This window comes from Perca flavescens, chromosome 10 (assembly GCF_004354835.1).
Source record: "Perca flavescens isolate YP-PL-M2 chromosome 10, PFLA_1.0, whole genome shotgun sequence".
In the NCBI taxonomy this organism is placed as follows: domain Eukaryota; kingdom Metazoa; phylum Chordata; class Actinopteri; order Perciformes; family Percidae; genus Perca; species Perca flavescens.
The window spans coordinates 14,460,797-14,521,375 of record NC_041340.1 but is presented as its reverse complement, the minus strand read 5'-3'; the positions used below and the strand labels follow the sequence as shown (position 1 = coordinate 14,521,375).

The 60,579-nt window shown below is 38.1% G+C and overlaps 6 protein-coding genes across 7 annotated transcripts; 4 read left to right on the top strand and 2 right to left on the bottom strand.

Annotated features, from left to right (window-relative positions):
* Positions 1-3,167: 3,167 nt before the first annotated feature.
* si:ch73-335m24.2 (protein eva-1 homolog C) lies at positions 3,168-7,966 on the bottom strand. Its single transcript, XM_028590233.1, has 7 exons — positions 7,942-7,966; positions 7,047-7,252; positions 6,835-6,958; positions 5,292-5,444; positions 4,237-4,389; positions 4,089-4,160; positions 3,168-3,652 (listed from the first exon to the last, which is right to left on the bottom strand). Exons 1-7 carry the CDS (start codon positions 7,964-7,966, stop codon positions 3,270-3,272), a joined length of 1,116 nt encoding a protein of 371 aa, XP_028446034.1. The 3' UTR covers positions 3,168-3,269.
* A 3,785-nt stretch (positions 7,967-11,751) lies between these two features.
* On the top strand, positions 11,752-16,886 carry clic2 (chloride intracellular channel 2). The gene is made up of 6 exons (XM_028589917.1): positions 11,752-12,078; positions 13,751-13,860; positions 14,417-14,542; positions 14,659-14,759; positions 15,194-15,375; positions 16,361-16,886. The coding sequence occupies exons 1-6, from the start codon at positions 12,025-12,027 to the stop codon at positions 16,520-16,522; spliced, it is 735 nt and encodes a 244-aa protein (XP_028445718.1). The 5' UTR covers positions 11,752-12,024; the 3' UTR covers positions 16,523-16,886.
* A 6,842-nt stretch (positions 16,887-23,728) lies between these two features.
* Positions 23,729-26,737, top strand: c1galt1c1 (C1GALT1-specific chaperone 1). Its single transcript, XM_028589758.1, has 2 exons — positions 23,729-23,934; positions 24,943-26,737. Exon 2 carries the CDS (start codon positions 24,957-24,959, stop codon positions 25,908-25,910), a length of 954 nt encoding a protein of 317 aa, XP_028445559.1. The 5' UTR covers positions 23,729-23,934; positions 24,943-24,956; the 3' UTR covers positions 25,911-26,737.
* A 651-nt stretch (positions 26,738-27,388) lies between these two features.
* On the bottom strand, positions 27,389-29,747 carry mcts1 (MCTS1 re-initiation and release factor). Its single transcript, XM_028589759.1, has 6 exons — positions 29,521-29,747; positions 28,407-28,559; positions 28,204-28,301; positions 27,987-28,120; positions 27,739-27,806; positions 27,389-27,640 (listed from the first exon to the last, which is right to left on the bottom strand). The coding sequence occupies exons 1-6, from the start codon at positions 29,529-29,531 to the stop codon at positions 27,559-27,561; spliced, it is 546 nt and encodes a 181-aa protein (XP_028445560.1). The 5' UTR covers positions 29,532-29,747; the 3' UTR covers positions 27,389-27,558.
* Positions 29,748-31,843: 2,096 nt separating this feature from the next.
* On the top strand, positions 31,844-43,937 carry cul4b (cullin 4B). The gene is made up of 20 exons (XM_028589811.1): positions 31,844-32,312; positions 33,695-33,810; positions 33,895-33,998; positions 34,122-34,191; positions 34,597-34,670; positions 34,763-34,925; positions 35,304-35,393; positions 37,138-37,220; positions 37,310-37,377; positions 37,538-37,656; positions 37,782-37,974; positions 38,374-38,478; positions 38,586-38,696; positions 38,819-38,904; positions 40,719-40,826; positions 40,937-41,050; positions 41,182-41,287; positions 41,409-41,581; positions 41,654-41,806; positions 42,749-43,937. The coding sequence occupies exons 1-20, from the start codon at positions 31,844-31,846 to the stop codon at positions 42,842-42,844; spliced, it is 2,601 nt and encodes an 866-aa protein (XP_028445612.1). The 3' UTR covers positions 42,845-43,937.
* A 517-nt stretch (positions 43,938-44,454) lies between these two features.
* Positions 44,455-58,881, top strand: lamp2 (lysosomal-associated membrane protein 2). 2 transcript variants are annotated; one of them, XM_028589168.1, is made up of 9 exons: positions 44,455-44,645; positions 47,591-47,706; positions 48,577-48,784; positions 48,875-49,036; positions 49,121-49,353; positions 49,468-49,575; positions 53,462-53,516; positions 53,616-53,783; positions 58,465-58,881. In XM_028589168.1, the coding sequence occupies exons 1-9, from the start codon at positions 44,600-44,602 to the stop codon at positions 58,605-58,607; spliced, it is 1,239 nt and encodes a 412-aa protein (XP_028444969.1). In that variant the 5' UTR covers positions 44,455-44,599; the 3' UTR covers positions 58,608-58,881. The 2 variants fall into 2 exon arrangements, with proteins under 2 accessions (XP_028444969.1, XP_028444970.1); XM_028589169.1 differs by lacking the exon at positions 58,465-58,881 and adding an exon at positions 55,545-58,291 and having other exon boundaries at positions 44,456-44,645.
* Positions 58,882-60,579: the final 1,698 nt, after the last annotated feature.

The following is a 60,579-nucleotide window of genomic DNA, read 5'->3' as shown; positions in this document are numbered from 1 at the left end:
CCACTCTGCAGATCTCTCGCACACCCCCATACTGGATGTAACCCCAAACCGGGATTTTTCCTCCATCAAACTTGACTGTTTTCTGGCTGAATCTTGGGTCCATGTGGGTTCCAACAGGTCTTCCGCAGTATTTGCGGTGATTGGGATGCAGTTCAATGGATGATTCATCCGAAAAATCAACCTTCTGCCACTTTTCCGCTGTCCATCCTTTAACCAAGCTGTGGGCCTCTGCAAATCCAACACAATTTTTTTGTTGTCTTCTGTTCAACGCTGGTTTGTGAGCACTAATTCGGCCACGGAGACCACTGCATGAGAGATTTCGACAAACTGTTCTTAAAGATACAGGGGTTTCTGACCTGTTCTCATGTAACTCTGCTGCAGGTCAAAAAGGGCTGGCCCTGGACTGTCGAAGCAACAAACGGTCCTCTCAAACAGTTGTCTTACGGGGTCTGCTTGACCTGGGGCCTGTTTCACAAAAGCAGAATATATAAATCCAGGATAACTGATAAAGCGAGGATTGACCTAGTCTAATCTGTGCATTCTGGCTTGGTGCGTTTCACGAAGGCCAAGCCAGGCTGAGGAGGAGCGACTTGGTCGAGCCAGGCTGAACTAATTCAGATATGCGCGTCCACGGATTTCCTCAAAAGACCGCGAGGTCGAGCACAGATTTACTGATGCCAAAATGGAGAACACGCATTGTACATAGGCTACTTTATACAGAGTGAGCAGCAGCTTCTTGTGGAAGTATGATGACGTGAAACACATTATTTGAATAAAAAGAAAATAACACGGCCGCTGTAGGCTACTGAAACAGCGAGAGAAAGTGTAGCAGACGATCACGGACCGACTGAATGCATAAGCAGCCTAAATATATACATTAACTGACCACTGCTCTGAATGGAAACCATCATAATCCTACCATTCAATGATTAGGCTACTAATCATTTGCACAAATTAACAATTGTACGCTTTGCCTTAAAAGTAAGCAGAAGATAACTCAGGAAATTTACCATGAAGATCCATTTTCTAAAACGCTAGAATATGAAGCGTAAATATCTCTTTCACTCTGTTCCTCCCTCTCTCTCATTGGCTAAAATATTAATTTCCTAAGTCATATTAACTTCCACTACTCGCTTTTAATGCAAAGTGTACAGGTGTTCGTTTTTGCAAATGACAAGTGACACATTGAATGGTTTCATTTAAGAGCAGCAGTTCATAAATGTATATTTTTAGACTATCATTTAGTCGGTCCGCTATTATCTGTCACGCGTTTTCTCGCGTTTTTTTATTTTTTATAGAGGACGAGTTTCCTTCTCTACATATTATATGCCTTGCTCCCTTGTATATATGGACACAGAAAATAAAGACACTGAAGAAATTGCAGTGTAAAATCTAGAAACTATAAAGATAATAAAGTGATAAATTCCATGCACACTATAAACATGAATGGAACGGAGTATATTCATCAGTTATTTCCCCCCAGGCAAATATAAGGTCAAAAACCATTAAGGTGTTCTCTCCCTGTTGTTACATGAATGTACAGTAGCCTACATCACTAGATAGTTACTGGTCCAGTGAACTAAGACTGTAATTTGGGAGGATTGTACAATAAGAATATGTTCTTAAAATTATACAATCCTCCCAAATTATAGTCCCAGTTTACTGGACAACACAAATTGTGTGCTAAGAATGCCAAATACAATGCACATGGAAGCAGAACAAACATGATCCTTATTGTTAAAGAATAAAAAAAGAAATGATACACTAGAATAATTTAAGGTGCATTGGGGAACTATAGAAATGTACAGCATTGTATGTATTGCCCTTAGTAACAGACTTCATTTAAAACTCATTTGAAATTTTATCAGCCTTTTCTAATTATCTCAACAACTTCCATAATATATTCATCAAACTTCTTACAACAATATGAACAGCAGTCTTCATACAGCAATATAACAGTAACAATGACAAATTTATAATTATAAAAAAAAATAATGGTCGCAACTTTAAATAATAACAGTACTTAAATGAACAGCAATATGCACCTGTTGTATTTTAATCCAGGCTGATAAGAAAAGGGTAAAACCACTGCTGAGTGAAAAGAAAAGGTTCCAGGATTAAATAAATCCTGGCTGTTAGCCTGGTCAGGACCAGGCTAGCTGCACAGAATAAATCTCCATGGTGATTTATGTGCCTCTGCTTTCGTGAAACCGAGTCAAGGCTAAATTCATCCAGGATAACCAGGAAATCCCGGCTTAATCCCTTATCTTGGTTTTGTGAAACAGGCCCCTGGGCTCGTCACGAACTTCACCAGTTTCTTCAAATCTTTTTCTTATCCTCGCCACTTGAGCAGCAGACTTTGTCTTCAGGCTCTTGATGATCAGCATTTTGGTCTGTGCAATCTTTGGCATATTGTGAGAGGTCAGGTTGCACTTCACATGAAGGTCTGGTGTGCTGGAGTTCTTTTTATACACACCTGGGAATGTGTTAATTACAGTATTTGTCACAGGTGAAGCTCTAATCTGCGATTGGTTGAATCATTTAAAGACACGACAAGACTTTTGTCCAAGCCAAATCTGACCTTTCTGTTCTAATTAAATGATGAATGACGCAAGACTTTATTTTGGTATAATAAGTATAATCCAGAAGCCTTTGCCTTTCATATAAGCCATTTCGTATTCTAACTGATCAACTGCAAGTCAAGTTATTATTTGTGGTTTCTACAACTTAGATAAGCGACAAGACTTTTGTCAGGGACTGTACTGTGACAGGTTTACACTGGATTACTGTGCATTAGTTCTTTAACTTTTCAGGTGCTCTTTATGAAATATTAAACAGAGGTATCACTGTAAACAGACCACAATTCTCACCCCATTACAACATGCTTTATTATTCAGAATTATTTTATTTGTACAGTATTGATTTTGACGTTTTTACATGACATCAAAATAACCAAAACAAATGTAGTCAGAAAATTAGCTGAGGCTGAAACTTTGGTCCCACTGTTATTTAATAAATTACATTGCATTTAAAATTAATTTAAAGAACAAATCGTCTGATGTTACTTTTAATAAGATTATAATAAATCTAGCACATTGAGACTTTGTGTATTTCCCTCATTATTGAGTCAATTTGCCATGAATGACAATACATGCATAGGTAAAATAAATGTCTGTATGTAATTTCAGTCCACAACCTCAATTTCATAGCAGAGATGCAAAGATGATTTAGCAGTAGTTTCTCTAATACTTGTAACTTCTCTCAATTGTTTAATTTAAGGTTTTAATCTTATGAATGGCGTAAGGGCTGGAGTCTCGATGTGGCCAAATGTCTCCGTTGGGCTGATCCCTCATCTGATCCACCTCACTATCAACCATCTCTATTGTCAAAGTGGAAGGGCTGAGAATTTCTGTCGTGCGGTATGATTGTGTGAGGCGACGGAAGGATGACGTGTCTGAGATTTCATCGTCAAAGAGGTCCTCCATGAGCTCCTTGCGCTGTCTGCGAGAAGCTTTCAGCTCATCCTTCAGGTCAGAAACCAGATCTTTAACATCCCTCACTAGTGTGGAGCGTATACCAAACAGGCAGAGCAGGAAAACCAGACCAGCACAGATGCCAGAGACAAAGTACAGAGCCACTCGCTCTGGGAGACCTGGAAAAGATTGAGGCATGTGATTTAAAAAATGGCATAAAACTGCAAATTAATACTTCTCTGCCCTGTCCTTCTGCAGTAAAATTATTCCTTAAAAATCTATACTGGTGTTTTTAAACTGAGTCGTTTGGAAAGCCAATTCTTCCACTGTGTTAGTGTTTAATTTTTTAGAACTGAAACATGCTATGTCCCTTTTAAAAATGATCTCTACATCAATGATCAGAAATGTACATGCAACACTATAGCCTGGGGTCTACAGGCATCAGTGCACATACCCAGTATTTTTTCAATGATCTCCAGAGAGTTGGTTAAGAGCACGTTTTGAGACCTGTAGGTGGGGCCAGTGTACCATCCACCTGCAGGTGAGAGGGGCCTGGGCTCAGACACCATTTAAAGTCTACTTCATGCAACAAAACCTGTGAATTTTCAATCTCACCATGTGTGTAGTCTGAGATCATGAAAGGATCCATTGACCCTCGACCCACATTTTCCAGAAGATACCGGGGCACTAAATAGAAAATTGAAGATTTTTATACAATGCAGCAAATCTTGTCACAAGCAGTAACATCCGGTTTGTCACTTACCACAAGTAAAGGACACACGCAGGTGTTTCCTGGTGCCCGGGAAGCAGGGGTCCCCGAATGTTAGAGTATCAGCCACTACTGAGCAGTTGGCTCTGCTGTGACACCTACGTGACACCTTCTTCAGAGCCGAAGGCGACAAACACTCTGGAATAAATTAAGTTTAGTAAAATGAATAACTGTAATGCATTCATTATAAAAAGACAGTTTCTTGTTGTAACATTAGGCTCTTCAAATCTCAGCTCTAATGCATACTAATAAATGAATAGCACACCAATTATTCTCCAGTGTGTCTATCCCTCTCGTGTCTAAGCCATTTGCCCATCTGGTCTCCTTTGTAATAATACATGTATTGTCTCAAAGTCTTATTCCGACCCGAGGGGCGAGGACTGAGGATCGAGGAGGGATCTCCTAGGAGCTATGAGCGAGGATACAGGAGAGCAGCCTTCCCGGAAGCTATGCAGCTGAAAGTCGTTGCTAACTCCGCCCATACAGCTGACGAATTCACGTGACGCTTCAGAGGAAAGGACATCTTCTTCCTCTAAAAACACATTTCCTTGTTTCCTCTCTCCTCCCATGATTTCTTCCATCTCTCCGATGCTTCCTCGGTGAGACGGACTAAGACGCAAGGAAGGGAAGCAAGTGGGGGAGCCGGGGATGCAATTTAAAGGAAGTGAGATCCAGCCTGCAGGTCACATCCATAGACTGACTGCTGCTGGCGCATTTGGAGATCTAGTCAGGAAGACAGCCTCTGATTGGTCGACACACTCATTCCACTGTATTCTGGGGCTGACCACAACAAAATAATCCATTTTCATGTTGAAAAATTGATAAATAACTATTTAGTTTTTGATTTATCCATTTGAATTTATTGTACAAAGTTTCCAAAAAGACACTGCAGTTCCAGGCTGGTTTACAAAGCTTCTGAAAAGGCCTAGGTATCTTGAGATATTGAATATGACCATATATCGTGTAGTTTGCTACCCCAGGTGGCTATAGAACTAATATTTGTTCCACTATTTTGCCACTAGATGACACTTAAGCGCCCTGTTACCGACCCATGTCAATGTGTGATCCAGGTTCCTGAGGACAGTAAGGACTGCCATGCAGCAGGTGTCCAAACGTGGCCGAGTAGATCGCAAGGACAGTCCCGTTTTTACACATCAGCCTCAGACGCTCATTTTCACACACCAGCCTTGTGCGGTGGTGCTCTGAAAAACAGATATGGGTACACAGAAATTACTATTTTGATTAACGTTAACATAAATGTTAAGGAATATATTGTACTAATGTTTTTGCATGTTTTAGCTCATGAAAAACTGATGTTAGGTTACCGCTGAGCTTCCTTCAAGCCATTAGTTTTGTTTCTGTAAATCAAAAATGTTTGCGATACTGGACGTCATCTTTTTTTTACTGTACTGTTTGTTTTTGAAAAATATCTTTTTTCTGCTCAGCCCTGTGTGCAGAATACATCTGTCCATATTTAAGAGTGGTGGCCATAATCTGCATTATGTCAATTTAATGCTACTTAATACTTCTACTCCATTACATTTCAGAAGGGAATCCTATATTTAATACCCCACTACATGCTTTATTAACTAATTCATTTTCAGATAAAGACTTGTTAAAGATATGTTCTTGCAATTTGATGGATTGCTATAGCTTAAACTATCCAACAGTATAGAAAAGTATCAACGTTGTTAAAATGAGCTCCACCTTGACAGCATTAAATGTGACTTAAGTGTGAAATAGTCAAATGATCAATAACACTTGCATAAAGAGCACATTTACTTTAAGTACATTTTGCTGGTAACATTTTGAATGGAGGACTTTTACTTGTAATGGAGTATTTTTATACTGTGTTATTTCTACTTTTAGTTAAGTGAAAGATATTACATACTTCTTCCACTACTGCATATACTTCCTTGAGGGTTTATTTTGAATTTAAAAAAGTAAAAAGTTGGTATGCAATACACACTTTCTAAATCAATCCACCCTAAAAACATATTTAGTTACTGAAAATGCAATTAAATGAAAATTAAATAAACTAAATAAAAACAGAGATGATGTGTGTTTGATCACTTATCGCAATCAAGTTTCAAGTCCCTACATGTTAGTTTTCATACTTTATTAAAATGATCAGAAACCAGTGGCTGCCACTTGAGTTGGGGTTGTTTCACCAAACCCCAACTTTTTGTCTTTTCCAGGGCTTTTAAACATACCACACTTCCTTCATTGGCCAATGTTTTCCTGAAGATAATTATGTTGTCATGTTTAACTTATAAGTCAAAAAGTCAAAAAGTGCTAAGAATGAAGAAGTCAAAAAGCTACTGAACTTGCATGTCATCAGATACAAACAACAGATCACCTGATGAAGACTGTGTGATATGGATAAAAGCCCTGAATGACCTTGAGTTAAATTGACTGAACTTTCATGGTTCACTATGGGATCTTGTGAAATTTTTTTTTTGCAGAGCCTAAACATGCAGTACACACAAACTTAGTTGCTTTATACTTTGATTTACGAACATAAGTACCCTGACCACTACTGTTGTAGTTATATGATTGTCCACATATTAGGCATAGGACCATATGACATACCTGGTCTGCACTTGTAGGCCACTAGAAGGTACTTGCTGGTGAGAGGACAGGGGTCCTGCCCAAACACTGGACTGAAGACAGGGATGTGACAGGACCGCTGATCCTGACACTCTGACAGCACTTTCTAAAAGGATAGGACAACATGTGTCGACTACAGTAATCTGCTGTGTTGGTCACAATAACATTTTATTAAAAAAAAGTCATTTATATACCTCGATAGCAACTGGGGAAGTGCATTCTTTATCCTCCTCCACACTTGTGTTTGTGTTTGCAGAGGGACATAGATACTGATTAGGAACACGTCGTCCGTAGAAAGCTGAGAGTACGGCCACAGATGTCCTCGAGGGACACTCGATGATGAGCGTGTCCCCTTCACAAGCATGAGCTGTGTGGTTCTTAAGGATGGTGTCAAGATATACTAAAAGAGAACACAAGGTGATGCAAATTTTACTTTATCTGCTGATTGTGGGAGAGCATTTTTAAATTAGTTAGCATATACAGGTGGAAAAAAATATTGGAAAAGGTTATATCTATTTTCAAACAGGGGTTTAATATGTCACTTTAATTCCATTTAAATATATAAATGGTTATAACTCTGTTTGACTTATGTCAGTAATAAAACAAGTCTCAGATTTGCTTTATTACTAACAAGACAGTTATTTTCCATTCTTAACAAAGAAATTACTTTGTTGTTATTACTCAATTTAGAAGTGCCTTTTAAATAGTGTGACTTAGATGCTTTTTTTAGTTTTCACAGCTCGGCCCTGGTTGTCGACTGGGTGGTGTCCCAGTCACTGGGTGTAGCTCTCCAAGATGTTTGGACTATGAACAGAACACATACAAACATACAAGACAACAGAGCATACTGAAGTCTCCACTCCCACGTGTGCTTCCCGTACTCCGTGTGTGCGTGCGTGCGTGCGTGCGTGCGTGCGTGCGTGCGTGCGGGTGTGTGTGGGTTAGGCAGTACCAGGCACTCGCTCACAATGAACTCTTATTAGGCCCCTCATGGTCTGCAGCCACACAAAAAATGGAAATCTCTGCTGAGGTCAGATAGAGAGAGGCACTGCTAATGCTTAAAATAGATTTGTCTGGGACAAATGATACCTTTGACTTTCTCTGAACATATCATTGTTACCATAATGTCATCCAACATATTTTATAGCCAGGAGTCAAAACAACTCAACTGGAGTTTATTTAATTCTTTGGAAGTATCTATTCTGTGAAGATCTAAGTTCAGGACCTGTTCAGCCTGATTCTGTTCTTTCAGCATGAGTTGCACCAGCTGTTTAGAAACCAGGATGTGCAGATAAAATTGCAGGATGCTTAATGTCTCTCAGAAGCTCCCTTCACAGCAAAAAAAATAACCCGTCAGCATTCTGACATTCTCCTGAAAAAGCAATTATTGACAACAAAAACAAAACACTTACGAGAGAAATCAGGAGCCAAATGTACGGTGCGAATCTTCAGAGCCAAAAGAAGAGATAAGAACAAGCAGTAAGTCCATGGCACTGTCATTGTGCATATCCTGCATGACAGACCCTGGGGTTTTGTTCCAATGTCGTTGTGCTATTGACCGCCTGGGAGAGGGCGGTCAGTAGGTCAATGATGGCATTGTGTTTACAAGAAACAGCCTCCCCCTTTAGCAATAAAAAAAAATAAATGATAAAAAATCACAGTTGACTGCAGTTGATGTCTAAGCTCCAGTGTTGCATTGGCTGAGCTTGGTGTGTGTGGATGTGTGTGCAATTAATCTGTGTAATCTTGTTGTTTAATGCTCACATGGTAGAACGGTGCAAAGGTAAACAAAGTAATGCAAATGAAAGTATCAAACTCCCTCACAATCAGCACTAAGTTTAATAAAAAGTCAATATTTTGGTTATAGACTTTGGTCTAACATGGAGGCACTACTATGATTGCATCAAAATCGCTATTTCTAAAACACTATGAAGGCTCGACCCAACATGTACCTGTGCTAGTATCACCAGGGGCTCTACACATGAACTCCAGCATTGAGAACATTGTTTGTGTACACAGAGTTTACTAAAAAGCTGAGATGGCAGTGAGCGGAAAAACCAACTGCTAAAGTGAGTTGTTCATAACGTTTCTTTTTAGTAAACTCTGTTTAGTATGGAGCACAGGGGCAGCCTCTAGCTCACCCAATAAGAGCGTTCGCCCCATGTTGGCTGAGTCCTTCAGGAGCTGCAGCTAGGAGTCTATAACTTGGCGTAAAGACTTGAAGCAGCGGGAAACAGTTCCTTATCTCCAAACTTCAAACATATGCCTACCAACACCTCTTAAGCCCTGTTTGCAAGCGACTAGTATTACCAGAGGACCACAAGTGATTTACAACTTATTGTAAAAAAAAAGTCCAATTCACACCAATGTAGTTATGTATGTAACTGAAGAGAGCCGGAGTAGCTATTTCCCCCTTAAGCTATTTTTTATGCTTAAGTGTATTTTCCAACCTACCGAGCTCTTCTGTAGTCTTGACCGTGTGTGTGTTTGTGTGTGTGTGTGCGTTCGTGCGTGCGTGCAAGGGTGCGTCTGTGCGTCCGTGTGTGCGCATATTGGCAAAATCAAGACTCATTCTCTTGGACTGGGTTGTCAACAGTGAGCGTCCTGTTCATGGAGATAAGGCACTTGTTTCCAGGAGGTCACTTCCAGCTGCTGCGTGTCCAGCGGAGATGTGTGTTTTTCTCTCCTCTGTTGAAGAGGGATTGAGAAGGTCATTGATGATTTTTTTTCCAGAAATACTCAGGAAATCTCTCTTGTTGAATATCCTCTCTGCTTATCCAGAATCGGTTGGTTTCAGTGTACTATAAAAGCTGTGATTTGAACCTTAAATTCCTCTCTTACACAACCCTTGTGTGTGATGGCTGTTGTCATACCAACCAAACACTGATGCATAATACATGTGAGGTCATTCACCAGTGACCGGTGCCATTATCAGCAATTGCAGCCACTTGTGATGGTGAATCAAAATTAATATCTGAATGGCACTTCAGACATTTATCACACAAGCTCCAATAAACACTCCCTCCATAGCAGCGGAGTGGACATTATTATAATGGAGGCTAGGCCACGTTTTAATCATGTGCGTAAGTAAGAGTGACACTCCCACCTTATACTCCAGTAAAATTCCATTCACCTCCCACAGGAAATGTCAATAAAGAGACTAATTGTTTTTTTTTAAACTGTCTACTTGAAAGATGGGTGGTACCACTGTGTGGAAATGGAGATTAGCTTTCAGACATTTGGGAAATCTCAGGTCATAATCTCCCTGACTTTGTAGATATTTAAATGGAAAAAGGAGGATGCTTTCTTCTCTTTCTCTGGCACTTTTATATTTCCTGTGATGGTTAAGTGTTATTCATCAAATTTCCAGGATTTGTTGGGAATTTCAATTTGATGGGTTTGTTTTTCATGGCACAGAGCCATGTAAAGCAAAGTGGAGTACAGAGTCTCGTATCTTTTGTTTTGAATTCCTTGCGCTGCATTGCATAATTATGCCCATGATGTTGGTCTTATTTCTTTAGGGAAGTCTAAACCACAACGTGGGGATTTTGTCATAAAAATTTCCCTTCCCCTATTTACTGTAATTGATAGTATTACAAGAAACACAGATACTGAGCTGAGCTTTCACTCCCAAACTCTCTGATGAAAGTTAACTGTCATATTCATTAGTTTTTATTATTATTCATTACTAATTACCACTTAGAACAATTATTGTATTCAGTGGGGGGAAAAAATCAAATCTCTTAAGCTGTAAAGCACAAAGCTTTTTTCATACTTTCTTCACGCTTCAATAACTCATGTACAACAAGTCAGCAATGAAAGTAACATTTTCGTTTTATGCCCAAAACACTGAGGGGATTCCCGTCACCATGATGCATTACTCAAAATACCCCTGAAATAAATATCCCGTCATTGTTTGAAAAGAATGGTGACAAAACCCAACTTGACCTTTTCCAATAGAGTAGAAAACATTATACTATTAGCTAAAAAACAGTGGTATAGCAATATTCAGATCTTTTTTAACTGAAAGTAGCAATACAATGGGATATTGTATACAGTGTAAACCACTCCATTACAAGTAGAAGTCCTGCATTTAATCTTTTACTTGGTAAAGATATATGTACGTATTATCAGTAAAATGTACTCAAAGGATGACAAATAAAAGTATCACTATGCAGAATTAGTTAATTTTTTTTTGTTCTGTTATTGGATTATTATTACAGATGCATTAACCTTCAACCAGCATTTTATTGTTGTAACTGGTCAAGATGAAGCTAATTTTAGAATATATGTCATTGTCTCCGTACGCAGCAACGGAATTGCTTTGATGGTAAAAAGAAACCAACAAGTAGGGAAAACAATTAAAGTTGAACTAATAATTTGTATATACAGATGAAATAAAAATGACTTAATATTTAAAATGTATTAAAGTAACTACTATCTATAGTTGTCAAATAAATATAATGAAACAAAAAGTATTTCCTTCTATAATGTGGGGAACTCAAAGTACTTAAATGTACTTAATTTACTTTATCCTAATCAAAATTACAGACGCACACAAGAAACGTTTAAACAGTTTGTTCAGGTATTTCTTACATTCCTGTGTTGACAAAAGAACTTTCTGCCTCAAAATTAGATTAGGTGTCTCTTCTGTTTGCCTGAACAGTGAGTGCTTTGTGTCAAGTACAGTCTTCAAAAGTGCTCCTAATCTATTATTCCCTCCATATCTAACTGTGTTGGATTGTGAGTGGCCCAAATGAATCATCTGAATTTGTGTCTTTTGAGTCACATGCTGTTATCAGTTCCTGTATATTGCAATGAGCAGAGGAAACTATTTTAAGCTGGCTTTGGGTATATAAGAGGGAGTACCCCGCCCATTTCTCTGGATCCTCCCTCTCCCCTGACTTGTGAAGTATGTTCAGAGCGATAGCCTCCAAGGAGCCCTCAGACAAAACCTAACCAGCCAGGAGGTGTTACACTGACAACCACGACCGCAGAGACACTTGAAACCAGAGCAGCACTTGTTCAAGGGCTCTGTTATCTGATTTCTTTCTCTCCAGCTCTGTGGGTGGATTTCTGGGGTGCAAAGAACTTCAGGAGAAACTTTGACTGGAGCAAGGATTAAAAATAAAGGAAAGTGAATTAAACTTATTTAACTTTTGTTGGGACAACATGGCACTTCGGCAGAACTCTGACAAGGAGCCAAGCATTGAGTTGTTCATTAAGGTGAGTAATTTCTTTTCAATTTCACTAATTATTAAGTCAATTACACCTAAATCCATTGTCGAAAGAGCAAACGATTCATTTCTGCTATGTGTCCTAGTTTACCTGTTTTATATCCTCTCTTTTAGAGGAAAAGATAAAGGATTTGCTGCTCACTTATCAGCATGGTAAAAGGGCAGAGATCTACAGTGTGTTAATGTATAAACAATCAGAGGACAACTCCATCTACAGATACCGTGTGCTACAGATGCTGAAGTGTTTGTATCCCTGTTGAGGGTCACAGCACATTTTTTATCAGGACAGTCCACCTTATCATCACACACCCAGACAGAGCTGAGAGCATGCAGGGTGACTGGCCCCCAGTCTGAACCAGGCACACCCACTTTACTCACGCACACATTCAGATGTATAGTCCTCTATATCAACAAGCTATATAAACAAATATTCATTTTTCTTATTTCTCACCTCATGTTGTTGCCTAATAGCCAACCATTATCATACAGGATCTCTTTATTCTCCACAAATGTGATTTTGTTGATGCCATCTGTGCAGAGACAGTGTATCTTCTGATATATTAAACAGAGACTTTCCTTTCCCATAAGTTGTTTGTTCAAGCAGCAAGCACGAGCGTAAGGAGGAGGTTGGGGTGGTAGATTTGTCAAACAAACTTGAAAATGAAAGTAAACAGTTTTTTTTTTTACTTTACAGAACAAACGGAACTACGTCATGTTCTGCATCATGTGCGTAACCGGAAGTGAAGTAAACTAACAAATGTACATGATTTTAACCCAAACTACGATATTTTTCTAAACGTAACTGAATAGTTTTTGTGCCTAAATGTAACCAAACTGTGACCATTTCACAACGTTAACGACATGTTTAAAACCACGACTGTTACGTTCTCTGGTTTAAATATGAGGATGGAAAACGAACCTGTGTGGGTACAAAGCTATAGAGCCAGCAGATGATTAGCTTAGCATAAAGACTGGAAACAAGGGGAAACACCTAGCCTGGCTCTGTGCAAAGATAATAAAAAAAACTGCCGACCACCACCTCGAAAACTCACTAATTAATACGTTATATCTCTTTTGTTTCATCCGTACCACAGAATAAGTGTCAAACCAATATTTGTGGTTTTATGTTGGGTAATGTGCAGATTTATTTCTTGGCACAGATAAGACTCCAGGGAATCACTGCTCCCGACCAAGAAAAAGTCCAGCGAATAAACCCCTGTAAAACAGTGAATCATGTACCCTCTAACCTGTTATGTAGGAAGCTTTAGATGTGTTCGTAGGCAGATTTTCTTACCGTTGAACATAGCCAGGCTAGCTGTTCCCCCCGCTTTTAGGCTTTATGCATACAGTCGTGACCGTGGTATAAAACTTCTCATTTAACTTCCAGCAAGAAAGCAAATAATTTCCCAAAATGTCAAACTATTCCCTTTGACATCGAGAGGGCGGAGATCAAATGTTAGTTAGTTAGTCTGTTGTTTTCCACTCCAACACAATGCCTGCTTTCCCCTCCATGAGGAAACTGTCCAGACTCGCCTTTCACTTCCAAAATCGCTTGTTTATGGGCAGACGAGAAAAGAGTTATTGTGATTGTTTCACTGGCAAAACAACATTTGTGGCTCATGTAGTCAAAAAAGCTGAACATTACTTTTTGTGCTTTTCAGGCTGGACATGATGGTGAGAACGTGGGGAACTGCCCGTTCTGTCAGCGGCTCTTCATGGTTTTGTGGCTGAAAGGAGTCAAGTTTACAGTGACCACGGTCGACATGAGGAAGTAAGCACCCCTCCACACTTCCTGAGCATCTGGTCATGGGTACTTTCACATAGAAGTCTATTAAGCAAGCAAGAGAAATTAAGAGCAATGCAAACCATTTCTCACTTATGAATAAGTGTGTTGCTCACTCTGTTTGACCGAGGTTAGAGGGAGGGGCCCGTAAAGCCAAAGTGTACAAAGAGCTCTCTGTCGCTGTCAAACAAATCCCTTCTTTAATTGAGGCTTTATTGTGTTAATTTCTCACGGTCATTACCGCTAAGCAAATAAGATCAGGAAACTTTGAAAGGATGCCAATAATTGAACACATACACAGGCCCTTTAAACAGCCGACCACTCCCAGTGCTGTGTTTTTTTAACTAAACCAACAGCCAATGTTAAAATCATTAATCCACAGAGCCACATTTTGTTCTGACAGCCTCGATAACCAACAGGCTCTAAGTTTTGACGTGCTTGATAACAGTCTGATTGAATGAACTGAATGAATACACCTATAAGTCAGATGTTTCCCCCTCCTTACCCTCCTTCCCCTTCATCTTTCTACGTCCTCTTTCTCCAGAAAGCCAGCTGAGCTCAAAGACCTGGCCCCCGGGACCAACCCTCCTTTCCTCCTCTACAACGGCACCCTCAAAACAGACTTCATCAAAATCGAGGAGTTTCTTGAACAAACATTGGCCCCTCCCAGGTATTGTTGCACTTAATCATTACACAAATATTAATAAGGTCTGATTTTTGATGATGGCTTATTCTTAATAAACTAGTTTACTCCCAGGCTTCTCCTTTCTTCTCTCACTACTGCAGGTATCCTCATCTTAGCCCGCTAAACAAAGAGTCCTTTGACGTGGGTGCTGACATTTTTGCAAAGTTCTCTGCTTTCATCAAGAACAGTCCCAATAACGCCTGTAAGTTGGATGCCGTTGTAATGAATTAAACATGTAACAGCTCATAAGGTTTCCTCACTTATTCTCACCTATATGGATGTGAGATGTAATGCTTCAGAAGCTGATTTTTGCTTATATTCAGTTTGATGGGATTAACCCATAGCAATCCATTGTATTTTATAAACTCATCATAACTTGTGTATACAATACGTTAATCTACAAAGTAACAAGTAACAACAGATGTTAAATAAATGTAGTGGAGTAAATGTATACAGTTGCATCAAATGGAAGCACTCACGTAACGTAGCTCAAAAGTAGCCTACCTTAAAATTGAAAATACTTGAGTAAATGTAGGCCTACTTACTGTATATTTAGATTTTACCTTACAGTTTACCTGTAGGTATTTACACCACACAAAAACAACACAACCTATCTCTGTGTTTTTGACCCACCAGTCCACGAGAAAAACCTGCTGCGGGAGTTCAAGCGCTTGGACAACTACCTGATCTCGCCTCTCCCCGAGGAGATCGACCACAACTCCAGAGAAACCATCACCATCTCCCAGAGGAAGTTTCTGGACGGGGACCGCCTCACCTTGGCTGACTGCAACCTGCTGCCCAAACTGCACGTTATCAGGGTAAGACAGAGCATCAGTTGTGTTTTCATTTTGGGGTAATATCTGGTATAGTGTGGGTTTTTTTGTTTTGTTTCCTGGCTGTTTAGGTGTCTTACTTGACTAAGTTTTTTTTCTGCATTTCATGCTACTTTAAACTTCTATTTCACTACATTTCAGAGGGAAATATGTTCCTTTTTATTCCACTACTAATTTATTTGACTGCTATATGGTTACATGTTATTTTCATGTTCAGATTTTACATTAAAACATATGATACGTTTATATTAAACCAGTGGGTTTCAACCGTTTTGGCTTGTGACTCCTTAAAAAAAAAAAAAACGCGTTATCATATCACAGAGACACGTTGTCCCTAAAGTTTGAATAGTACAGGGAACAGAGATGCTTTGTACATTTCACATATTCAGCCTCATACATGAGTCACTCTGGGTCTAGGGGTTACATGAAAAAATAAGAAATGGTCAATACATCAATGTGTCTTGGACTGCAATGTACTAATGTCATTTATAATAATACATCAGTTACAAGGGACAATTTTCTGTATAATGAATACTTTTGCTTTCTAGACTTTATGTTCATTTTGCTGATAAAACTTTTATTTTCAGTAGTATTTTTACAGTTTACTTGAGTATTTCATTGTCGAATACTACTTTATACGTTTACTCCACTGCGTTGAAAAAAAGAAATGTGTGTAACTGTTTTCTTTTATCCACTACATTTATATGACAATTATATATATGACTTCACAGATTAGGATTTTAGAAACCTACAATTAGCATAAAATATGATACACTGTTGGAAAGAACATTAAACAGTATAGCATAGAGTATTTTCACATTGTTGTATTTGTACTTTTACTTTAGTGTCTCAGTGTTTAGTCCCTGGCGGCAGCACTTTGTTGGACTGCTTACAGTTGCAACAGTACTTCTGTCACCTATGATCTCTATGCACCTAGTGTAATTGTAATCTTCCTTCCCATTTATTTCAGGTCGCTGCTAAGAAGTACTGCGACTTTGACATCCCTGCAGAGTTCACAGGCGTGTGGACATACCTTCAAAACGCCTACGAGAGAGAGGAGTTCAAACAGACGTGTCCGGCTGACGTTGAAATCGAGAAGACTTACTTCAATGTAGTCAACAAGAGGAAATAAAACCTTTGATGCTCTGTCCCGTTTTTTTTTACTCAGTGTAAGCGTCCATTTGGAGATGGTGATCTGTAGAGGGCGCTACAACCTACAAGAGTAAACTGTGGCCATGAATCAGACACTATTCCACCTTAAAAACCTTCACCTGTTGTTGGAGTAAGACTTTGGGACATGCTGAAGCAAAATGTTTTATTGGTTGTATGTAATGACTGTTTATTCATAGTCACTCAGACAGATGGTATCTTTATGCCACGTTGAAAAGGCCACATGTGCAATTAATGTTTCTGTTTATAGTGTAAATAGATATTTTCCATGCTGATGATTCAATTCTCTCCCTATCGTACTAATAAAAACAATTATCAAATTCAAATGTCATAATCTTGATTGTTGTGTTCTGACTAGTGAAATAATGCTCCCTTCTTTAAATATTATAATCTTATTTACCTTAATATATCACAACTAAAAGCAGGTCACATAAATGGCATTTCTGATATTCAAGTTTATTTTCAGACACAAAAACAAAACAATTTTAAGCTCCAAAAATATAGTTTCTGTTGATCCAGTATAGAAGGTGAATATAGGACAGTGGTGAAGGCGTTGCCACCCAGGCTGTGCCGAAGTCACACTAAACGCCCTGCAGCTGCTGGGCTCTAGTTGGTGACACAGTATTTCCAGAAACATGCTGTTGGGGCATCAGAGAGTTCAAGCGTTAGGTACAAAGCTGAAGTCAAATTTTATAATTAATCCACATTCTTCATTCCAAACACTTTAACATATTTCACTTATTTATTTTAATATTTACAAAATATTGTCAAGCTGTTTCTCCATATTGCCATTTTACTACTAGTCATTTATGTATAGCCTCAGAGACCTAGGCGCCAATTGAAATGTGTGGCTCGATGGTGTTTTAAACCCCCAACGTCTCCTTCTAGAAGGCACTAGGATTAGGCAATGGTTAGGGTTAGGGTTAGGTGCCTTGAAGCCAACGCTCACATCGCTGCCTTGATGGAGACGTTGGAGGCTCAAAACACCGATAAACAAGAGTGTGCACTCGAAGCAAAAGAAGAGTTTTCCTCCACCACTCATGTTGAAAGAATAGGCACTAATTTTATTATTTTCAACTTTATTTCTTTGTTATTATTATTATTATTCAGTGGGTTTAACTTTCCATGTTATGCATTCTATGTATTTAACTTTCATCTTATTTTGCTATCATCAAGTGTGTTTTATTTTCCATGTTATACAGTCCTTTAAACACAATTTGTAATTTTTGGGCTTTATAAATAAAATAGACTGCAACTGACTATATGCTGTGGCGCTCTATTTGCAACAGCACAAGTACATAATTACATTATTATTACTTATTTACTCATAAAAAGCAATTTAGTGTACTACATTAAATCTTTATAAATGTTTAATGCTAAATTGGGGGCTTAAAGTAAAGTGTTATCCTATATTTTTAAAGTCAGTATTTGTTTTACTAAAGAAGTAAACTTCACTACATCTGAAATCACATTTATTGCATCTGTCATGAGCACTTAAAATAAAATTCCGCTTACTTTCACTTTAGTACTTACTAGTACTAGTATCTAGTAAAATGTAATAGTTTCAGAGTACTTGGACTTGAGCAGAATGTTGTGGTGCTGTTTAGGTGTAAGTGATCTGTGCTACGTTAATTGGCACTAGCCTTAGTTAAACATCCTTCTTATTATATCATAGCATTATAATAACGTCATAATATACAGCTCAGTCATCATGTCCGTGTTTAAAGAGCAGGTGTGGTGTGTGCTTGATAGAAAAAAACAAGAGTCACTTACCTCTTTTGTTTGTTTTTGGCAAGTTCTGCTCTGATCTAAGAAAACCCTGAGAGCGAAGCTTGTCAGCCGCTGCCAGCTTCAAGACGACTTCTCTGAGGTCCTCGACCTCAAAACAAGAAAGACATAACGTGACGCGGATGAAATGTTGTAAATTCATCTGTGGTACACTAGAGCCAGAGCTTTAACTGAAAACATAACCCTCATTTTAAATGGCATTTTCATTAAATTGATTTTATAATTGATCTTAGGGCAATACTTATAAAGCACTCTGTGGTCTGATTCCACCAAATATTTGTGAGCTTTTGTGCCCATATGTATCTACACTCAATCTCAGAATTCCCCGCCCCTCCCCCATTATAGACATAAAACTAAAAGAGAAGCGTTTGGAATTGGCTTCCCCTATTGCAATTAATCTCGCTCTGTGACTTCCTTTAAATCTACACCTACACCCATATCTAAACTTACTAAAATCTAATTTTGCATTACTTGGTCTTTCTGTGCCATTTCACTTTTAACTTATTTGAATTGCTATACAGTATCTATTGCTATATTATTACTTTCTTACAAGTAGAGGATGTGTACCTTACCATGTTAGCAAATTTATCTTGTTGTGCTGAATCTTTAGCCCCTAAAAAACATAAAGGTAGAAGGTCAAAAAATCATTATGTTGACCATATGTGACTGATTTATCTGCACGATATTAGTATTATTTTTACCTTTATTCCAGGACTCTCTCCCTCCATTGTGCTGCATCAATAGAGGATACAGGTTATTCACCTCTCTCTGCTCCCCCTCAGCAGTGTTGGGTCCATCCTCCACCTCTGACACTAATTTCTGAAGGAAATCTGTTGAGATAAAACAACGTCCTCTCATGATCCTGTCATTGGGACAATTATATTCCTGAGTTTAACAGAATAACTTATAAAATGTACTTTGGGATTTATTTTAACCACATCTTTAAGAGCAAAAATGAAATAGATATTTAAATATTTTAGTAAAGTTAAGCTAGAAATGTATTGATCTCGAGGGACATTTAGGAATAATATGAACAGTTTGGTTTAGTTTCTGTATGTTTTTGAATACACTTTTACGTCATTAAGGTGTATACCAACTTAGCTAATAGAAGAAAAGCCGAGTAAACAGTGTTGCTGAAATCAAAAGGTCAAATTTAAAAAGCCAAATTGACCTAAAGCTGTTCAGCTTTTTCCATAAAATTAAAGAAAACAAGAGAGTCCTACCTGCTTGTGGCTCCAGGTTGGTATCAGGGTACAGAGGTAGAGCATGTGTCCGTCTTGCAGAACAAATCACAGCTACGAGGTAAAACAGAGCTACAGAAAGCATGGTGCCTCTCTCTTTGGATGGACAGATCTGGACGATAACTCTGCTCGGCAAAGAACTTCACTTATATATCTTCGGTGGTCATCCATCAAAACCTGATCAATACATTATCATCACACCCAGTCTCCTTCTTAATGGTTTTGACGCGATGGATCAGGCGTCATGGACACAATTTAGGGGACCCTGTCAATTGAGCCGGAGCCTATCTCTGCTTGTACAGAGAGACCTAACAAATGTTTACTCTGCAACAGTAATCAGCGGCTGTCCAGCAGAGCTCAGATGGTTTATGTCTGACACCATTTCGGTGTGATGGGCTGTTCAAACGTATCATTGCTCATGTCTCAGGTACACAGCTGACGGAAATATGTCACTGCAGGTTTCTACGTCATTTTGTGTTGAATGACTAGCGTTTCTGAAGCATTACATTATGACTGTCGGATGAAGCAAATAGGTATCTTTGTGGTAAATATGTTTCACATTTTGTTAGTCAGGAGCACAAACACATATGCTTTGTTCTTGTGCCATGCTTTAATTGTTTGTGTAGCATAATAACATAGTAACGTCTGCTTTAAAAGCTTATTTCTACTATTGCTGTGCATGTTCAAAACATTCCTGTTTGGAATGGGCCGATTGCTTGGTCTCCTGTAGCTGCTTGCAGCTTTGTCTAGAACCATTGTACTCTAAAATAACTTACAGAAGGTCCCCAATGTACTTAATATGCAACTGTAGGTCTATACTACTGACTTACTGTGTACTTGTACTTCAGAGGAAAACATACATTTACCTGTCAGAGAACGTTGCAGATTCAGATTCTACTCACAATATACCACAATTCAAATATTATGCATTAAACTATCCAGCATTATATTGGGGTTGAAAATCTCCACCTTGAAGTGCATTATGCTGAGTGATAATGCCTCCCTTTTACTTTAACTAAACATTTGAAAGCAGAACTTGCACTGTGTAGTCACAGGTGGTCTTATGTAGCATAAGTAAAGGGGAAAAAAACTGTTTTTTTTTGTAATTTGTTTTTTATAAAACACAACATGTAACACATGTTGCAGGTTCAATCAGTCGTCGTTCGGTTGCAGCTCATGTAGAGGTTCAACGTGTCCACTTTTTTGTGTAGCAGTAACACATTGTATAGAAGGCCAAACAGTTCAAATACACGTGATTGTGGTAGCGTGCAGAATAGCTGCAAACAAATGTTCGCAACAAAACAACGTGCTAGAGAGCCCCACCCTATTACACATGTTGCAGCGTGGCTCAGTCAGCTCAAAATTCAGCGTGTCCACTATTTCATCATGTATCCATGTAGGGTATACAGAAATGGGTTTTTGGCGGATGATCAGTTTTTGGCAAGACACCACATTCAGCAACTCCCCGCCACCGCTGAAGAACTGCACATGTGTGGGCACAAACACACAGAGATATTCCGATTTATAGAGAGATATATGTGTTTTCATTTCCACAGGTTGATTCAAGCATATGCAGATGCCTATTTATATTTTCTGGAGTTTTTATTGTACACTGCTGCTTTCAATGTATAAGTTACACACTTTGTACATAGGCCCAGCTAAATCCAAAATACTGGCACAGAGTAAAATGATTAAAAGGTGTATTTGTCAAGGCTGTGCTATTTATTGATCATCTTTCTTCCTCTGTACTGATAATTACGTACTTACCAATTTTGTTTCTATTAGTTCTACTAATGCTCCTCAGATGAGTGTTCGGGGTATCAGGTGATTTATAAGGTTGTCTCTACGACAATGAAAACAACATTTGATGCATTTGGCTGCACAGCAGTCAATGAGGTAAAAGCACAGCAAAGTTGGTGTGTAAGGTCAAGCAGTGACTTTAAATCAGCCACATTGACATTATTACCCATTTGGAAAAAAGAACAAACAAACAATAACTTACTATCACTGTTGAAATTACATACAGGATGTATGTTGATGTGTTAATCATGCTCACGGGAAATGTAAAATTAAGGTAATAAACTGTGAAAAGAAAAGTAAACGTAGATAAGTATTATCAACAAAATGTACTTAAAGTATACTAAGTAAAAGTCATTGTTCTGCTGGACTTGGCCCCTGGCTGTGACTAACATATCGTCCCATTAAATTGATGAATTAATGAAATGATGCAACAATGTACTTTATATGTCCTACAGTCCACACGGTCACAAGATAAATCTGAACACATTATTAATGTAAAATCTTAAACTGCCAGTTAATCTGCATCATGTAAAGCACGTACTCACCACTGCAAGTTGTAGGCTACTCTCGGGTACAATGGCCTGCTCTGGCGACTCATAGGCTCTGTCACTGGTATAACTTTATTTATAAGGCAATGCTTGGTGTGCTACCTTACCTACATTTGTTCTTTTATCATGCGGAAAAGTGCTGGTCGGCATATGTTATCGGCATATGTTATCAGGACATAATTTGCTTTCTGTTCCTAATGCACTAAAGCACTTTGAATTGCCCTGTTGTTGAAATTTACTATATAAATAAAATTCCCTTGCCTTGCCTTGCCTTAATGCACGCACTGAACAGGGAAAAAGGCTTTTGTGTACTTTGCCCGCTCTGGATGGAATACGCTGCAGACTGAGTTGAGACTGAACTCAACTCGGTAAATGGCAATGCTTTTAAATCCAAAATGAAAGAAAGGGAGGCAGACTCTTTAAGATGTCAGTGTTTTCAATATTTTTTCCTGGCTGCAAAAAAGGCTATTTGAAATTGATGTAATGTGAATTACTTTGCTTTATTTCAGTTGTATTAACTTTGTCCTCCTGTATTCTTGTCTGTAACTATGTGTTTTATATGCTGCTGCCTGTCTTGGCCAGGTCACCCTTGAAAAAGAGATTCTTCATCTCAATAGGTTTCTCCTGGTTAAATAAAGGTAATAATTATAATAATCTTAATCTAAATCTTAATCTGCATATGAAAAACATACACAACTTCATCCAATCAACAATTTCAGTACATCTGTTGAGGGAATCTATTGATGAATAGATGGCTGACATTATGGAACTCCAAAATGTTCATATTAAATAAATAAATAAATAAAGACATTAAGCTCATCCCTTGACACTTTACCATCACTTGACCTTTTTATTACTGTTTTACAACTGTGACTTTACATATATGTTTACACTTATCATTATGCATAGGCTATAGCTTATTTATTAATTTCCTGTTTACATCTGTATACATATTTATTACTACTAATTTATTGCATATACAATTTCTGTTAACACTTTATTAATCGCAATTACTGTCTACTTACTTTATTATATATTTTATTATATTTAATTTTTTTTAATTTGCACAACTTTGTGTTTAGATTCTCATTTTGTTGTGTGATCTGATCTTCCTTTTCATCATTCTTCCTTCTTTCTTATACATAGCCTATATTATTATTATTATTATCATTATTATTATTATTATTATTATTATTATTATTATTATTATTATTATTATTATTATTATTATTATTATTATTATTATTGGGGGAAGCCTGAGAGCTAAGAATGGCATCAGCAACAACCCTGTATTTGTTGTGCACATGATAAATAAGACCTTGATTATTAAATGATCTTATGAATAAATGAAGTGAAATATTAGCCTGACAAGCCAGACCCACATCAAGATGTTGGACCCTGGCTGCAAATGACATTTGCTGCCGCTAGGGTGCGTCTAGAGTTCTAGGCTTAGTGAATCATAATAAATACATCAAATGTATTTTGAAACAAAAGTGTCCACGGGGTAATAACACATCAATACATTGAATTCAAAAGTATTTGACAATATATTGGATCGTTTATGTAGTTTGCGTTATTTGTTTATTATTATTGTTTATTAAATTATTCATTTGTTTAATATTCTATTATGACATGTATTCTTTACATTTATTTATTTATTATTCATTACATTTTGGGGCTCCATAAAACATTTTAAAAAAGCGTCTCAACCCAACCGCCTCAACCCATGGGTGTATTGTATTCAGAGTGGGTGTATGATAAGAGCATAAGAGAGGTCTCAGTGGAGTCACATGACGTCAGATAGCGGAAGTGTTTCACTCAGTAGGAGCTAGATCGTAGTACTGTGAACAAACCGAGTAAACATGCACCTATCTAGTTGTTAATTAACTGTCCTGCTGGTCAGTTCGCGATCTTACAAAGCTGGAAAGTGGGAGCTGAAAGACAAGCGAAAGCAGGAGAACCACCTGGCACGGCAGCATTAACCTAACGTTAGCTAGGTACAGTAAATGCTCTTTATCAACATGTTATGTTTCATGTATAACAAGAGTCAAGACCCCGAGTTAAATGTTTAATGTAGCCGTTACGAAGCGAGGAAGCTAACAGTTAGCTAACAGCTGCTAAGACTTCCATACCTATAATGTTAATAAGTTACTAATGCTAACGTTAATGCTAAAAATTAAAAAAAAAAGCTAATATGTCGACGTTGAAAACCGGTAACGTTAAACGTTCAAACATGAGTTACGCTATGTCGTTTAATGTTCTAGGTTGAGCTCAGATCAGCTGCTCAACTTGTACATGGAAGATGAACAAGCTAACGCCATTTTATGAAAGCCTTTAAATGAACTTACATTAGGGCTCCAACTAAAAATTATCTTTTAGTGTTGATTAATCTGCCAATCAAGAGTTTTGTCTGAAATGTCAGAAAATGGTGAAAAACATTCAGTGATTTGATTTCTTGCCTCACACAAAGTAATTCATCTAGCTGAAAAATCAAAAGCAATATTACAGGTGAAATTCTCTGGTTCCACCTTATCATTTGTAAATATTTAACATATTAAATATACTTAGGTGTTTTCTTAGCCCTTGATAGTAAACTGGATATCTTTGTTTTTTGTGCTGTTGATTGGACGAAACAAACTGCCTTGTCCAAACTACCTTGGACTTGGAAATTGTAATTGACATTTTTCTGATATTTCATAGATCAAACCACTAATCAAGAAAGTAATCAGCTGACTAATTGATCATGAATACAATTGTTGGTTAATTAAGGAAACACTTGTGGTGTACAGAAATTTCCCTCCAGCCAAATATAATAAGTAAGCCAGTAAAGAGCACATACACCAAGTAAGTCCAGCCTTCTCATTAGCTGCACGTAGTAAGTTATAAGTAACAATGAAGCTAACACAATGTGATCACTGACATGAAGAATCAGAGCCTGCACAACTGGTTATGAATCATAACACTTGCGACTACAGCTACATGAATGCATTTTCTCTCTCGTCCAGTGTCTGCTGCCAAAATGTTGTCTGAAGGAGGTTCTTTCATGAAGGGGATGGTCATGGGAGGCCTCTTCTGCTTGCTGCTGTCACTCCTAGGTAGTTTCCGCCCTGGCACAGAGTCCAAGACAGAAGACCATCATCATCATCACGTCAAGGCCCCGAGTAAAGATGAGCTGACACGCCTCTCTGACAGTCAAGTGCAGGAGTTGAGCAATCAAGTCCGGGTCTCTTGCGTCATCATGGTCCAGCCCAAGGTCCTTGTTTACTGGGCCACTGCATTGGACACCTGGAGCAAACATTGTGATAAGGCTGTGTTTTACACCTCTGAGTCTTCTAAGGCCCTTGAGGCGATAGACCTGAATGAAAAAGATGACTGGGCGAGGTTACGTAAAGCTCTGACGCATGCTTATGAGAATGCCGGAGGCCTGCAGTGGTTCTTTGTGGCACAAGCTACCACGTTTGCAATCATTGAGAACCTAAAATACCTTGTGCTCGCAAAGGATCCCAGCGAGCCCTTCTACCTGGGCAACGTAATGAAGTCAGGGGAGCTTGAGTATGTGACGTATGATAGTGGCATTGTTCTAAGTTATGAAGCGCTGAAAAGGCTAGTGCATGTGTTCCAGGATGAAGACAAATGTCCAGAAAGAGGACGTGCCCTGTGGAAGATGAGTGAGGACAAGCAGCTGGCCGTGTGCCTCAAATATACAGGTGTCTTCGCAGAGAATGGAGAAGACGCACACGGAAAAGGCCTGTTCAACAGCAAAGGTGTGAACAGCCTGATAAGTGAAAGCATGAAGAACAACCCAAATAATGTGGTGGAAGGCTGCTGCTCTGACATGGCAGTCACATTCAGTGGGATGTCACCGAATCAAATGCAGGTTATGATGTTTGGAGTATACAGACTTCGTCCTTACGGCCACGATTTTCATGACTCTTTAGTATTCAACCCTCCTGAAAATTCAGATAATGACTAGAGACTCATTCCTGCAAGATGGATGTGGCATTTTAAAAGTTTTGCTTCTGTGATGGCAAACCTAACTGTGAGGAGATGTTTTCTAATTCTGTTTGTAAAACGGTATCCTGGATGGAAATATATAACCCTTTTATGTATATTTTTACCTTTTTCACTTGGCACAATCAGCACCCTATTCCTTTGTGGTGTAGGTAAACATAGTGGATGAGTGTGCGTCCTTTTGAATAAAGATAGAACTGGGGTATCAAACTTGTGACCTTTGACTAGATTGTCTGTCTGGAAGTTTTGGGTATAGGTATATGTATCTTAAATGTTTGTCATTTTGTGGTTTTAAAGCTGCATTCATTATCAGGTGATGCCTATTGAAATGACAGGTTTCTGAAATAATGCAACTGTTTAAAGTGCTATGCCATCTTACTATATTATGAATAACTTATTTTTTATTTCTGAGAATAAGTCACCCAACTGATTTGAAGATTGTATGGTAGCACCAGTATTGAGTCAAACACATGTTGGCCCAGACCAGCTCTAAATCAAGTGCATTTCTTGCCACTTTATGCTTGGTTACCTCCACATATGAAGAATTGGACTTCACAGCAAAAAGGAAAATAATATAACTTAATGTTGACTTCTGGGTAATGTATATTCAGTATTTTCTTTTGTCACATGTTAAAAGAGACACCGAAAACAAAATAATTTTCATTAGAGGTGTCATTGTTCCACAGATATTTTTAAAAACACATGGCTGTCGGACTGACCAGATGACTACTTTAAAAAAAGAAGGGACTTTTGGATAATAAAAGTGAATAAAATTAATTTCTGATGAAATGCAACGTAGTTCTGTGGTGTCGAACAATCCGACAAGGACTGTTAAAAGGTGGGAATGAGAATGAATGTAAAAAAAAAAATCATACAAAAGACTGCTGGCAGCTTTCAATGTGTCAATGATGTAAACTTTGTCAACCATGCTGTGAATGATTTTTGGCAAAGGAAAACATGTTTACAGTTGGACTGCTTTAAGACGAACAAATTTGATATAGAACTGGATGTATTCTATTGTCGACCACCCTTTATGTTCTACCTTGACAGCTTATGTCTTAACACAATGTATATTAACATTTTGCTGCTGTCAGGTAAGAAAAAGATCAATATTGCCATTGTCATAGATGTCCTCGTACCATGGAAATACGTAGTCAGACACAAGTGACAATGTAGTGTATGAGCAGGGCAGAATAACCGGTCTAATTTGTAAACGTGTGCCACGCCACTCCCCCTCAGGGATTATGCTAAATGCTCACATCCTATACTGGCTGACAGGCTACATCATTACTCCAACTAGATTCTACACTACGAAAACTAGGTTATCCTGAAGTTATAAATATTACAATTTTGACATGTCCACCATTGGATTAAATTCCAAAATCACAGGCAATTACATGCACATCTTAAATTGGATCCAAAACAAAATACCAACTGAGATTAAGGTTTAAAGCAAGATCTTTTTTTTATTTGTGCATTATGCCGATTGATTCAAAGCCTTCAGCCGGTTACACAGCTAAGTTCTTGGTTGTAAACAGGTGACGGGCAGCTGACGCGTTGCTGTCAAGAGCTCCACACTGTCTGGGGGGTAGGGGCAGGTCTTGATGTCATCATTTATACGTCTTCATGTGCCACAATCCGTCATTGAGATAATGAACGTTTTCAATTCCAATTCCCTTGTTGACTTTTCCTCTGTTTGCAAAAGACAGATTTAGATTAGGCATCATAACAGCAGCAACAGCAAGGATTTCTTTTTTGCCTCTGTAAATTGTAGGGGAAAAAAATCTTACATGCTGTCTGCAGACATCTTCATAACGCCAACACAAAGTGCATGTTGTTTTCCCTCCGCCATTATGGCCTGCATCCACTTGTTAAAGAAAAACTTGGAACTGGAAGGAAAGTGAGATTGTTTTTTATTGTGGATTTGGAAGAAATATGTAATGCTAGCATAGGAAAATTACACAAATCACAATTGTTATTTCTTTTTAGTGTGAAAATCAAAAAGCTCCCACACGCAGCATCATGTATTAAAGGATACAACTACTGTGTCGGCTGCAGCTGGGTAGAGTTTAGCGCCTGGTGACGTCAGCCCGGGGCACATGATGTTGGCTCCACTTAAGACAAATTTAATGGCCCCTTTGTCTACTTGCTGGTGTGGAAGAATGAAAGGATCTATAAAAATCCAAAGAGAATTTGTAATCAGTGTGATGAAACTCAAACACAACCAAAAGGCCACTAACATTAGAAAAGCTTACATTTATGCAACAGTCTGAGGGTTGGGTAGAATGGTCCTTCTCTTTGTCTGAAGAAAAGCAGTTCTCCATTCACTGTCAGGATTTCAATGTGTTCATGGCTGTGGGAAGAATAAAAAATATTAAAAAAAACTGTAGAAGAAAATCTACTATACTGAAAACACTGTATGTACCTTGATTAGAAAACTGAAAAGATAAAGTCATACCATCTCACGATTTTGACAGGGTCCTTTTTTGGCATTATGTGATTGAGCCATGACTCGATGTCTGGAAACTGTTCCAACAGCTGATTTTTGATGCCTTTGATCACTGATGTTTTCAGCTGGATACAGTTTGACACATTTTCCTTATCATCAAATCTGTAACAGGAAAGAGAAAATGCTTTTTGTATTAAATGATTTTTAAAGTACAAATGCCGACAGAAAACAGAATAAGCTTGTCTGGCATGTTTAGGATATACAATTAATCTTTTTTTTTTTATCCTATTTTTGTACTTTTAATTTGTTTAAGTTGTCCTAATCAATATAATGTAGGTCTAAATATATCACATACATACACAATGGAGCACACTGATTCCACATTGCAGCAAATATTGGCAGCTGCAGTAACAATGTTAGTTTAGTTACAATATGGCAATGGCAACCAATACCCACAGTATGCATATATTGATGCAGATATATTGGGAAGAGACTCCAATTATAGAAAATAAAATGCTGTTATTTATTTCCATCAAAAAAGGTTACATCAATACATAATCTAAACAATTTTGCCATTCAAATTTCATCCAGACAATCAAATGAATATTTGTGTAAGTATAACTTTAATTCTACTTCTAATTCGGCAGTAACTTTGATTTCAATACACTATAAATGAAGAGATAGTATTGAGAACTTTGTGGACAAAAAGGTACCTTTCAATATTGTAATTATAAGGTCAAAAATATTATTTCAACCTTCAAAGTGAAAATATGCTTCACTTAGGTCATATGCACCTGAATGTTCCCAACTGTATCAAGATGACACTTGATGTTTGGATTCAAGCTTCTTTTATACTGTCTATGGATTCAAGGCAGTTTAGTCTAGCTAGTTAATAAACGTGAATAGACAGAGTATCTTTATATTATACCGCACTGACAAGCTCAAATATATTTTCATGCCTGGTCTAATGTGATCTCACAAAATATCATGACTGAGGTCTACTTGTCTCATTAATTGAATTTGAGCCCACAACAAAGTTGAAGACGCGATTGCTAATCAGTTAGCCACCTAACGTTAGCTGTGGTTAGCTAACGTAACAACATGGAAAAAATCAGCAACGTACTTTTTAAACATCCTCGTTGGTCGCTGTTAGCGTTACCGCGTTCCTTAATTATGACAAAACTTGTTCGGCGCGCCAGGTCGGCTATGGTAAACACAAGTAACGTTAACTAACAGCATACAATTCACATATCAAGTAATGCTATAGCAATTCCACGCCTGTTTAGGGACCAGCAGTATGAGAGTCACGTCATTTTACGACAGTTGTTTGCGCTACACGACAGGTCAGGTTGAATTCGATTATAGGCGCTTCCTTCCTCTCCTGTCTCCTAGGTAACTTGTGTAACTCAATTTTTAGGTGTACACAATCTGAAAACGTGCTCTGGCGCTGTTTATATTTCACTGACAGTTAAACACACGATAAGTCATTTAAAATTCGCATGTAGCGCCTGTTAGATCATGTAAAGGACAGTTTCCATAGTGACGAGGCAGTGCATAAATTGCTCCGTATTGTGACGCAATTCAATTCTTTATTCGTTTCTTGGTTAGATCCTATTTTTATATGGTTAGATTATGGATGGATTAGATAAATCAAACATCTCAAAGCGTATGTTAAACATACTGTGTGCAATTGGATGGAACTGAAATGTTATGGGTTTCTCTTTTTTAACTTGATTTTACATAGTTTAGATCTACAATAACCCTGTAACACTAAAACATCCACTTACCTACAAAACATAGAAATTATATATTTACAGTTTAAAATACACACTTTTTTTGTAATCATGAACATTGCAATTGCTGTAAAATATATATCTGCACACTGTAGGCTATATACAGTATTGAGACATGTACATGCATATAGTGTAACCACCCACTTCATGTAGCCTATGTCCATTCAATATTTATTTCTTTGCACTACTTGTATTTGTTTACAATTTACACAATTTTTTACCTGTCTTGGTTCAGCTTGTTGTCCTTGATTTTAGCTGTAGGTCAATTTCTACCATGTGTAATATTGAGAGCAAAGTAAATGAGAGCAAAGTAAAAGTCAAATGATTTGCATGTGCACACATTTCATGTAATACAGCTTATTCTGATTCTGACTTACAGTATTGCTGTAACATCTAAAGTTGCTGCATGAAAAAAAGATTGGGATTTGGCCATTTGCAAAATTTTAATATGACATTTCTTTACGTTAAATAAAAACTGAACAATAAATTGCATTATTTTAATTAAGAATTTTGAATCTCTCAGGTATATTTTTTTACAGGATCAATTCTATATAGTATCTCATATGGTATATATGAAATCTTTCTTGAGGAGTTTGAAACAGCAGTTCATCACAAAGCTGTACGCCACTGTTTTTCACATTCAAAACAACACATTTGTCACATACACAATCATACATATTGTGCAGTGAGATGACATAGTGCCTGTATAATGAAACAGAGTAAATGTCGAAATAAAGAAATACATATATAAAATATAATTAAACATTGAAAAAAGAACATTTTAAACAATAGGAAAGTCAAAATTTAGCAACAGAAAAAAAATCTGAAACAAGATGAAACAATGAGAATATGGACATTTTACAGATTGTAAGAAATACAATGTAAATACATGTGACGTAGCTTTTTCATTGAAAGGAGCAGGCCAAAATACTTTGAGGATGAAGAAAAAAATGCTCTTAAGTTTGACTTTAATAAATCTGTTACTACATTTTTATTTTGACAGTGTGAACTAGAAAATATTTACAACGTAGTAAATATCAATTCATATCTAATAGCTGGGCAACTTCATTCATTCATGTGCGGTAAATTCATGACCATAAAAATGTCATCAGTCCATGTAATGGCGTTGGCTTGGCGCCATCTTGTGGCCAGAGCAGTTGCACACAAAAAAAAACACGCTTGTGCAAAAAGTACTTATGTACGAAGTACTTCCGGTGGGGTCACAGACTAGCTAGATTTTGAGAGCGAATTTTCCCCGTGTTGACCAACGGATGTTTTAGTATTATGTGACCCTATTTTGGCTATAGATACATTTCTTTTGTAAATAATCATCGTTAACGGCCGCTTCAGTTGACCACTTTTACTGAACAATTGTAAAACGCGGGTTAGACACGAGAGGCAAAAGAGGAAGCAATAGCCAACCATCTTTCTTCTTCTGCCAGCAATAACAAGAAAGCGACAAGGCTAGGTTCAAGTGGAGCTGTTTAGTTTAACAATTTATTATCTGTTTTATACTGGATAAAAGACTTGGATAAAAAAACTCTCCGTACTAAGATAGATAACGTTAAAAGCTCTCGGACACTGAGCTCATCTCAAGCTTGGAAGTTTCGGATCAAAAGACTGGCTGTTAAGAATTAGTATTCCCGTTTTTTCATGTTTCCAACAGGTTTATCTTCCCCTAATCCCCCACCACCGCCAACCCAGGAGGCTAGACCAGCGGCCACTGATGTCAAAAACGACAGCGGTAACATTACATCTCCGAAGAAGAGGAAAATAAACGGCTCAGAGAGGGAAGACACTTCTGACACGATCTCTTCCTCGCCTCCTAAGACCCTGAATTCCTCCTCTTCTTCTTCCTCCTCCTCCTCCCCCTGCTCCCCCACTTCGCTGCACATCCAGAAGAAGTTAAGGTTTGAGGATTCAGTGGATTTCATTGGACTGGATGTTAAAATGGCTGAGGAGGCTGCTGCTGCTTCGTGCTCTAATAACAAAAGCAAAGCCGTGTTCCTGCCCGGTGGCGTGGGACACCATGCAAACGGACTGACGAAGCCCGCAGGATCCGGCACCTTTTCGAACAGTAAACCCGGTGCTGCCAAGAAACTAGTCATCAAGAACTTCAAAGGTAGCAGATAAACTGGTGGATAATGTGATTTAAGCTCCAAAACATTCACTGACAGCAATATACAACTAACAAGTCCCCCCGGCACTGTGATGTTGTCCCATCTGGACAAGACATTGTAACATTGTGATATGAGACTGGATCTCGTTAGTCTCTTCTTGGTTCTGAAGGCTGCATTACAATTTAAATGCTAAAATATTATAAACTTAGCCGAGTCAGAAAACCGGGAATGCTTCTAATATCACGTTGGCATTACTATGAACTAAGAAAACTTGGGAAAAAATACACATTTCCTTGACTAGTCACCTTGGTACCAATGATGTGTCAACATGTGGATGGCATATATTTGAGTCAGAAGAAATTTAGGCATACATATTTCAGAAATTATCTCATTTAACATAACTAAAACAGTCAAATAAGTTATAAAAATCCTATTAGAAAATTGCTAATAACAATATAAAAAGACATTAAATATTGTTTATAGGATTATTTTGCAAAATCATATTGTGATGATGTGATCTTGTGATATCATTTCTCAAATTTCTGTACTTCAAATGAATGATTCTGAGCAAGCAATAATTAAAAACAAAATGGAAGTTATTTGACACATCAAGAAATGGGAATACAGTGGAGCTCAGGCCATTGCTTTGAACGGCGAGTTTATTCTTTCATATGTAATTTAGCTACATTGGAAAATTTCCCCAAAAAATTAATGGATAAATATTTCAGCCATATTTAACCTTTTTAAATAATATTTTGCTGTTTGTTGATGAATCAGAGTTTTATTGAGATCAAAATGTCTCTTTTTTTTCTAAAGAGACCTGAAAACAAGAAACCTTCATAGTCATACAGAGTCCTAGCATACAAGAACTACACATACATGGCAAAACAACCAGCAATCAAGCAACAAATAAGAGTTAATTGAAACAATTAAAGGAGTAATAAAAAAAACATCAGATAGTAAAACTAAAGAATCTGGTTTGAGAGCAGTTTGCACTTAATTCCATTTAAAAGGTACATGGCATACCTGCCAAGGTTAGTGTGTACGTACATATAGAATATCTGAAGTTAAGTAGTGAGTATTGCATCGTCTACTGTCGTTACAAGATTTAGAGAGAAGAGATGTGAACAGTAGAGTTTTTTTGGATGGATATCATGGGATGAGATTATAGCCGAGCCCTAGTCATATCTTTATATTACAGAAACCAAAATCTCATGCAATATCATGTCTAATAATACAATTCAATAACCAGATATTAGATTTTTGTCTTTGTCACAATCGTCTGGATATACTTTCCGAAGAAAAACTTGTTTTGTTCAGGAGCCTGAAAATTTTTACAGTGTTATCAGAACTGTTTTTTTATTTATTTATTTTTTGCACACAGAAAAGCCCAAATTGCCAGAGAACTACACGCAGGAGACCTGGCAGAAGCTGAAGGAGGCAGTGGAGGCCATACAGAACAGCACTTCAATTAAGTACAATCTAGAGGAGCTCTATCAGGTATAATTCCAGACCTGTTGACCTCCCAGAGGAAGCTCATTGATAAGAACATTTCCCTTTTGACACTTTGTTTTGTCCCCTTAGGCTGTTGAGAACCTGTGCTCCCATAAGATATCTGCCAAACTTTACAAACAGCTGAGGGCCGTGTGTGAAGACCACATCAAGGCACAAATTGATCAATTCAGAGAATATCCTTTACAGTTTCTATTTATCTTCAATTTCTATCACTATTCACTTAATTTTATATGGCTTAGTATTGATCATGGAGTCATATTGCAGCAAAGCTCTTTTTGCCTTAACGTTGTTCATACGGATGCCCTGGACAGTGTGCTTTTCCTAAAGAAAATTGACAAGTGCTGGCAAGATCACTGCAGACAAATGGTATGGTTTATAACTTTAATAAGTCAGGCTCTAGTTGTCATACCCTTTTGAAAGTCTATTTACATAACCTGGCTACCCATGCAATTTGTTTATTTAATTTCCGTGTTTAAATGCATAATGTTTGGGGACTTAGGACACAAATATTAAAATGTATTTTAAAGTCTCAAACCAAAATCAAGATCAGAGTTATTTTCTGAGACTTTAGAAAAGCTCCCTCAGAGCCACAGAAGACATCATACAAGTGTTTTCACAGACTGAGAAGTACCCCTTGTGAAAAGTAAACAGATCTGCATGTGTAAAATCTGTAGTGTGGCCCTTTTTAATTTGACAAGAAATTGTTTATAAAAGAATAACACTGTCATTAGTGCCATTTTCTAACTGTGGATGTTTGTCATTGTTTCACAGATCATGATTAGGAGTATATTTTTGTTTTTGGACCGCACCTATGTTTTGCAAAATTCAATGCTGCCATCAATCTGGTGAGTGATCACTGATGCCAGCTGTTCTACAATAGCGTGAGGCTGATTTCTGTTTTAAAGTGGTTGTTTGAACATACTGCTCTGGTCTGCAGGGACATGGGACTGGAGCTGTTCAGGTTCTACATCATCAGTGATCTGAAGGTCCAGAGTAAAACTATCGACGGGATTCTGCTGCTCATTGAGAGGGAGCGAAACGGAGAGGCAATAGACCGCAGTCTACTGAGGAGCCTGCTGAGCATGCTCTCTGACCTGCAGGTAACTGACCATGTACCATTTTTATTATTATTTTAATAATGATCCACGCATAAGTGTCAGCTGGTGTGAATCTGTATTTGGAAGGCTGTATCTTTGTACGGAGCCGATCGGTCTCCATCGTACTCCGTCGCGTGAGTTGTTCCAGCCTGTATTCACTCTGCCCGGTCTTGAAGTTGAGCAACTTCAGGTCTTCCATAGCAGCTTGGAGGGATTCATGTTTTTGCCTCAGGTCCTTGTTCTACCCCTGTACTACAAGATAAGTGTGGCTTTTGCAGCTGTGGTGTTTGTGATTATGACTCACACATGGGTCTGATGAGTTGTCAGTTTCCTGTTGACAAATGGCTTTAATAAAACCTGTGTTCTCTCCATCCATGACAGATTTATCAGGACTCTTTTGAGCAACGTTTTTTGGAGGAAACTAATCGACTGTACGCTGCAGAGGGACAGAGGCTGATGCAGCAGAGAGAGGTGATTTATGGGACCTTGGTACTCTGGGCCTGTTTTTTCGTTGAATAACTGGACAAATATAGACAATCTGATTAAACAGTATATGTCCAGTGTCTAGTATAGTGTTTATGCATCTAAAAACACAAATTGCAACATCAGGTCTTTATTTTAGTTCCACAGAATGAAACAGCATTTTGAGTTAATGTAAAAAAACAAAAAAATTAAAACCACACACAACATAGAAGAACCACAACACCAACATATCCTCCATTCACAGCTTCAGGTGAACAGAATGAACTACAGGCACAATACATGGTGTGTTTTGAGTGATGTGTTTTTTTTTTTTTATATCTCCGCTGAAAAAGCTTTTGCTTGATTCAGACAATAATTATAGCAGCTTTGTTAACTTGCTGACACATTGGATTGAGACATACTTTTAACTTTTTATTGTTTCAGCTCAAAGAATTAGGTGTTCCTACAGGTTTCAAAATATTTTATTTGTATTTGTGAAAGAAAAATGTACAGTATCTCACAAAAGTGAGTGCACCCCTCACATTTTAGTAAATATTTCATTATATCTTTTAATGGGACAACAATGAAGAAATTACACTTTTCTACAATGTAAAGTATTCAGCTTGTATAACAGTGTAAATGTGTTGTCCCCTCAAAATAACTCAACACACAGCCATTAATGTCTAAACCGTTGGCAACAAAAGTGAGTACACCCCTATGTTAAATTCCCATAGAGGCAGGCAGATGTTTATTTTTAAAGGCCAGTTATTTCATGGATCCAGCATACTACTCATCCTGATAAAGTTCCCTTGACCTTTGGAATTAAAATAGCCCCCCCACATCATCACATACCCTTCACCATATTTAGAGATTGGCATGTCAGTTAGCCTAACAGCTGGTTTGATTTGCATTGAGAGATGATTTTATGGAAAGTACTCCATGCCAATCTCTAGGTATGGTGAAGGCTGTGTGATGATGTGGGATTATTTTAATTCCAAAGGCCAAGGGAACTTTATCAGGTTGCATAGTATCCTGGATCCACTAAATAACTGTCCTTTAAAAATAAAAATCTGCCTGCCTCTATGGGAATTTAACATAGGGGTGTACTCACTTTTGTTGCCAGCGGTTTAGACATTAATGGCTGTGTGTTGAGTTATTTTGAGGGGACAGCACATTTACACTGTTATACAAGCTGAATACTTTACATTGTAGCAAAGTGTAATTTCTTCAGTGTTGTCCTATCAAAAGATATAATTAAATATTTACTAAAATGTGAGGGGTGTACTTACTTTTGTGACATACTGTATATTTATTTTAGACTGTGGCTTAAGATCTCTCTAATACAGCTAACTTTACATATAGAAGTTAAACTCTACATTAATAGACTGTTCTATATAGGCACAATCAAGATTTACTTGATTTTACTTTAATTGTCATTTTTTGTTTTATCTATTTTATAATGGTCCTGTCAACGTCTTTCGTTATCTCTACGTTCTTTATTTGATTGTGTTGTTGTTGTTATTGTTATTTTGATGTGCTGCTTCATGTGAAGCAGTTTGTAACCTGGGCTATTAAATATTCTACTGTATTGGAGAAAAGCAGTCTCTTTAGTCACACATTAAATGTTGTTTTAGGTGTTAGTAGCTGAGATAGATAGATAGATATATTATTTTTTATATATATATATATATATATATATATATATATATATATATATATTTTTTTTTTTTTTTTTTTTTTTTTTTTTTTGCAGGTTCCAGAATATCTCCATCATGTCAACAAGCGCTTAGAGGAGGAGGCTGACAGAGTCATCACATATCTGGACCAGAGCACACAGTGAGTGTTAGACTCACTAGTATTCAATTTGCAGTTTAACAGTGACAAAGACTCATTTGTAACCTGAGTTCCCCCCCTCCCCCACTCAGAAAACCGCTCATTGCTACTGTGGAGAAGCAGTTGCTGGGTGAACATCTCACGGCTACTCTGCAAAAAGGTACACAGCAGTACATACTTAGTATAAACGTATACATGAGTCACATTACAGCAGTTTGTAAATGTCTAGGCTGTACCTGATCTGTAACTACGCTGTCTGTCTGACTACACATGGAGTCTTGTGTTCTGACCTCTGACTTTCTGTTGTTGGAAACTTCCAGGGCTGACTCACCTGCTGGATGAGAACAGAATTCAGGATCTGTCTCTTCTCTATCAACTCTTCAGTCGAGTGCGAGGTGGCGTCCAGGTCCTCCTGCAGCACTGGATAGAGTACATAAAGGTATGATGACAACATTAACAGTTAAAAAAGTCTGAAGATGCAGTGCATGATAATAGGTGCTAAGCTCTCAGGAATAGTGTTTTGCGTTATCTGTTGCCCTAACCCTAACCCTCTTGGAAATCTAGGCTTTTGGAAGCACAATCGTAATCAATCCAGAAAAAGACAAAACAATGGTTCAAGAGTTGCTGGACTTCAAAGACAAGGTGGATCACGTCATCGACATATGCTTCATGAAGAACGAGAAGTTCGTCAACGCCATGAAGGAGGCTTTCGAAACATTCATCAACAAACGGCCAAATAAACCTGCAGAGCTCATAGGTCAGTAAGCATGTTCCCCATCCATACCTGCTGCACCGTCACTAAATCCGCATATGATATACAGTATCTCACAAAAGTGAGTACACCCCTCACATTTTAGTAAATATTTCATTATATCTTTTAATGGGACAACACTGAAGAAATTACACTTTGGTTACTCATGGTTTTATGTCGGTTTAGGTGTTGAGTTATTTTGAGGGGACAGCACAATATACAGTTATACAAGCTGTACACTTAATACTTTATATTGTAGCAAAGTGTAATTTCTTCAGTGTTGTCCCATTAAAATATATAATTAAATATTTACTAAAATGTGAGGGTTGTACTCACTTTTGTGAGATACTGTATATAATAATCTTCATGCAATAACATGTACTATAAATACACTTTTGTTTACAGCAAAACATGTGGATTCAAAGCTAAGGGCAGGAAACAAAGAAGCAACAGATGAAGAACTGGAGAAGATGCTGGATAAGATCATGATTATTTTTAGATTCATCTATGGTTGGTCTAATATTTACTATCACATTTGTTTCAGTTTAGGATTTTTTTTTTTTTTTTTTTTGTCCTCCTATGGTTTTTCTTAATATAATAATGTGTTGTCATTGTAGGAAAAGACGTTTTTGAGGCCTTTTATAAAAAGGATCTGGCCAAGAGGTTGCTGGTTGGAAAAAGCGCCTCTGTAGATGCTGAAAAATCGATGTTGTCAAAGCTGAAGCATGGTCAGTTTAATCCCTCAAAATGTATCTTCCTAACACACACAAACAATGGGAAATAAATCACAGAAAGGGTTATCTTGACCCTGAACGCACATTTGACTTGTGACATTTTGGTGTTTCCTCAGAATGTGGAGCAGCGTTCACTAGCAAACTGGAGGGGATGTTCAAGGATATGGAGCTTTCTAAAGACATCATGGTGCAGTTCAAACAGGTGAGAACAACAGTAGTGGGTTAAAGAGCATCCATGTGAGTTTTGTATTTGATTCTTATGACCGTGAGATGTTGTGTAGGGCAGTTTAGTTTTTTAGACAGACATTACCATTGCTTAAAAAATGCAGCTCCCTCGTTTATTTTAATTAGCCCTCTGTGTTTACACAGTAGGGATCCAGATACAAAAGGCTGCAGAACGAAAATGCAGAGCCGTTGAACCTGGCTTAACCTTTGCCACCACACAATACAACATTATCTGGCCAATGGACTGCTTTGGGCAATCGAATACTTGTTATTAGAGCTGCAACTAAAGATTTCTTTCTTGATCAATCACTTATTCGTTGATAGGGTTGGGCATCGTTTGGATTTTAACGATTCTGATTCCAATTCCGATTCTTCCTTTCGATTCCGGTTCTTATCGATTCCGATTCTTTGAGAGGTGTAGGTGAAACGGGTCACATGCCTATTTTCACAAATAAGAAGAAAGTTTTATTTTGATTCATTGGTGGTTTGCAGTTTTACAGCTTTTTCAATGTAAAATAAAGCCACACTAGAGCGCTGCTTAGTGTGCTCCATGGCTGCAACACAACAAGTGCCTGGCCTCTACGGAAACCAAAACTTGCGCATGTTAAATTGGGAAGCGATGATCAGATTTGAAACCAAATCCTCTAAACGATTCCAATAAAGAAACGATTCTACTGGAATTGTAATTTTTGAAACGATTCTAAGTAGGAATTGGTTCTCGATGCCCAATCCTATTCGTTGAGTTTATACATATTTCAGAAAATGTCTCATTTTGTCCGATCAACTTTCCAAAAAAAGAAATGATCACAAAACAAAAGAACAGCACATATTCACATTGGAGAAACGGTTTATGTTGACATAAAATGTTATTTTAATGTCAATATACGAAATCGATTTAATCAATCAATTTAGTCAATCGTTTCAGCTCTCGCTCTAAGCACACATTCCAGGTAGATTACTGTAACAGGAATAGCTTATTTCTAATAATTACATTGTGTTTGTTGCAACAAAAGCTGAAGTAATTGTGAAGTTTCCAGAGTTCTAAAATCCCTCCTCATATTATTATAAACCACTGTGCATTGATTTGAAATCCAATAAGCGTTCAAACTCATTGATTTATTATTTAGACTGGGCTTCATGGATCATGTTTCAGCATCTCACTGACACCTGAAACAGCATGCCTTCACATGCCTTCACTTGTGCTTTGCTTTTTTTGGTTAAAGTGCTCATATTATGCTCATTTTCAAGTTCATAATTGTATTTAGAGGTTATATCAGAATAGGTTTACATGGTTTCATTTTCAAAAAACACCATATTTTTGTTGTACTGCACATTGCTGCAGCTCCTCTTTTCACCCTTTGTGTTGAGCTCTGTTTTAGCTACCGAGTGAGGCATCTCGCTTCTGTTCAATCTTTGTTAGGAGTCGCACATGCACAGTAGCTAGGTAAGGACTACTAGCCAGTCAGAAGCAGAGTATGAGGGCGTGCCACGCTAGCAGCTAGGCGAGCATTATAACGTGTGTTACAAAGTGACACGCGTTTGTCTCTAAAGTAAAGCCTGGACTACAATAGAGCTGTTTGGAGTAGTTTGTGAACAGTGTTTTCTGTTGGAGATCGTAAGTGCCTTTGGGGTGGACTTTGGGCTTTTTCACTTTGTAAACCTATAACGTGCACAAAAAAGATATAAAACACAATAAAGGAAAGGGAAAAAGCCAAAAAGCATAATATGAGCACTTTAAGTAATTCAATTTGGCAGGTGGATATTACATGTGTGTCATTTGTATTTCTGCAGTATATGCAGTGCCAAAACATTCCTGGCAACATTGAGCTGACGGTGAACATCCTCACGATGGGTTACTGGCCAACCTATGTCCCGATGGAAGTGCACCTGCCTCCTGAGGTCAGTGCTGAGCAAATACAGAAATTGTCGGGAACGTGCTGATTTTATAACCTGCCATGCAATAGATATGCTGAATGTTGCTTTGTAAGGCCTCTGTTGTCTTTGTCCAGATGGTGCGACTGCAGGAGATCTTCAAGACCTTCTACCTGGGCAAACACAGTGGCAGGAAGCTGCAGTGGCAGTCAACACTCGGCCATTGTGTCTTAAAAGCTGAATATAAAGAGGTAGATAGAGTGTGTGTGTGTGTGTGTGTGTGTGTGTGTGTGTGTGTGTGTGTGTGTGTGTGTGTGTGTGTGTGTGTTTTCACTGAATACAGCATAATGTTAATTATTTGCTTTGATTTTTCTCACAAAAGGGCAAGAAGGAGCTGCAGGTGTCACTTTTCCAAACACTTGTGCTACTGATGTTTAACGAAGGAGAGGAGTTCACCCTGGAGGAGATCAAACTGGCAACAGGAATAGGTCTGTGAGATCCCATCAAAGTTTGGTTGGCAGCGCTTTGATGAAGAAACAAGGGTTGTCAAGGACTCATTATGCAGCATCAGTGATCTAAAACACTGTTTGTGTGTTCGTTGGTTTACAGAGGACAGTGAACTTCGCCGGACTCTGCAGTCACTTGCATGTGGAAAAGCGCGTGTCCTCACCAAAATCCCCAAAAGCAAAGATGTGGAGGACGGGGATAAGTTTTCTTGCAATGATGACTTCAAACACAAGCTCTTCAGGATCAAAATAAACCAGATCCAGATGAAAGAAACGGTATAAGTATTCTTATTTTTTATCTTTTATCAAGGTTTTGGTGAATTATTGTAACCGATTGTTCCCTCTCAGGTGGAGGAGCAAGCCAGTACCACAGAAAGGGTGTTTCAGGATCGTCAGTATCAGATCGATGCTGCCATTGTGCGGATCATGAAGATGAGGAAGACTCTGAGCCATAATCTCTTGATGTCTGAAGTGTACAACCAGCTTAAATTCCCCGTCAAGGTGATTAACACAACACTATATGCCTTCTATTTTCAAAGTTTCATTGATTTATATGGGGTTTGAGTATTTCAAATTCTGTTTTACTGTTTCACCCTCAAAATCTATTGTGTTAAAATCTATTTCCTGTATTGGCTTCCTCATGTGCACATTAACAGAGGGTTATTTTGTTATTGTTAATTTAAAGCCAACTGTTTAGTTTTCTATTATGTAACAGATGTTTATGCCGTATGAATTATAGAGAAAACCTTTGAGGATTATAGATACTGGATTTTTTAGGTCAATACTGATACTTTAAAAAATCCTAAAGAATTGTGACAGCAATATAGAGCTGGGCGATATGAAGAAAATCAAATATCAGGATATTTTTGACCAAATACATCGATAACGATATTGCGGCGATACTGTAGGGTTGACTATTGCTGCTTTCACAAAATATTTACACAATGATATTTGTGATAAATAATCATTGGTAATGTGGATATAATGACTAAGTGGTAAAGGCAAATAACAGAACAGCTACAACAGTCTGGTAAGTTCAGAAAATGACATCACTCTACTGTAATGTAGCCTGTAAAACCAGGAAAACACAACACTGTCATATTGCGATATTACGATATCCAGAATTTAAGACGATATCGAGCCTCATATATTGATATCAATATATTGCCCAGCCCTACAGCATTATGTACTTAATGGGACATTTTATAGTTAAATATTTTTGGACAAACTGTTTCTAAATATGGTTAGACATATCTTCAAAATGTCTATACTGCTATAGAAAGACTTTTGTATAGTAAGATACCCTGGGGCAGTTGCATAGCTTGCATACTGTAAATCAGCTTTTCACTGATTACCTCACACCTCAAAGTATAAAAATAACTAGAAATGCTGGCATGTGTCTCATGTTAACCTCTGCCTCCTCTCTGTCCTCTTGCCTTTCAGCCTGCTGACTTGAAGAAGAGGATAGAGTCTCTTATTGACAGGGACTATATGGAGCGTGACAAGGAGAACCCCAACCAGTACAACTATGTGGCTTAAAGAAAAAAAAAAGTGACTGAGAAAAAAGAGATGCAGATGGTCCATTCAGGCTGAGGTGATCGGTCTCTAAATCTTTTGCTCCAGTGGATGTTAACCATAATAATCTTCAACCCAGCGACCGACAAGTGAATGGATACTGCTCCACAGGATTTTTGTCAAGGGTCTTGTGATCCTGTGGACTGCATGCCCATTGAAAAGAGAATATTGTCCATATTTCTCAGTGCCTCCTGAGAGAGATGGGCTACCGTGGACAGACAAAGAAGACACACAGATGTTGTTCCGTTTGCTCTTTTTTTTTTTAATGGAGAGGAAAAATATTTATTTTCAAACTTAGATTCTTCTTTGTCCATAGTTTGAATCAATATGCTCTTTGTTATCAAGTCACTTTTTGTCTTTTTGTTCACTCATTATCCCAAGCAAATGCTGACACACTTAACAATGCTCTAAATGTATCTCACGTTGGAGAGAAAAAGGATCAAAAATTAAACCGATGCTTGTTTCTTTAGTCAGTGTCAAATATGGGACTATTAGACTAACATTTCATAGTAGAGAAATGACAATTTGGGGACTATCTGTGTCAAATGTGTGATCTTGCAGCAAGGTTTTACAATTTTTAAGACCATGTAGCCATCTGATAAAGCTGTGATTATGAACACACAAAGCTTCAAAGCAGAGTTTGTGCCAAAAAAAGAGCACTTCTTTTGTTATAGGGTGTATTCAAGCTGCTAAAACACTTCAGTTGTACAAAAATATGCATTTAAGTTTCTCGTTTGTTCTGTCTTTGTACGTTTTTGTACATCACAAAAGTGACATTTTAAATGATCTCATCTGACAGTCAACTGCTTTTTAGGTTTTTGTTAACCTTTAGAAAGTATACTGAAAGCACAATGACATCAGAGCCCATCCTACCCAGGTGTCATACCACATACACACTATATTTTTTGTATGTCTCCCTGTGGGGCTTGCTGGAAAGTGGGGGGAATGGGAGTGGATTGCCTCAACACATGAGGAAAAATATGATTGATTAGACATGCCCTTGTTTGTATGAGTCTGTTAGATTTATTGCTTCAGATTAAAACAACTTTCAATTGGGTTTTCTTTTATTAATCATTGATTTCCAAACGCATCTCACGGTTTTGTGATCTGCCCATTAAGATTTTTGTCTAAAGCCATTAAACATTCATGCCACACAGCATGACGAGGCAACTTTATTTATATAGCACATTTCAGCAACAAGGCAATTCAAAGTGCTTTACATAAAACAAAGGGCAATAAAAACACTCGGTAAAGAGAATGTAAAGTAAAATAGTTAAATAGAATTATACATACATTAAATACAATATTTATTTATTTAAATACAATATTCTACTGTTTAATAAAAGGCAGCGTCATACAATGATTTAGCCTTTATTTAAAAGAACTGTCAATTCGGTTTATTTTATGAATCACTGATTTTTAAACTTAAAAAAAAAAAATCTTACTGTCTTGTATGAAAGTAGCCCATTAGTAAGCATTTTTTGTCTAAAGCTATACAACATTCACATTCTCGTGAGGCTTGAAAATGGATACAGTAAACTAATTAACTGTGTGTGTAAAAGGGGTAGAGAGATTTGAGTCCACACCTTCTGGTTTGAGATCTGTCATATGACTTCCATTTCCTGGTACTGTCGGAGTCATCCCAAACACCGCTGACTGAGCGTCCTTGTTGGTTTCTTGATCTTCTCTCCGGTGGACACTCTAAAATCCTGGGCGATCATGTCTCGATATGCTACATTTGTTTTATTCCTCACCCTTGGAATTGGTATGTATCATCACATGAATTAGTCTTTAAATCAAATGCGAAAAGTGAGAAAAAGATCGCTAGCTATATGTTTCTGCGAAGTGATTAAACTCATGGGACACTTCGGGCCTGGTGCAACTGGGTTCAGGCTAAATGCTGCTCTGGAGATTAAGAAGATGTCTTATTTGTCTGTGGCCTTAAACTATAGCTATATACATAAATGTGCTGAGGGTGAATATACGCTAACTTCACAGGCCTTAAAACCAACCCATGATCGGCTGTTCGTTTCAGTCGTGATGTTATGCTAATGCAGCTAGCTGTATTGCTAATTGTTACCTACGTCAACAACATCAAACTGGAGCGTCGCTGTGTGCAGCTCATGGGACTAACGTTTTACATTTCCCCTCACCTTTGCTATTTTTCTTTTCATGCCGATGTGTAAGAATAGAACCATGCACATGTACAGTCAGCTTTAACGTTATAACGTTACTGCCTTTTCATAATGTGTTGGTTAGTCAACCTTAGCCGTTAGCTTACTTGTTAGATAACATTTGTTTTGAAGCTCAAGTTTGAGGTAACGTTAATGATAAAACCATCTGAGTCATGTCCGCTGCTAAATAACGTTAGCCACACACACAAATGTTAAGAGAGTAAACATGGTAGCTAAACCCAAGTTGACGCAAAATAAACTACGACTAAAATAGTTAGCATTAGCAAACGTTTGGCAGTTTACAGTAAAGGCTGCTTTATGGTTGTAGGCTCTACGTAAGTGGCCTTACTTATGCCATTGTGAGGATATAGCGTTCCATTTGTACTCTGATAGTGCACATAACAAACTATATTATTATTATTATTATTATTATTATTATTATTAATAATAATAATAATAATAATAATAATAATAATAATACGTTTAGTCTGGCGATGGGGGCAGAAAAAAACCGCAGCAGTGAAAAGTTGAGACATATTCAAGTTTTGACAAAACGCAACTCAATGTCACACTGAGTTTTCCAATCATGTAACCAACGGTCAATCCGTTTTAAGGCGGTAAAAATAAACATCCCTACTTTATTGCTGCCACAAGAAAACTTAAAAAACTATGAGGGTAAAAAATGTAACACAAGCACTTGCCTGCCCAGGAGTTTGTGTAACAACTGACCGTTTCCTTTATGGCTACGCCACACATTCAAGGATAGGAGAAAAAACGTTTGTTTGGTTGTTTGTATTTCTTGAAACCAATCACAATCGTCTTTGGCAGCGCTAAGCTCCGGATGCAGCGACGGTGCAGTAATGTGAGCTATTTAATTAGCTGGATATATGGTTAAATGTAATTTGCTCTTACCAGTTTATTGCTGTGTCACTTCGTCCATAGCAATGTCCCAGTTACATAGTAAATGCCTTAAACATATTTTTTGTAAATCTTTACAATTATTCCCCAAAAAGAACCAAGTAGGCCTGCCTTATTGCACGATCCAAATTTTCTTCAAAACTTGTCATTTTCAGCATGTATCTTGCTAGCTCTAAGTTTTTGTTTTTTTTTCCCCCAAAGCGAAAGGAGTTTGAGCACAGCAACACACAGAGTGGAAATAAAGCCGCCTATATGTGAGGTCAAGATCTATAAACGATCTTCCGGAAAACAGTAATTGTGAAATATAAAGTCTACTTGTGCTACATTGGGGGTGGGGGGAGAACATAACAGGACATCACACAAATGGGCCGTTTAAATGACACTCAACGGCATACAACCCTATGGTGAATAGCCGGACCGACTGATCTAGTGTGGATGTACCCTTATGCTTGTGCTGTGGTGTGTGCATCGTTCTGGCGTATCTCTTTAAAAGGGAAACAGACATTGCTATAAGATCACTTTTATTTCAGATAAGTGTTTTAAATGAGGAATCCACTGTCAATTCTTAGCTAGCTAATGTTATGTTACGTTACGTTCACGCCACTTTATGTGCTGTGATTAAGCTAACATTTTGTCACAAAGGTTATATTTTGCTTATAGGGTGTTTTTCTTAAAGTTAATCTCTAATGCTGACATGTGACATACATAACATTCTGTGACCTATCAGGTTCTGTGACCTTAGGAATTTCAGCTATGTTTCCACTGCAAATGTTTTTATCGCACATGATAACGCAGTGCTTTTGATAGGCGTTTACAAAATAATGTATCCAAAGACAGGGTCACAAATTGTGATAGCTGTGATTTCAATGTACCAAAATATGTGTGAGAAAAAAATATTTTCAAGTGATGACAAAATATTGTCAGACTAAAGTGTAGTTGATGTTATGTCTTACAACCTGGCCCTTCAGTACAAATACAGGGTTTTTATAACAAGATCACACACATCTGTGTGAGTTTGAGTTCATGGCAGGTGCTTTTATAAATTTATGATACTTGGAGATTGTGGCAGGCAGCTGTTGTTGAGTTGACGATAATGCATACTGGTAAAAACCATGTAGTAAATCTGAATGGACCTTGGCCTCCCCTTCTGTTAATTGTATACAATTTCTTAGAGCCAGTAGAAAGGTTCAGGCCTTTGTTCTGCAAGTAGGACCGAACATTTCTGTTCTTGTAAACAGTTATTGTAAAATATTACTATAGTGTTTTCTTGTCCACTTCAGTCAACTTGGGGTCATGTAACTCTTCTGTACATAATAAATAGCTCTTAAATACACTTATGTGGCAGGTGACCTAGGATATTTACAGCCTGTTCACAATATTCCTGATCAAGTTGTATTTTAGTACATGGCACTTTGGCTGTGGCGGTTATCCAATGTTAGCTGGAGGATGGTGCTACTGACTTTGTGGTTGTTTGCCAAAAAATGTGTGGTTCTCTCATATTTGAACAGATAGACTTCATATGTAGTGCCCATGAGTTTCCACTTTTTGCAACTATACCTTTAATGAAGAGAGTAACCTATTAAGTTCCAACTGGAGTCATTTTTCGTTTTCTTTTCAGCGTTCCAGCTGTCACATGGCACTGAGGTGAATGTCAGAGACAAAACCAACCAGTTATGCCTCTTTGCCAATCTAATGGTCAACTTTTCAGTCTCATATGAAGTAGCTGACAATAAGGTGAGTGTCTGGTCTTAGTCCTAATAACCTCAGTGTTCTACTAAGACCGGCTGTGTTTTATATTTAGTACATCAGGCTACACAGTAACCTTATGAAGTTTGACAATAGAGCAAAGCAGCTCAGCTCTTATCAGGCTGCCTCAACAGCGTGACTATCACACAACTCTTGTGGAAGCATATGTCATCATGGAAAGGGGAAATAGCTTTTTTTTGTTATTCAGCATTTCAGTTAGTGTGTTTTCCTGGTGCACATTCTGGGATGGTGATGGCGCAGTGGATATGACACATGCCTTTGGTGTGGGAGACCTAGGTTTGAATCCCACTGCGATACATCAACCAATGTGTCCCTGAGCAAGACACTTGACCCTTAGTTGCTCCAGAGGCATGTGACCTCTGACATTATATAGCAATTGTAAGTTGCTTTGGATAAAAGCGTCAGCTAAACGACATGTAATGTAATATTCTGCAATTTGGTTTGTTCTGTCTTTTCACTAGTGAATGGTTGTGCTATAGAAAGCAGTTCTCCAAAATGAATGACATTGTAATGGATCTTTCATATAAGCTGTCTATCACTCCTTGGCTTATTGGAATAATGTTAATGCTATGTTTACAGGGGAAGTGCTTTAGATGATGATTTTTCTTTGTCAAGCACATCAGATGAACAATTAAAGTACACTCCCTCTTACTTGCTTGGTGGCAGATGCTTTTCATGAATTAAAATATGCTTCAACATCAGTATATCTGTCCCAGGAACTAAAACTCTGCAAAGTAAAGTTTTTTTCCCTCGTGGTCTCTGAAGTTTACTTTTAAACAGTTTGACATCGAACTCGTACAATGTCATTAAATATGGTTATACTCTGCTCTATTTTAGAGTGCAACAGTCGAGTTTGAACTTCCAGCTAAAGTCACAGATGAAAGTACATGTGGTGACACAAGCTCAACGCTGAAGCTTAATTTTGGAGAAGGTCACTCCTGGAGTGTGAACTTCACCATCAATGGAAAAATGTACCAGGCAGACACCATCGTATTTTCCTACAACCTCAGTGACACAACAGTCTTCCCTAATTCTGTATTAAACGGTAACCTCTACACCTCACTGTGCAATCAGAAATACACACATGATTCACAGGCCTTGTACTGATGCTGATGGGTTTTTGAATTTCTTTTAGAAACCGAAACTGTTGCCGTGAAGACTCACATAACTGATGTAGGAGTGGACACCTGCTACTCATGCAAGAGTAAAGACACGATCGAAGCCGATAAGGTCAACCAGACGCTGTGGAACGTGCTCATACAGGCTTTTGTCACTAACAACCGCACAAGTAAAAACAGTAAGTGCATGATGCAGCGTCGCATTTCATCCTGCTTCTAATATTTCCCTCCTGTTTACATTTGTTGTCTATTCTTTCACACAGTTACTTCTTGTGCTGCCGATGTACCCACAACTCCTGTTGCCCCCACCACTCATGCCCCCAGTACTACCACTGCAGCTCCAGTCACAAACTCCACTACCACTGCACCCACAACCACCCCGACCCCCACCCTCCCCACACCCACCACTGGGAAGTACAGCATCAAGCGTGATGAAAACAGCACAGCCTGTCTGATAGCCAACATTGGCCTGCGGATTGGTTTCAAGCAAGAACAGGTATGTTCATAAACGCAAAATTATAATGTAACCTTGTTTTCCAGATGATGTACAGATGATCTTCCATAGTCCTTTTGCTGATTTGATTCCCTTCTCTTCTCTTCCCTTCCCAAGATGAACTTTGATCCAAACGGGACCAAAGTCTCTGGATCATGTGGAGTCAACAGCAGTGAGCTGATACTGACATCCAACACAATGACCATCATGCTCACTTTCACCAATGTAAGTTTGATAAACCTGCTTGGTTACATTTTTCTTAATATTTAAAAACAGCTTTAAACTTTAAAGATAATGATAACCAAACATTTTCTGTTGTATTTCCAATTTTTTTTTTAAACATTTTGGGCAACATCAAAGCCAAGGCAAGGTGGCTTTATTTATATAGCACATTTCAGCAACAGAGCAATTCAAAGTGCTTTACATAAAACATTTTAAGAGCAGTTAAAACATTCCTGCCAACACTCCCATTTCTCCCGGGTTTCTCCCGTTTTTTAGCCCTCTCTCCCGGACCCCTCCCGGTTTGTTATTTCTCCCGGGAAACTTCCGTAATTTGCATGGCCCAAACTCCTTTATAAATAATCAGACCAATATGTTTGTCTAATGTTGACCAGTTGCCAGATCTTGTATGAAACGCATCCTATTTACACAATCCACACACCGTATTCAATTTTCAACCCGTTTGTCACCTCAACCTGGCAACCCATAACCCAGTTGCGCAGTTGGTCTCTGTGGAAGCATCACGGAAAGTTCAGACCCGAAAACGAGCCGATTTTAAAAAAAAAAAAAAAAAGGCAGGTGAAGGCGGTGTTCCCGCAAAGAAATCAAAATATAGCTGTAAATTTCAACAGTTTTGGGCGCAACTATTTACATGCATCTTACCTAGTCATATCGACAACCTCCACGCTTTTTGTAAGGTGTGTCGCACTGATTTTAATGTAGCGCACGGTGAGAAAAATGACATTACCCAGCATGTTAAAATGCAGCGGGTCTTACAGTCACAAATCTCCCTCATTTTGAAAACCAAATGTTGGCAGGTATGAGTTAAGTGCAGTATAAGAAATGAACAATTATTTAAAGAAAGGTAGCATCAAAAAGGTCTTCAGCCTTGAGTTAAAAGAAGTGAGAGTTGCGGCGGACCTGCAGTTTTCTGGGAGTTTGTTCCAGATATGTGGAGCATAAAAACTGAACACTGCTTCTCCCTGTTTAGTTCTGGCTCTGGGGACAGACCGTGTCCCAGACAACCTGAGAGGTCTGGGTGGTTTATAGTGTAGCAGCAGATCAGAAATTAGTAAAAAGTATTTTGGCCCTAAACCGTTTAGTGATTTATAAACCAGCAAAAGTATTTTGAAATCATTTCTTTTTTTTTTTGAGGGACAGAAAGCCAGTGCAAAGACTTCAGAACTGGGGTAATGTGATCCACTTTCTTGGTCTTAATGAGGACTCGAGCAGCAGCGTTGTGAATCAGCTGCAGCTGTCTGATTGATTGATTGATTTTTATTTTAGGGAGACCTGTAAACCGTACAGTCGTAGTCAAGTCTACTGAAGATAAAAGCATGGACAAGTTTTTCCAAATCCTGCTGAGACATAAGTCCTTTAACCCTTGATATATTCTTAAGGTTATAATAGGCTGACTTTGTAATTGTCTTAAAGCTGCTGTAGGTAAGATTGTGACGATCCAGGACTTTGCCAACAAATTTGAACATCAACAACTTCTCAGTCCCTGCCCCCTTTCTGCTGCAGCCCAAACAGTCTCCTAAGCCCCTCCCACACAAGGGAATTTGACAGAACTGCCGGCATGTCAGACAACATTTTCAATAACTAAACACTAACACAATGTTAACTTTACTCACCAACAGTGAAACGATGCTAACTAGCAGGCTACCGTTAGCCATTTCAGCATCATATCTGACCGACCACTGTGCAAACATTACTATCATCCTCACCAACGTAGCTTTGTGGACTTTTGACTACTAATAACCAAGTGAAAGATAAATCATTCATGGTAATTATGTTACCTGTTGAGAAGAAATGTGGCTACGTCTGCATCGTTCTTCAGATCTTTAAAATCCCGGAGCTCACACCACCTCTGAAAAGCCACTCCAATTTTCACCCGAGTTTTGGGAAAACTTTCTGCGGCTCATGTGCGAGGAAGGGGGAGGGGAGAACGCTATATATGCGTGTGCGTGTCTGCTCCGACACGCACACGCATATATAGCGTTCTATCTGCCTGATTGACCGGCAGATAGACACCCCCTGTGGCCCTGATTGGAGAAAATCCACCGGGAGCGGTGGAATTTTGCCAATCGCAGTACAGGCTGTAGGATGTGCCAGAGGAGCTGGATTTTTTTTATATTACATAATTCATGTCGTTCTACTGGAACATAGGGTCAGTTTCAGAAAATATGACAGAAAGTTAGTTTTATAAGACTTACCTACTGCATCTTTAATGTAGCTGTTGAAATTCAGGTCTGAGTCCATGACTATAACAATATTTCTGGCTTTGTCTGTTGTTTTTAACATTGTCGATTGAAGCTGAGCGCTCACTTTTAATCGTTCCTCTTTTGCTCCAAAAACAACCACCTCAGTTTTTTCTTCATAAAATTTAAGAAAGTTCTGCCACATCCAGTCATTAATTTGTTCAATGCAGTTACTCAGTTTTTGTATTGGACTATAGTCCCCTGGCAATAAGGTTATGTAAATTTGTGTGTTGTCCGCATAACTATGGTAACTTGTTGTTTTCCATAATCTGAGCTAGCGGAAGTATGTAGATGTTGAACAGAAAAGGCCCCAGAATGGAGCCATAGGGTCTTCAGCCTTAATCAAAGGCAATTTGTCAATTCCTTTTTCGGATGCAAAGAAAACGCAGTGACTAGTGGATCAATGGCACATGTGTATTGATACGACACATATTTTTCATGTTTAGGCATATTTTCCTTTTTTCCCCCTTTTTTTTGTTTTGTTTTTTTTACAGTAAGTTTGGTCAGATTTGCAGTCATACTACTAACAGAGTGTCAGAAGCTAACCATGTATCCATTAATTTTAGCTATCCATTTAGACATTTCTATTGCTAACTAGTTTTCATGCACTCCTAATCAGTTGGGGGTGTTACAGTTGACTCAGGTCAGTGTGAAACTGAGATGAAGTTGAAAGGTTACTGGTTATTGTGACAATAAATACACTAAAATCAGCTTGAAACCAATTTATAATCCCTGTGTTTGTTTTTTTTTTTTTTTTGTTAACATGAATATGTGTGCAAATGTATTCAAATATTTGTATTTTAATAATTAGTTGTGTAACGTGTTATTAGTCTTTTACAAGTCTGAATGCAGTGATGCTTCTGTTGCCTTTAACGTCTTTTTTGGAGCGTCTGAGAGCTGACATTTAGTTAGGTGGCACCGAAATCCGCGTTACTATTCTGTCCAGTACCGGATTTTAACATGCGCCGTTAACATGAACAGAAAATTGCGTTGCCTGTATCTTTTCACGGCAAACGCGTGTGTGGAAAGTGGTCGCACAACAGCTTAAATGTTCTGTTGCGCACAAACGTAGTGTTTACATTTTATGGAGACAACCAAATAAAATATTGACTTTTTTTTATATATATATATATATATATATATATATTTATTTTTATTGAAGGAAGAACAGAGTGATGCATCACATACAGAACAAGTTTAACAATACTCCTTGTTTTTACAGTTTTTTTCAATATTGACATCTTTTGAAATAAGATTTTCTAGGTTTTGATTTGTTTTTATATATTAAATAGACAAATATTGAACAGGTGGTCGCAACGGACAAAACAGTTGCCAATTGACTCAATGTGGTTGCCAAGGGCAACCGGGCAACCTTTACTGTCCCTGGTTTGTTGGATAATATAAGATATTTGATGACATCCAGACAGGATGCAACAAAATGTAAAATGTTCACTTAAGGTAACCCTCGTCCCTGAACAAAGAAAAGGGAAATGTATGTATCCTGGATGTTCTGGATGCAGAGTCTCAATTAGCCTTCAGTAATTGAGATCGGTGGGATTTTGAGAAATTTAATTTGTTCAAAATAAATTATTTTGATGCATATTTTTCTGTGTCTATTTTCTGTCCAACAGGACACAAAGAAATTCCGCCTACATGCTCTGAACTTCACGAAAAATACAAGCTCTGGTAATTCAATGTATCATATATACCCACTATCTACCCAGAATCCACACTGAGAAGCAAGCTAATGTTGAGTTTTTCTTTTATGTCGGTGTTTCTTTCAAGGTGAGTTTTCTGAAGCAAACACCAACCTGAGTCTGTGGGAGGCAGCTGTCGGCACCTCTTACATGTGTAACAAGGAGCAGAACTACACCATCACCAGCCAACTCACCCTCTACACCTTCGACCTTCAAGTACAGCCATTTGGAGTCAAGAATGGTGTTTTCAGCACAGGTAGGTTATTCTTTAATGTCTCTTAAAACAGACTCCGCTGACCAGACCCTGACCCAACTGTTTCAGATTTAGAGTCGGGGGGCGGGGGGCTGATGAGGTATATTGTTAGTTTGTACTGGCACCGGTACTGGCATATATGTTATATAATAAAATAATATATAATAATATAACGTATATGCAGTGGAAACATGGCATTACAGTGATCAGTAGCACTGATTTTGTTTTGGAGCTCAAAAATAAGTCACAGACTGCTGCCACTCATCCTCAGTAAAAGCTAAGTTTTACTTCACATTAACCTAATGACAACCAATGGAAAGCGTTTGATTATACACACTTAAAATGAGTGGTTTTCAATGTTTTTGGCTTGCGTCCCCCTAAAATGAAGCAATGTCTGCACATGGTCCATCACAAGTCATCTGAAGGGTTTCTAGAAGAGGGGAACGTATCCAGTGTTTCACAAGAAAAGAAATATGCAGAAATTGGAGGAAAATTTGGTGAGGAAAAATAGACATAATGTTGTGACCCCCCATTCCCCTCAGATTTTTTCTTGGGACTACTTAAAGGACAAAGCCGGCACAAAATGAACCTAGGGGTTAATAACACATGTGTACTGAGTCGACCGTTCTCTGGGATATGTTTTTATGCTAATCGAATGGGACCAGTTTTAGCGCAAACCGTTCACGTATACAGGCGGGCGCCATCTTGGGAAAATCAGTCGAACAACGAGTCATGACTGTTTTCACAAGATGGCACCCGCATGTATATGTGAACGCTACTGTCTTTATAAACTATATTTTTAATAAACTGTCTGTACACTTACAAAGTTCTCAATGCTTCGGTTTACATGTAGGGACCCTCATTATGCTACCGTTGAAGTGTGGTGCTATTTTGGGCCTTGTTAGTGGTATAGAAATCGCGATTTCTTTTTACTTTACACTCTGCCCTGACGACTAGCTTTATAAGCTAATTAGCGGTTTGCGATAAAACTGGTCCCATTCGATTAGCATGAAAACATGTCCCAGAGAACGGTCAACTCGGTACACGTGTTATTAACCCCTAGGTTTGATTTGTCCTTTAAGGGGTCCTGGCCACAGTTTTGGAACCACTGCTTTAAATCTTCAAAAGATACATTCCCATTTATAATCAAGTCCATCCTAAGCTGATGTCAATTGTCCTGATCACTTCAAAAACATCCAAATTACCTCGTGCAGCATGTCTTCAGTTGTATAAAGTTCATCACTATCATGCCAAACAGCGTTGCCAGATGTACGCAAATTTTACCCTCTGTACGCTGTATTATCAAGTTGTTATTGAGTTGTTTTGAGTGCACCAGTAAGTTTTCATGCAGAATACGAACAGGCTTCTAGTTGTGCTGTCTTGTTATTTAATTTGTAATAGTAGGCTATTACAAAAAATGTCAGACTGATGGACACATACCCCCTTCCATGCATGAAAGCTACGTCAGCTCGCTTTAAAAAACCCTGATGTGTGTAGATTTGTAAGCGTGTCAAAAACTCAGGTTATTGATTTGCGTACGGTAAAGTTTCCTTAAAATACGATAATTTGTAGGCTCTGTTACGATAGTTGTAACATTTCCCATCTGGCAACGCTGATTCAAAAGATGTTTATTTTCATGTGGCAGCTTTTTTAAGTGTTGTATTTTGGCACAGCTGATGGCAAATAATCTGAACTGCTATCCTGCTGTGTTGTTAATCAGAAATCACTGTTCCACCTGTTGACTGGCTCTCTTTTTATCTGCAGCCCATGAATGTTCTTTGGATGACACCAGCATCTTAATCCCAATCATTGTTGGGGCTGCTCTGGCCGGCTTGATTCTCATTGTAGTGATTGCTTATGTGATTGGTCGAAGAAAGACTTACGTTGGATATCAGACCCTTTAAATCCAGTTTGCAATCAATATTACGGGGTTCCCAAGCCTGGTCCTTGGGTTTCGTATGCAATTGTTTAATTGGCAAATAACTTAAAAAAATCTAAATCTAAACTAAAGTCTCTGCTGGGAAAACATGAGATGCAGTATTGAAGTTATTGGCCGTTATGAGACATGAAATGCACATGGAGCATTAATGATCCTATAATAAGGAGTGAAAATTAATTTTCATTATTTTTTTTTATTTTTTTTCAAGGACCAAACTTGTCTACCCCCAATGTTTTGTTTCTTTTTTGTTGTTTTCTGGATGTCTTGTCTTTCCTTTTTTGTTGTTAATGAGCAAGTGCAACATCCATACAACCTTTTTTTTATTTAAGTAGTTATAATCACATGACAGGTTTCTACACAGGTACAGTACACTTCAACATTTACAAAAGCCTCTGGACATTAATTAGTTTGATGCATTTTTAGCACAAGATGTGTGACCATTTAAATTGGTTGCTGTAGGATCTTGCACTTGCTCTGCAGACATTCCCTTTTTGTTTTATTTTGTTATTATTTTTATCTTTGTGCACATTTTTGTTTTTACTTCCTTTATGGTTCGACTGTTCATCCCCATAATTATCAGACCTAAAGGAATGATCATTTTCAACACAATTTTTCCACAAATCAAAGAAAGATGATTAATCAGTTTTCTTTATTCCCAGAAATTAATTTACAAGGATGAAAGTCTACTCCATTTTGAAAGTATTGAAGGAAAATATGCTTTAACACCATGTTTGCCCCTGTAGAGCAGGAGAAACATTGGAATTATTGTCCTGATTATGCGGCTCAAATCATATTTGGAATGTGTGTTAAAATGAATAGACCTTTTTCATGGAGGACATTTCGGCATTAAAGCCGTACAAGTCCAGGTGGAACTAATGACCTTAACTATGGCTCACTTACATTTCGGTGACAAATCGTCGTTAGTGTTATTAATTACACCTCTGCTTTGCCTGCTGGACCATGTCAAAATGTCTGCTGTTTTAAAAGGTCTCTCTTATATTTGCACATGCTCCAGTCAGAGAATAAATCTGAGGAAAAAAAAAAAGGTCAACTGTTTTTTTTTTTTTTTTTCTCACACAATACATTTTGGCATTAGGTTTAGAAAAGGGAGAGTTATGTTGTGTAGATATTCGCTTTCATGAGGCTATTTACGTATAAATGCACTAAGGCACTCTTCACATTTTTGCATTATGTTGAGACTGTTTTACATTATCTCAACTGTGTATAGGCGTAGGCTTGGCCTGAGCTTTGAGGGCTGCAGCTGGATCAGGGCACCTTAAAGCCCCTGAAAACGTTAATCTGAAGTATTTCTCTGTAACATTAAATATAATTACTGAACGAGCAACAATCAAAGGTAAATTTCAGAATGTGACCTGTGGTATTTCATGAAGAGTATAACACAGGAATAGTTTTGTGATATTGGCTTTCTCGCCAAGAGTAAGATAAGAAGATTGATACCACTCTCTGTCTGATAAATTTGAAGCTACATCCAAGAGACAGTTGGTTTGTGTTAAATCTGTACAAAAAACCCCAAAGTAAAAATGGCATATGGTTTGAGCAAAAAATGGTATTTTCTTTAAAAGCTCGGCGTATTTGCTCCATCAGGACCTTGTGGGTGTGGTTTGATCTTTTTTTGTTCGAGTACTGGAAAAGAACCTAACAACCCCACATCTGTCTTTAAAAAGTTAGGAAAACCACTGAAGTAAGTGATATAATCTCGTGTGAAATAGACAAAGTTGTTGGCAGAAAGTTGTGTTATCACGTAATCACTCATAGTAAGAAGCTGGAAGCAGGTTTTCAGGAGCTTTAAAGTCAGGGAATTAGTGCAGGTTGCATTGATGCAGTATCAGGGATGAAGGCAATCCCCAGAATGTGTATTTCTGTAATATTAGAAAGCCAATGGTACACATGGTAGGAGCTGTGTATTGTTGCTTAATTCGAGCAGAGTGCGGTGTACTGTTAGCCTTGTTCCAACTTTTCAGTACTGGAGCAAAGCAGGCAGAAATAGCTGCATTTTTTTAGTTGCTTATAAAGTTAGCTTTCCCAGGACATTGTACATGTGTGTGAGTAATAGTTCCAAATCAAATACGAGCTTTGATTTTTGCTTGTGATTGATGCTGTCTTGTGTATTTCAGCTTTGAACAAACTCTGTTGCCTTAATTATGAAGATGGTTTTGCAGCACTGGTGTACATGTGTGTTAAAACATTTTCTCAATGTTCAACTCCCTTGTTCTCAATAAATCATCTAACAGGTTTATCATGACGACTGTGCCTTGCTTAATGATACGGTTTTGTTTTGTTCATTCAATAATTGCTAATACAGTTAAGAGATCATTTTGGTAACTTTGAGAACATTGCACATACATGTTCAGTAAAGGGAATTTGTGCCGCAAGACCATCTAGTTAAAAATGAATTAATGTGTGTTATGTGGAAAGAAGTAATTACAGATTTCATCTCCATTCACTCAAGCTGTTAGCTATAAAACATTGGATTATAAATTGTGTGTCAGACTAAAGTGGAGCTTTTAGTCTTTTAAGATTTATGGAAATAAAAATGTATTGCTGCCTTGGACACCTGAGTAAATGTTTATTCCTGCTTTGAATACTTGGGGACACCTTTCAGTCAGTTAGCAGGCTACATCTTTCTTTCAGCCGTTCATGCCTTAACCATTAATATTTTTTATTTCAATTCTGCTGTTCAACATATAAGACATTCACCTTTCTGCTCTCTTCACTCCTGTCTAGCTGAGGATTGCCAGGCTGATGCGGAGAGCTTCCTTGTCCCCATAGCTGTCGGAGTTGCCCTGCTTGTTCTCATTCTTATTGTTCTGCTGGCCTATTTCATCGGGAGAAAGAGAAACATGGCTACCAGCTACGAGTCTTTATAGTTCGTAGTTAAACTTTCCTCATTTAAATCTAAGCTCTTCAAAGGGTAGACAGGGAATTGCTGCCTTTGACTAATTGTGAAAAATTACCAATGTGTTGTATTCACATTTCCATGTAGTGTTTAGTGCTGTTGACTTCCTAACTGTGTTCGGAAAGGAATTGATTGATGTTTTGGGAAATGTGCAAAAGTTAGATGAGAACATTGATACCACTCTCATGTCTAAAAGGTAAATATGAAGCTGCAGCCGGTTAGCTTACAGTGAGGAAAGTATTTGAACACCCTGCTATTTTGCAAGTTCTCCCACTTAGAAATCATGGAGGGGCCTGAAATTGTCATCGTAAGTGCATGTCCACTGTGAGAGACAATCTAAAAAAAAAAAAAATCCAGAAATCGCAATGTATGATTTTTTTAACTATTTATTTGTATGATACAGCTGCAAATAAGTATTTTAACACCTGAAAAAATCAATGTTAATATTTGGTACAGTAGCCTTTTTTTTTGCAAGTACAGAGGTCAAACATTTCCTGTAGTTTTTCACCAAGTTTGCACACACTGCAGGAGGGATTTTGGCCCACTCCTCCACACAGATCTTCTCTAGATCAGTCAGGTTTCTGGGCTGTCGCTGAGAAACACGGAGTTTGAGCTCCCTCCAAAGATTCTCTATTGGGTTTAGGTCTGGAGACTGGCTAGGCCACGCCAGAACCTTGATATGCTTCTTACAGAGCCACTCCTTGGTTATCCTGGCTGTGTGCTTCGGGTCATTGTCATGTTGGAAGACCCAGCCTCGACCCATCTTCAATGCTCTAACTGAGGGAATGAGGTTGTTCTCCAAAATCTCGCAATACATGGCCCCGGTCATCCTCTCCTTAATACAGTGCAGTTGCCCTGTCCCATGTGCAGAAAAACAGCCCCAAAGCATGATGCTACCACCCCCATGCTTCACAGTAGGGATGGTGTTCTTGGGATGGTACTCATCATTCTTCTTCCTCCAAACACGGTTAGTGGAATTATGACCAAAAAGTTCTATTTTGGTCTCATCTGACCACATGACTTTCTCCCATGACTCCTCTGGATCATCCAAATGGTCATTGGCAAACTTAAGACGGGCCTTGACATGTGCTGGTTTAAGCAGGGGAACCTTCGTGCCGTGCATGATTTCAAACCACGAAGTCTTAGTGTATTACCAACAGTAACCTTGGAAACGGTGGTCCCAGCTCTTTTCAGGTCATTGACCAGCTCCTCCCGTGTAGTTCTGGGCTGATTTCTCACCTTTCTTAGGATCATTGAGACCCTACGAGGTGAGATCCTGCATGGAGCCGCAGTCCGAGGGAGATTGACAGTCATGTTTAGCTTCTTCCATTTTCTAATGATTGCTCCAACAGTGGACCTTTTTTCACCAAGCTGCTTGGCAATTTCCCCGTAGCCCTTTCCAGCCTTGTGGAGGTGTACAATTTTGTCTCTAGTGTTTTTGGACAGCTCTTTGGTCTTGGCCGTGTTAGTAGTTGAATTCTTACTGATCGTATGGGGTGGACAGGTGTCTTTATGCAGCTAACGACCTCAAACAGGTGCATCTAATTTAGGATAATAAATGGAGTGGAGGTGGACATTTTAAAGGCAGACTAACAGGTCTTTGAGGGTCAGAATTCTAGCTGATAGACAGGTGTTCAAATACTTATTTGCAGCTGTATCATACAAATAAATAGTTAAAAAATCATATATTGTGATTTCTGGATTTTCTTTTTTTAAGATTATGTCTCTCACATGGACATGCACCTACAATGACAATTTCAGACCCCTCCATGATTTCCAAGTGGGAGAACTTGCAAAATAGCAGGGTGTTCAAATACTTATTTTCCTCACTGTAGCTTAGCACAAAGACTGGAAATGGGGTAAACAGCTTGGCTAGCATAAATCAACTCTAAAGCACGCAAAATGTCCATTCAAAATCAATGGTGTAAAATTTAAATGTTGGG

Coding starts and splice junctions, on each gene's coding strand:
- c1galt1c1 (XM_028589758.1), top strand. CDS start 24,957: ATGTTGTCTGAAGGAGGTTCTTTCATGAAGGGGATGGTCATGGGAGGC.
- mcts1 (XM_028589759.1), bottom strand. Junction 28,302..28,406: donor CCTGTCAAAATCGTGAGATG/GTATGACTTTAT, acceptor TTCTTCCCACAG/CCATGAACACATTGAAATCC. Junction 27,807..27,986: donor CTGCAGCCGACACAGTAGTT/GTATCCTTTAAT, acceptor AAGTGGATGCAG/GCCATAATGGCGGAGGGAAA.
- lamp2 (XM_028589168.1), top strand. CDS start 44,600: ATGTCTCGATATGCTACATTTGTTTTATTCCTCACCCTTGGAATTG. Junction 44,646..47,590: donor ATTCCTCACCCTTGGAATTG/GTATGTATCATC, acceptor TTTTCTTTTCAG/CGTTCCAGCTGTCACATGGC. Junction 53,517..53,615: donor CACGAAAAATACAAGCTCTG/GTAATTCAATGT, acceptor GTTTCTTTCAAG/GTGAGTTTTCTGAAGCAAAC.
- si:ch73-335m24.2 (XM_028590233.1), bottom strand. CDS start 7,966: ATGATATGTTCAGAGAAAGTCAAAG. Junction 6,959..7,046: donor CTTCCCCAGTTGCTATCGAG/GTATATAAATGA, acceptor CTATCCTTTTAG/AAAGTGCTGTCAGAGTGTCA. Junction 3,653..4,088: donor GATCTCAGACTACACACATG/GTGAGATTGAAA, acceptor AATCTTTTCCAG/GTCTCCCAGAGCGAGTGGCT.
- cul4b (XM_028589811.1), top strand. CDS start 31,844: ATGTTTCCAACAGGTTTATCTTCCCCTAATCCCCCACCACCGCCAACC. Junction 34,671..34,762: donor TCAATGCTGCCATCAATCTG/GTGAGTGATCAC, acceptor TCTGGTCTGCAG/GGACATGGGACTGGAGCTGT. Junction 41,807..42,748: donor AGCTTAAATTCCCCGTCAAG/GTGATTAACACA, acceptor CTTGCCTTTCAG/CCTGCTGACTTGAAGAAGAG.
- clic2 (XM_028589917.1), top strand. CDS start 12,025: ATGGCACTTCGGCAGAACTCTGACAAGGAGCCAAGCATTGAGTTGTTC. Junction 14,760..15,193: donor GAACAGTCCCAATAACGCCT/GTAAGTTGGATG, acceptor TTGACCCACCAG/TCCACGAGAAAAACCTGCTG. Junction 15,376..16,360: donor CCAAACTGCACGTTATCAGG/GTAAGACAGAGC, acceptor CATTTATTTCAG/GTCGCTGCTAAGAAGTACTG.